This window comes from Platalea leucorodia (genome assembly GCF_965183815.1).
Source record: "Platalea leucorodia genome assembly, chromosome: 8".
Taxonomy (NCBI): Eukaryota; Metazoa; Chordata; class Aves; order Pelecaniformes; family Threskiornithidae; genus Platalea; species Platalea leucorodia.
The window spans coordinates 6,435,299-6,507,387 of NC_138830.1; the positions used below are offsets into that span (position 1 = coordinate 6,435,299).

The 72,089-nt window shown below is 40.6% G+C and overlaps 1 protein-coding gene across 1 annotated transcript; it reads left to right on the forward strand.

Moving 5' to 3' along the window:
• Positions 1–4,298: 4,298 nt before the first annotated feature.
• SI (sucrase-isomaltase) lies at positions 4,299–58,603 on the forward strand (the record flags this gene model as incomplete). Its single annotated transcript, XM_082319010.1, is given in 43 exon segments — positions 4,299–4,422; positions 4,711–4,763; positions 6,584–6,735; positions 10,687–10,858; positions 13,516–13,632; positions 14,765–14,919; positions 15,514–15,598; positions 16,664–16,720; positions 17,373–17,497; positions 17,903–17,991; positions 20,743–20,792; positions 22,103–22,273; positions 23,215–23,274; positions 23,278–23,297; positions 29,163–29,229; positions 30,831–30,839; positions 30,843–30,863; positions 30,867–31,040; positions 31,919–32,038; positions 32,040–32,062; positions 33,879–33,990; positions 33,994–34,051; positions 36,329–36,456; positions 36,574–36,681; positions 36,965–37,027; positions 37,294–37,428; positions 39,107–39,191; positions 40,137–40,275; positions 44,892–45,025; positions 45,366–45,400; positions 45,485–45,601; positions 46,868–46,891; positions 46,895–47,016; positions 48,005–48,089; positions 48,185–48,241; positions 49,290–49,414; positions 49,700–49,781; positions 51,237–51,323; positions 53,862–54,032; positions 56,425–56,549; positions 57,021–57,173; positions 57,838–57,899; positions 58,455–58,603. Coding segments are annotated over 43 exon segments (4,200 nt in total).
• Positions 58,604–72,089: the final 13,486 nt, after the last annotated feature.

Here is a 72,089-nt window from a genome sequence, read left to right on the forward strand (position 1 = left end):
CTGTTCACCCAAGGATGTTGCAGACACTCCTTTCTTCTGCTGGCAGAGTAGCAACCTTATGGGAGCTCCTTATGGGAGTCGCCCAAGCACCTATCATAAAAGTTATCCTGCTCTCAGGAAAAAACGTTACCAGTGTGCTCCATGGCCACTTTTGCATCCTGTAGAGACACTGATTTTGGACTACAAAAATGACGTGGTTGAGTTTTTTCCCTCGGTTTGGCTAGTTCCCTGCTCCTGTCTTTCCATTCTTTCCCCGTGTCTCCCCTGCCTTTTTCTCTTTCAAGAGCCGTTGTCTACTGCTGGTCTTGTGGGACACGTAGGTGTCCGATTCTCTGCAGATCATGACTCTGTTCAGACCCTGCTGCGTGCCGTGGGGTCACTCAAGTTGCCAAATCATTTAGCTGCAGGCCGCACTGGGAGCTTTGCTCCCCAGCAGCCAGCAAAAAGGAGAGGATTGCCTGGTCCTAGTAGCTTGCTACCCGCGACTGAGTCACTAAGGTGTTTTCCTCCCTATTTGGTTATATTAAGTCACGGCAAGAGCTTGAGTCAAGGAATTCAGTGTTAAAACAATTTGTTGTGCAAAGAATGTAGTTTGGACTCATGATTTTGCGGTGGTGTTTAGAGGAGAGGAGTTTGTATAAGAGAGCATCTTAGAATGGAAATAAAGTGGCCACAAGGTAATATACTGGTGCTGGGAGATTTGTCATGTGGAGAGTGTAAACAAACCGTAATGACAAGGTAAAAAAAAAACCACCAATGTATATTAATGGGATAGAGCAATGCAAAAATTTATGGTGCTGAGCCTTGCAGTGACAATGATATTAAAGAACCTCAAATGAGCTGCAAGATCCATGAGTCTTCTGGTTAATGAATGATGGTGTTAATACCTCGAGGTGTAGAGGGAAGGGGGGTTTGTGTCTTCCTTGAACAAGTGAAAACTCCCCCCCCCCCCCCCAATAGTTTTCAGCTACTGTACCTTGACTGCGTTTTTGTGGTGTTTGCTGTACCCATGATGTGACCAGAGTGTCAAGAAATAAACATTATTGACAGAGAACGGCAGCCCAGCCAATGCTCCATGCCGTGTACCTTTGTATTGTCTGCTGCTTCTGTCTCTGAACTCGCTTAGGACCCAAGGAAGGATAAGCGTACCTATGGAGCTTGCAGAGGAAGATCAATGGAATTGGAAGAAAAGGGTCATGTTTTCTAACCCAGATATCTGGAAGAGGGAAAACGAGTTGTAACCTTCTACTGAACACACCAGATCTTCAGCAAGGAGAAAGCAATTCAGTTAAACAAAATCAGTGAGTGCATATAGATTTGCACAAAAGGAAGGCAGAGATTTCTCTGCAGTGGGTGTAAATACAACTCCCCCTATAAGTGATAGTAAAAATTTCAGTTTGTTTGTTTGTTTTTTAAAAGAAAGCTTCCAGCTGTTGTGTTTAGAGAGAAAACCTTGAAACCAGTATGATCAGAGTCTTTAAGGACTTGTGAGGAATGTGTGTGTAAAACAGAAGCGTCTAAGGGGATTATTTAACATTTTAGGATTTTAATCCTTCATGATAGCAACACAAACATTACCACTAGGTGCAATGCTACAGTTTAGAGGTCACTGTTTACGTTAAATGACATGGAGGGGATTATGCTAATGGAGATGGCATAGGTAGTTATTCCATACCTATGCTTTGGAAAATAAATATTTAATTTTAAGGTTAGAACTGTTATGAGGAAAAGACAAAACCCAGTTACGTATTAAGGTTTTGTATTTCAGTTATTACTGAAACTTCTTTCCTGTAAACTCTTTTCCACGGTAATTTTTCCTCTTACGCTTTTGACATTTATTTTTAGAAGATCATTAAATTTGTTTATATAAATATTAAAATTAATAAGTTATCATTCATTCCTTTGTCATAAATTTGATTGTCTTACAACTATTTTAATAGGCCTTTTCCTCATTTGGGAACGTTTAGTGCCTTCTTGCAGCTGCCCCCGGATGAGGGAGGGTCAGGCAGCCTTTAGCCGGGCCAGGGAGAGGCCTGTACGGGAGCCATCCCTGAGCGCAGCGGTTTGTGTGGAAAGGGGCCTCAGCTGGATTCGTACCACCATTAACTGTCTCGGGTTTGGTGGTGACGTGCCACAGAGCAGTTTGCCAAGCGGACAGCTTTAAACTAAGAGTGATGGGGAGGGAGGGAGTAGCCAGCAGCCTTGTGAGGGGTGACAGACAGGGTGGGTCCACAGGCCACGGCCTGGGGTGATGTGACAGGAAGGGATCACAAAATCAACAAAATGGGCTCTCGCTTTGGAGATGTGCCCGAAAACTGGAGAAAAGCAAATGTCACTCCTGTCTTCAGAAAGGGCAAGAAGGAAGAAGGAGGGAACTACAGGCTGGTCAGCCTCACCTCCATCTCTGGGAAGGCAGCTGGCCTGTAATCATGTATGTGCCAGCCATTGGTAATCGGTTAGCAAACAGTACGATGAACTGATAACAGCAAGGCATACAGCATCAGTTTTAATGTTAAGCTTTACCATCAAGAGCAGCAGATGAAGGAAGCAGAGGGGCTTTAAGGTGTGTCATTCCTTCTATTGCATCCAAGTTACGTTTTAAGGCTCCTAGCCGATGTATTCAGGCAATGTTAAAGGGAACTCAGGAGAGGAACTGCTGGAGTAGAATTTCCTCATCGTAAAGAACAGGCCTTAAGTTGTATGCCTTTTGATACACAATGTAGTTGCAGACTTTAAATACAATATTCCCTGGGGGAGTAACAATAAACATATATTAAAAATGGCTACAAATTTTTATATTAATGGAGAAAATATGGATATCACTATATTATTTATAAAAGCTTCTTTATTAATCACCGTACTGAAAAGCACTTTCATCTAAGTACTGGCTTGACTCTTCTGGGGTCTGTTGATGAGCCAGTATTGCTTTTATTCTTTGTTCATTCCTGTGGCTGTGGGATTTCCATGAGTAGCGGTGGAGGTGGCACGATAGGATATAGTTCACTGACCTTGGTGTCTGCAGGGTTGTTTCTCCCACATTTTTTCCTCACACCTCTCTCTCACAGCTGCTGTGCAGCATTTTTTTTTTTTTTCCTTCCTTCAGAGACTCCACCATCATTGCTGGTGGGCTCATCTTTGGCCTGACATGGGGCAACCCCTGGTCTATTCTCAGTGAAGGTGGCCCTGCAGCGTCCTGCTGCAAACATCTTGCTATGTAAGCCCAATACAAACATGTGAATGTGTTTTGATATGTCAGTGCAACGCACGTGTATTGCAACACTTTCTTGCTTTGACTAAAAAGAACCAATTTATCTGTATTTAAGGCTGTTTTATAAGGTTAACTGTTCCTAACCAAATGTAAAATGCAGTAGCTGCTGCCAATGTATATTGATCTGGATGCTGGAGATTAGTTTTAATTAGTTTTATTGCTGGTGCACAGTTCAACGTTAATGGTACGGTGGTGTTCTCCACGCAGGGCTGAGCAGCTGGCTCTGCAGCCAGCACAGCCCCCTCGGTGCAGCGCGCCGAGCTCCACTGTGCCTCACAAAAAAGCAATGTGGGGCAAACCCCAAGTTTTAGACAGCCTTTTAAGGCACTGGCTCCACCTACATCCCCTCCCTCCTTTCACTTGTGATTTCAGCAGCAACCAGTGTCCCTCTCATGGCAGTTTCTTCTGCTTCCGCTGGACTGCATCCCCTGTGAAATGCCATGGGATTGCACGCATGACATATTGGTCCACTTTACAAATAAGTAACTTGCCCTGTTACCTATGCCTTGCCTTTCCCATGTGTCACGAGCATGCAATCAGAGCTCCTTAGAGGTTTGGTCAAGTAGGTTTTTAACAAATCAACACCCTGCTTTCTAAAACAGGATACAGTTTGTGTTTGTCCTAAAGAAGGAAAGAAAATTTGCCAAAAAAAAAAAAAAAAAAAAAAAGGAAGGGGATTTTGTTTGTCTTCCATTTCAGGAATTGCAGTAACATGTAAGAAACTCCATAGTTAATCTCAGGAGAAAATTGTTCTTTGCGTGTAAAGTGGTTTACAGGGAACAAATACATTTCTCAGTGATTGCCCACTAGTGTAATAAAGCAGTAATCTGCGCTGTGTGAATTATCCTGAATAGGAGATTTATTGCACGTAGTCCTTAAGGAGTGTGTTATTTAAACCCTGGGATTAGGGGACATGGTTTAAAACCTGAATCACTTCTACATTTTGCTAATTTATTAAATTAGTAATGTAACGTACAGAGTTTTCAAAGCTGTTACTTCTGTTTTACCAATGGTGTTTCTGTGGGTCTAGATGGGCAAGAGGAAGCTCAGTGGGCTGGAACTCACCCTGATCGTGCTCTTCTCCCTGGTGCTCATCATAACCTGTGTCCTCATTGGTCTTTTGGCATCAGGACAATCTGGAGTCAAAACCAGAGGTGAGTACTTCCCATTGCTGCTGTAGGACTGGAGCAAAAACCCTGAGTGGGAACTGCTCATCTCTGCTTGCTGAGACTATTGTAAATAGCATAGAGCTTCAGGAACTAACCGTTGGCATCATTTCTGTCACTGTTTGATTCAGACTTTTCAAAAACGTGGACATTCAAGTGTCAAAAGAGGAAAAAGAAAATGTAAAAAACACAAGCATTTATCTGCTGTCTTTTGCAAAATCAATGTTTGTACTGTGGCTTTCAGTGTTACTGTTATATTTTTCTTTGAAACTAAAGGTGAACCATGGTCATTCCTTGCTACAGATAATATGAATAATGTTATCTGTTATGTATGTAAGAGATAAACAGAATGTCTAGGAATTTATCACCTTAAAGAAACTTTTATCCCTTCCTCTAAAGGCTGATTTTTAGTCTGTTTATTTTATGATTTCAATACTTTTTAGATAAAAAAAAGACAACACTGGAAAAAAAGAAAGGGAAAATCAGGGAGACTATGTGGGAGCAGACATACTGGGTGGAAAAAAAGCCTCTAACCATAAAAACCTGTATTAGTACATTAGAAACCACTTGTCTTACTGGGGTGTGATATAGAGCACCCTGCTTTACATACAGTTCCATTTTGTGTGAGTAATCCCATTTACACATGATGATTGAAGCAAAAAGCTTTGAGATGAAAATGGCAGTAAAATAAAAATAATTGTTAATACACAACAAACATCTTAGTGTTTTAGTATAGGTGCCCATACAGACTATTAGCTGCATATTTCCTGCTTGTTTCAGTCTCAAGATGAGTACAAGTCTGCCTAAGCAAAGAGTGGAAGTGCAGATAATGCAAACAGGCGAGTCCATGTATTTGTGTGCATCTAAGCCTGAGACAGGATTTCTACGCCTTGTAGTTCTCATTCCAAACATATACAGTGTTGCAAAATATATGTAAAGTAACTTTCAGTGTTGAGAGAAACTGAAAATAACCATTGGGTACCCTTTTGTCAGCTAAAGTTTACAAGAGGTCACCTTAAATTTGGTCTGACAAACCTGAAATCTAATGGAGCATCTTAATGGAGCTTTAAGGTGCCTGATGCTCTAATTCAAGCTGCTGTGGAAGAACAGTATTTCAGGGGAAGGAGCATCCAAGAGAGCAGCAGCACAGTACCATTTTAGAAAAAGAAAAGCCCTTCCCATTTTAGTTTCTTGTGTATTTTATCATCAAGCGATGCATATTGAGCTACAGGGCTGGGAAAATCCTAGGGCAGAACTATATGTTAATGCTGGAAAATGTTTGAATTAGGCATTAGTTTTTAAAAGTCCAACATTTCTGGTGTTAAATACATGCAGAACACTGATCCTAAACCACACAGATGTGAAGTCCCTCATGAACACGTGGGATATTTCAGTGGATCCGCGGCCTCCAATTTAAACTACAAAGTGGATGTGAAGCAGAACCCCTTTGGCATTGTGGTGACCAGAGTCAAGGACCCCAAGTCCTTCTCCTCAGGGCTGCTCTCAATCCCTTCATCCCCCAGCCTGTATTGATACTGGGGGTTGCCTCAATGCAGGTGCAGGACCCTGCACTTCCCCTTGTTGAACCTCATGAGGTTCACAAGGGCCTACTTCTCAAGCTTGTCCAGGTCCCTCTGGATGGCATCCCATCCCTCAGGCATGTCAACCACACCACTCAGCTTGCTGTTGTCTGCAAACTTGCTGAGGGTGCACTCGATCCTACTGTCTATATCATTGATGAAGATATTAAACAGCACTGGTCCCAGTACAGACCCCTGAGGGACACCACTTGTCACCAGCCTCCATCTGGACATTGAGCCGTTGACCACTATTGAGCCATTGCATCCACCACTTGTGACACCAGTTGTCACCAACCTACATCAACCTGTTGCATCCACCCTCTGGATGCAACCATCCAACCAACTCCTCATCGACGAAACAGTCCACCCATCAAATCCATATCTCTCCAGTTTTCAGTGGCTGAAAATGAGTGATGAAAATTGGAATTGAATAACAACAAAGGCAGAAGAGGAGACTGGGATAGGGGAGGGACTATCCTAAGCCAGAACTGTGTGTTAATGGTGGAAAATGTTTGAATTAGGCATTAGTTTTTAAAGGCCCAATACTTCTGTTATTTAAATATGTGCAGATCACTGATCCTAAAACACAGAGATTTGAAGTCCCCCATGAGCATGTGCGACCTTTCACTGGATCCGCGGCCTCCAATTTAAACTACAAAGTGGATGTGAAGCAGAACCCCTTTGGTATCGTGGTGACCAGAGTGAGCAACGGTAGAGTGCTGTAAGTAACGTTGGTACTTTTGCTGAATAACACGGGTGTCATGGGTTTCCTCTGAAAGCACAAGTTACCACACAGGCAATGTATGTCCAGGATGCCACGTGTGAGGTGCCCTCTTGGACACGTAATCTACTTCTTCTCTTCTTTTGATTGATGCATGTTCTCCGAGGACTCTTGTGAGGCTTTGGAAATAAATTCTGTGATATAGAGAGCTCTGTCTAAAAGGTGTTTGGTCTGGCTCTCTGTTCACTTTCCCCTGATACTAGGGAAATCTTTACAGCTACTTTGTTCCATCAATTTGTGTAATTTTTATTATCTGAAGGACTCCTTGCCAGTGCTTCAAATCCCATGGGAGCGCTCTTCCTTGCATTGTTTATTTTATTTGTCACAATCATGTTGAAACCTTGAATCATCAAAACCAGGTTGTCCCTTAGACCTATGATATCCAAGACTAGCTGGTGCAAGCCACTGATAAGCTGGTCATGTAATGCTGTGTTGTGGTGTAATCCCAGCCGGCAACTAAGCACCACACAGCTGCTTGCTCACTCCCCCTTGGTCAGCTGTCCCAGCTGTGTCCCCTCCTGGCTTCTTGTGCCTCCCCCGCCCCTGCTCGCTGGTGGGGTGAGAAGCAGAAAAGGCCTTGGCTCTGTGTCAGCACTGCTCAGCAGTAACGAAAACATCCCTGTGTTATCAACACTGTTTTCAGCACAAAGCCAAAACATAGCCCCATACTGGCTACTGTGAAGAAAATTACCCCTACCCCAGCCAGAACCAGCACATGCTGTAAGTAAAATATTTGATGGACTTGTATATTGCGTGCTTTCATCCCATTTATGTTCTAGAAGTAAATAAGTAAAACAAACTTACAAACCTAACGGCATGGCTTTAAGACCCATTAGAAGGGGGAAGTGTCAGGATGAACACGCTTATTAAATCAGTCCAAGAATGATTACCTGTCAGAGTGCTCGGCCAGTTGGATTATCAGTGCTTCAAGTTTAATTAGTTAGCAATTACTTTTGTGCTCTTATTAGTATTGTTTTCTTGCTTAGAATCCTCCATAATGATTGATTTGCAATTATAGAGAGCCCAAAAGATGGACTTGGTATTCAGTAGTGCATGACTGATTAAACAGGTATCTGGAGGGGGAATAAGAAATGTAGTCCAACGGAAACACGTTGAAACAGTGCTCTGGAAGATTGTTTGTATTTTCCTCAGGCTGTTGTTTAATTTGATAAAAGTGGTTGCATTTTCTGTCTCTAAAGAAACAAATGACAATGATGCTTGACTCTGGGTTTGAGTATCTCAAAGAAAGCAGTTGTTAGCGTGGGATAAGGGCAGCCCCTCAGAGGTAAATCCCTGATAAATTTGTTTACACAAGATAAGTGGTTTCCCCCAACTCTTGAACAACCAAACTTAAGGGAGGCCTCTCTGAGAAAAGGAAGAGTAGGGATCAATGTTTTATTGCAGTTCATCACAAAAATCCTAATTATCCAGACAGTTATGAAGCCTATGACCTTCCATCATCATTTGTTACACTTGAGGCCCCCAAAAGAGTTAGAGTTCTGATTGACCTATTCTCATCATCATTTGTGAGACAACCTGAAATATTGCCATAGCTTTTTTGGAAAGACAAACTTTCCTCTCCAAAAAAAGCTACTTTCAGTACAGTTTGTGAGCAGATAGGCAAGACAGTCCTTGGAGTCATTAAAACTGGACAGGAATACATCAGATGAGGATTTGACTTAGGAAGCCTCTCTCAAGTGTTAGTACTTTTAACTTTAAAAAAAAAGGTAATATGAGCAGATTAAAATTGTAGCAAGCACCTGGTTTTCTCTCTTGTTTGTGTAGTGTTTGCACTTAGTGTTTGCTAATGCACTGTGTATTTATTTAATAGTTTAAGGACCTCTTTATGCATAAAAGAATTTACTGATAATGACATATTCATAGTGATAAATGCAGTTATAGTGTACTAATACATCTGAAGTGATAAAGTCCCTTAAGATTAATGTGACTGTTTTGTGTAAAGTCAAGAGAAAGTTGTGTTACTCTCCTCTACATGAGTATCATGACTGTTAAAATGTCACAAATATCACAGGAAAATACAATTGTAAAAAGAGTTTCTAATTACAACTACATCAAGTGAGTAGATAAAAAACATATTCCTTTGAAACTGTATATGATATTAATACACATCACAGTAGTTTGCCATCTTAAAGTAAGTCATTTTCTCTGCTTTTGGGGAAAGACTGCATTTCTGCAGATCCCTGTAAGCTCTTGGTTTAATGAAGCTGAAGATAACCTTCAAATCTGAGGATCAGCTTCATTCCAGTTGCTCTCTGCTTTGAATCTGGTTTAACTCACAGTTACCTTCTATTTATGACTGTTTCATTTAAAAAGTGATGACTGATGGAAACTGAAACTACTTCCAGGTAGGGGTCAATTTTGATATGTTTTCCATTTCAAAATGTTCAAAATCTTAGAAGAATGAAAGAGGAAAATGAACATGATTAAGTACAAAAGGAATGAAATGTTTTGATTGTTTCCATGAGGTGTGGGAGATCCTTATGCAGGAGGATACTTGGTGTTGCTTAGGAAATGCAAAGCGGTTCAACCATTCCTGTGCACTTGGCTTCTTAGGGAGATATTTAACTGTATTGCTAAGATAAACATGACCTAAATCCCAGCATTCTTGTCACGTGTTAGGAAATGACCACATTTTGGTGGTGGTGTGGGCACCCACCTGGTTGTAGAAAAACATCCCTATGGATGGTCCCCTCCATCCATCAGGAGTGAGGATGCCTAAGATGGCCAATGAAGCCTTTTGGCACCATCAGAGACTCCAGGCGGGGTCAGAACCTGAGGCTTTGCTGGTCGAGGGATTCTGGAGTCTGGTTCACTGTTACAGCAGAGCTAAAGGAAGAAGGGCAAATCAATGAGTCCCTTGGTTTAGTGAGCTGCTCCGTGGTGCACCTCATGGCAGGAATCGGGCTGCCTCCCGCTGCTTTCTGCCTACAGCACTGCTCAGGTTTCCCCACCGTTTTCCGAGTCCTTTCTGTAGGAACAAGGAGCAGGTTTTGCTTAAGTATTTAAAGCTCTTGTAATCCTTGTTTGGAAGAGGAATTGTTTGTCTGTAATGAAAGGGACTGGTGAAAGGTGCAAAATTAGATTAACAGAAGAAACTTTAGTAATGAAATTGACTTTTCCTGTGTGTTTTGCTAACAGATGTAAAGGAGGAATATTGACCTCTGGCTTATTCTGTTTGTACAGATATATACAATATTCTCCGTATCTATTTTCAACACCACAAACTTCACGTTCCTTAAAAATCTTAGCAGTTGCTTTATGCAGAATTTGCCCCAGGAGATGTGATGGCCATCAGCTGGGGTTTGGACTATGCAAAGGATCACATTATCACTTTAATCTGTGCTCATCGATGCTTGGTTTATTTGAGAGCTAGCACGTAGCCATAGTCTGCCTTTCCTTGTAGTCACTGGCCTAGCAGGACTCAAGAGCAGGTCATGTTCATTTTGGCTGGGAAGCGAAAGCTGCAATTGATGTGCAGAATCTGATGGAGTGAATTATTTTTGTGTTTCTGTCCACCCACGGAAATGTTCCATCTGCCCCACTGCTGTGAGTGGCCACAGAGAGTGGATTCAGGATTCAGTGCAACAGATGCAGGGTGGGAAACTTTGGTGGAAGAGGGGAGTGCAAGTGTACCCCTGAAAATGAGTATGGCCACTCGTATGAGAGGTTTCTATAGGATCAATAGGCACCGCTCATCTCCTCTTCTGTGCAAGGGTCGCTCTGCTCCAGCCTCACACCGTCCCGCCTCCCTCTGCTTCAGCTCCCTGATGGAGACCTGAACCTGTTATCCAGCTCTAACTAAAAGGAGTTGAAACAATTACTGCAACAATTCTTGGTAAAATACTTCTTTTTATAAACTTGTTTCATCAGGTTTGATACTACCATAGGACCACTGCAGTATGCTGACCAGTTTTTACAGCTATCAATCAAACTACCTAGCAGCAACATTTATGGTGTGGGAGAGCACGTGCATAAGCAGTACCGGCACGATGTTAACTGGAAAACCTGGCCCATGTTCAGCAGGGATATCAGCCCCTCTGGAGTAAGGACTGCTTTTATTATGCTTCGTTACTTGCAGATGACATCTGGAATCCAAGCCTATTATGCAGGGGACACAATAATAATATCCACTGAGTTTTTCCCCAAAGACTTTTCAGGCATTGCATGTTATTACTAAAAGCTAGATGCTACTGATGGAAGTTCCCTGATTTCTGATTCTTGTGTTGACGTGCGGTTGAAAACCAGTGGATAAACATTAATATATGAGACTCTTCAGTTTCTACTGATAAACAAAATAAATAACAATATGTGCTAATGCACTGCTGTGTGCAGCATTCAGTACAGATGACACATGCTTCTTCAGTTAACATCCTTGTAGCTCAGCAAATGATGGAAAAGTTCTCCTTAACAGCTGTCTCTTTACAAGATAAAATATGTCTGTCAGCAGTTATTTGTTTCTATAGTCTTTATGGCTGTCTCTTTCCAAAACGATTTCTGGGGCACCCATTTTTCGATAATTATGAGAGAAGACTCTTACATCTGCACGGAGACTTCCTTAGACTTTGATCCAAGTTTTCTTAACAGTTGCACGCTCAGGTATACGGTGTTGCTCTGTCAGTTCCTCACTGCAGTGATTTGCTAACAGAGATACACTGAGTATATGTGGGTTAAAATCAGGTGAGGTGCATTTTCTGCTTGTTGCTTTTTCCGACTTTGTACTCCCAGAGACAGTCTTTTCTGTACTTTGGGGATGTAAACAATCAAATCTTATTGCTATGTTCATGAATATCTTTTGCTCTGACTAGGGAAATATTTGCTAAATCTTGTAAGCACTTACTTGAGCTAATGCTGTGAAAAAAACATTGAAAACCCTACATATCTAGTACATAATCAACACATTATGGACCTTTTTGAGAAAGAAATCAATGTAGAGCATGAATGAAGGAATATTTGTTAACATTAATATTTTTGGGTTTTTTTGTTGGAGTTCCTAAAGTAATTTATTTATAACTAGCTAATGAACCTTGAATAAATACCATTTGTCACTATTATCTCAGCTTCATAAAGTAACAATCCATTTGTTTTACTTTGAGAGAGCACTTCAGTGTTTTGCTGAAATAGGAGCTATAATAACAAAAAACAGGGGGAGAGACCATTGTATGTAATTAATCAATAATTTGGAATTCGTACCCCTTACCTTGAGACACCTTCTCTCGGAGTTTTTTCTGAGAAGGGATGGCAACGTTGGGTTGATGTGTGGCAAGGTGAGCACTGTCTGAATGAGCTCACTGGGGACAACAATGTTAGTGTTGGACATTGTTATGAGCTAAGCTGTTAAAATTAATTAGGTGTCTAAAGATGCAGGTAGATACTTCTGCAAGTGAGCCATGGAGATTTGTATCTCTTTTGCTGTCCCTCCTGTATTTGCAGTATCTGTCTGTCCGCCCCCATTAGCTAGCAAGGAGAGGTCACAGAGAGGAAGGTAAAAATTGCTGCTCCTCAGCCTCCTCCTGTGGCAGCAAGGCTGTTCCCAGCTCTGCTGGTGGGACACTCAGGGGGTCAACAGGACCTGAGCCTCCTGCTTCTTGTCTAGATCCAGCTGGGGTTATGACAACTGTAATTGTGTATTAGCAGCCCACTGAAATAAATACAAGCATCCCCCACCCCCCGCTTCCTATTTCTTGTGTATTCTGAATCTTCTACCTTTTCCATGTTTTGAGTAAATTTCTTATTTTCTTTGCAAATTTGATAGCTGTGGGGGAATTTGACAGGAGAAAAATAACTATGCACTGTCAAGATAAAATTACTAGAGAAGGCAACACAGAGTATTATTTGGACCAGTGAAATGTCATGAAGCTTGTTTTTGTTTTCAGGACCAAGATCTGAATTAGCTTGCATTTGTCTCACTATAAAAGAGCTCTATTATATAAATAATCCCATTTATTTTCTATCTATCTTTACTAAATATTCATCTTATAAACTCCCTCTTCTTAATAATTAGTATGTTGAAGTTTGAAGATAGTGCTTACGTGAATGGCTCTATTGAGTGTTGACTCATTAAGTTAAACTAACAATGAACAGAATCAAGGTAGGCTAATTTCAAATTGCTCAAGTTCTGTTTCTCATTAATTTGTTCCGAGTTTTCTTTTGCAGGGGAAGAAGCACAACTATGAAAACAACTGTTATCATTTCTAGGTTTTTCGGTGCTAATAATAACGGAAAAAAAACATTAGAAAGGAAATAAAAAAGAAGCAAGGCACTCTCTTATTTCCATAGATTAGATGTAAAAATGATTGCCTTGCAGGATTAAAAGAAACATAGATTAGATATAAAATCTAATCTATGTTGAAAGGTGATGAAAACACACTTCACATTCTATTGTTCGCTTGATGTGCCTATGTTTTACCCAGAAATAGTACTGCAATATATACAGACTTGCCTGAAGATCCATCATATCTGCTTGCTTATGTTATCTACATGTTTGGGGAAACTTTTGTTTTAATGGAAATTGTTCTCGTAAAGGAGAAGAATGCCAGGAAAGAGAAAACAGAACTGTAGGAAGGTGTCAGGATTTTTATTTTTGTTGTTTGCTATATTTTGAGCAGTTTCAAGCTCTTCCTGGGATGTGTTTTGAAACATCCCAGAACCGATACTGCTATTAGATTTTAATCAGCTTACTTTTCCTTTTTGTCCTTTAAGGCAATGCATAACTTATATGGAGTTCAAACTTTCTTCCTGTGTTTGGAAGACAGCACTGGAGCCTCCTTTGGTGTTTTCCTAATGAATAGCAATGCCATGGGTAAGAAAGCTGTCTCTGTACCTCTGAGCATTGCAGTTAAATATCTTTTTAAATGATCTGTGGGACTGGGATCAAAACTGAGCTGATATAGATGTCCTTTTTTAAAAAATACTGTACTAAGTAACTTTTAAAGTTGTCTCCAGGTATCTGATGGTAGTCATTACTGTAAGCGTTTAGTAGTATTTCACGTACACAATATAAGCAGTGAGTAGCTCACAGTTAACTCAAAGATTGCAATGGAAACCTGAGGGCCAGAAAGCTATATGGAGCCTCTGCAGTAGCCTGAGTTAATCAGTGAGTTAATCATTTTATGCACTGAACAAATTGAAGTACATCATCCATTGGTGTACTCAATTCCACTCCCTTAGCAAAATTTCATTTATAGCGGTGTTAGCAGTAATGGATGAATTCTTTTGCTATTTGAGTGTTGTCATGAAGTATACAAAGCTCAAGAGCAGAAAACATCACAGAGCACAGATCAAACTGGCAGCCAAGAGTAGCATTTTGTTTTTCTAGTAGTAATACTGGCCTTAGTGCAAATATTAAAGAGAAAAAGGGCTTGAATGCCATGAATGTGCATTAAAGAGAAGACTGGAAGTATTCAGATCAAAATGTGCTTTAGAAGTGATATTTCTATTGAAGATATTGAAGGTAATCTTTATAAGCTCATGTTTTCCAAGACACTTTGTATGGATGCAGAGCAGAAGTGGAAGAAACACTTCTCTGTTTTCCTTACCGTTTCAAATTAGAGACATCCATTTATAAGGGAAATAGCCAAATTCCTTTCCATGATTTAAATTTGTATGACTTTTGAGCTTTTTTCCTAATGTATGCATATTAACACCAAACAGGAAGGTAAAGGTTTGGAAGAATAGAACAATGGGCGGTGTTAGCTCGTAGCCAGTTTAACACATAGTTGAATTTGAAAGAAGAAAGGTACAAATGTATTGAATGGCTCAGTCATTGAATGTGGGCAAGGAGGGATGTGCAGTGCAAAGCACGGGGAGCCTGGAGGAGCAGAACCTCAGGTCGCACCACCCAGAAGGCAAACACCGTGCAGATGTGCAGAAATAAGCAGCCACTTTTCATGTGTTTGGCAGAGTGTTTTCTGCATGATGAAAATAATCATCATCTGATATTTGTTTTCAGCCTCAGGATCCAGCTGTGTTTGGAGCTGATTCACTTTTGGTGAACACCTCCAAGTATTACTTGAACATTCGCTACACTTTGCTGCCCTACCTCTATACGCTCTTTTATAAAGCTCATACTCAAGGAGACACGGTTGTACGGCCAGTTTTGCATGAGTAAGTATACTGCTCAGCCCTTGTGATAGTTTTACGAGGAATAAAACAGTCAGACACATCAAATGTGGTTAGGGACTATCTAAACACTGATGTAGTCTGTGAAAAGGCACATTGGAATATATATAGACAGCTTCTCAATTCATGAAATACCTTTTTGGAGTAATCAGAAGAGTAATCAAAGAAACCATCTGTAATTTCTGCGTATACGCATACATTATTGTCAGTCACTCTTACGAGTTGCTATGAGATGTTATTGCCAGCTAATCAAATTATTCTCCACCATCATATATATGTATTAGAATATATGTTTCCTTGCCTGGAAACTCTTGAATAAGCTGTGTCAAGAACACACGCACACCTACACTTTCACACGTGGGTAGAGAATACTAAGTAAACTAGTACGACCTTACCTTCTCATCTTCAGATTGCCTCGGATTAAAAAAAAAAAAAAAAAAAAAAGATGGGGGGGGCAATTTTGGTCTGATGCTCTTCAGTCATGATTGTAGACAATGGGCACCCTGAAATATTGGGATTGCTGGTGATGGTATAGTTCATGAAAAAACGGTTACTGCTCTATCCTTCCCCCTTGCCCAGGTTCTACTCGGATGAAGTGACGTGGAGTGTCGACAGGCAGTTCCTGTGGGGTCCTGGGCTGCTTATTTCCCCTGTCCTTGACCCGGTAGGTTTGGCTGTTTTGGCAGCTCTCTCAAACCCCGTCCTGGGGCACAGGGACACACTGAGTCACCAGTGCCGGCTCTTTTCTCTGGCAGGGGACAGCAGCATAAAATCCCCAAGTTACGCTGTTCCTGTCACTCCTTTATTGCTCTGATTAGAAGCCACCTTCCAGCCTTGTGACCGTTCTGTTATTCAGCTTAAACGTTCTAGCTCCTCTACTATTATCTGTATTTCCTGCTGAAATCACACTCTGCCTCCTTGTTTATGCTGAACAAGCTGAACTGCAAAAATAGGCTCTGCTGTTTTCCTGAGGATCCCAGGAAATTTGCTCTGGTCCTATTTGAGTCTGAACTCTTCTCTCTTGACCAGACCTGTAAACTCTATTGGCAAAGGGATTGCAGAGGGCCTTGTTTGTTAGCATTAACACAGCTCTATCTCCAGTGCAAACAAGGTTTTTGTTAGATCCTTAGACTATATTTATTTTTTCCTGGGTACATCACATTACTTGTTGATGGATTCCAACAAGCCTAGGTTTTGCTTCTTCCCCCCCCGCCCCGTGCCTTCCCTTATTGCTCCCAGTGAGACAGCGCACAGCATATTTTGATCACTGCCGAAATGGAAAATCTTGTGCTTTGTGCTGTTAAATCCCACTCCTATTTTCCAGTCCTCTAGGGAGTCAAAGTCATCTGGTCTGATACTCTGATTCACCTCAACTTTGTCTCATCTCTGAAATTTCCTTCAGAATCAGCTTCTCTTGCTGCATTTCAGCTTGTCTGTGGTGCAACAAGAAAACAGATTGTGGCTTATTGTGGCAGAATCTTGTAAATAATGATTGTTAAAGCCAGTAACACATATGCCGTGGAGAAACACAAAACATTTGTTAAATACGTAAACTGAAAGCAAGAATCTGAAAGACGCCGGACCAGAAAAAAGTGGGGAAAAAAAGACGATATAGAGATACTTGTGGATGTGATCTGAGCAACTGGATTTGAAGCATTGTGACTTTGGGTTGCATGAAGTGAGCTGCCGCATTGTAGAGCTGAAAGTCTTGTCTTTGTTCGTGTTTCAGGGTGTGGATACAATTCAAGCGTACGTTCCTGATGCAGTCTGGTATGAGTATGATACAGTAGGTAAATGCAGAGGATACTCTGGGGAGATTTTCTAAATGGTTATGTGACAAAATAAGATTGTCAGTCCTGTTTTGGTGTCAGAGACCTAAAGTAAAGCCCACAGGAAGGAAAATGGTGAGACAAGGGGTGAAGGGTGGTGGGGTAAGCGCGTGAATCAACGCCTCAAGAAAAGGACACAGAGGCGTGGAATACAGCACAGGAGGTGGGAAGGCAGATTGAGTGGAAACTTTAGCAAAGACCGTGTTTGAAATAAAATCGAATACTTCTAAACATAATACAGGAGAGCTTGCAATTATTGTTAACTAATCTTGTTTCTGCAAATAAGTTTCCCGCTGCTGTGATGATCCTTTTGATGGGTGAAAAAGGACATTGTTCACGTCCGATTCCCATATTCACGTCCGAGTCCCCCCAGGACTTGCTCTCTGCACCGACTGAGCCAAAAGCAAATAGCGAGAGGTGTCGATTTATGACATTAGATCATATGGACACGCAGTTGTTTTATGCTGTGTGCCCACTGGCTCATAGATATTTACGTGACTTAAGCTTTTTCTAAAAGGAAGCATTTAGATGAAACCCAGGACTTAAGAAAACCTTCACGGCTGCGAGTAATGCAACGTACCTGTTCTCTTTTACATCCCTGTCAACAAGGGGGCAAAAATCCCAGTGAGAAAACAATGGACCAGTATGAACCTGCCGGCAGACAAACTGGGACTTCATCTGAGAGGAGGCTATATTTACCCTACTCAACAACCAGCTAACACAACAGTTGCAAGGTACCCTTCAAAACCAGATGCTTTTATGTTTGTGGGTTTTTTCTTCTTTTTTTTTTTTTCCTCCAAGACTGGGCTGAGGACCTTCAAATCAGTAGCAGCCCGTTATATTTAGCACTTTCCCCTTGAAATATGGGAATAACCGTGAGCCATGCATCACTTCCACAACTGTTTACATTACAAGTTCAATGATTAATTACAGGTTTATTTGCATAGCATTTTGCAAAGTTGCCATGTATTTTAATCCATTTCCATGAAAATGAAAGACAACCAAGGAGTACTATCTAAGGCAATTCTCAGTGTCGCAACCCTGTTGAGTGCCACGTTCTTAACAGGAACGTGAAGGATGTATTAAGGCTGTTTAGGTATTTGTTATACACGTAAGACAGAGAGTCTCTCTTTCCACAGCCGCAAGAATCCGATGGGACTTATAATTGCCCTGGACGACAGCAATGCAGCTTCTGGGGACTTGTTCTGGGATGATGGAGAATCTACAGGTGAGCAGCTATCAAGAGTGAAATAAGTATGATTAACAAGGCATTAACACTTAAAAGTTTCAATCTTCCCGCTCATTTCATGGAGCAAGAGTACGACATTGTTTTAACACGCTGGTAATACTTGCTGCTATGTCAAGAGTTTTTCACCACTTTTAAGTGGAAAACTGTAACTATTCTTAATTATTTTTTTTCTTGTTCTGGTTTCACTATAGCCTTAAATATGTAAAGGTTTGGTACATTAGCATGCTGACTGTTAAACCACACTGTCAAGATTGATATACATTCTGGTATATATCCAAATTAGTTTCAACGGGTGCAAGAACGCACGTAATTAGTGTTCGACGCTGAGAATGAGTAGAAAATGAGAAACTAGCACTGTTGCTAACTCTGTGGAATTATTTAAATTGCTTGTGAAAACAGTAGAAATTTTGTTAACTCAGAAGTATGCTATTGGAGCCAACGGTTTTCGTGCCATCTGGTTTCCACAGCATAGTGGTGCATAAGCACGCGAGTAAGCGTGTACGGGCTGCATTTGTCACGTTGCCAACCTCGCCTTTAGTAAAGCTGCCGGAGAACTTGTTTCGCCCTGGGGTAGTCACTATGATTATGCCAAGGCCTGTCAACCTCATCTCTTGTGATGCACTGGCAGCGATACTACTTACCTCACCAGTTTTTTTCTGTCAAACAATTTACAACACACACACCTTTTTTGCTTAGGGTAAGATTAAGGTCACAACTTAATTCAAAACAAGTTTAAAAAAAAAAAAGACACAAACCTCTAACTTACAGCTAAACCTTCTTTGGAATACATGCATGTCTAAGGAAAGCAGAGTTCATTCTAGAGTAATGGACAGAACTTCATAAAAATTAGATATTTTCTTCATTTTAGTCTTGAGATGAAGGAAAATTTGAAAAATGAAGTATCTTGAACTGTGGGATTTTCTGTGGGATTTCTGATGATTTAGGCATCCTGTTTCCATTAAACTAAAACGATTTGGGGTACTTAGGCTGCCAAAGCATCCTAAAGGACTTTTCTCCTTTATTACATACTTTTTAGAAAAGTCAGCAAGCAGTTCAACGGGTTATCCTGAAATGATTTTTTGAAGAAGTTTTGCAAAATACTCAAGGCTTGTATTAAAACGACTTAAGGACTTGTATTTGACAGATTTTATTGTTTTATTTGCAATGAACCATAACATTCAGAGCTAAGGACTTTGGTTCATGGCGTATGCCAGTTAATACTGTCGCATTTCAAGTAGACCTGATCTTCTCTAATTCATGTCCTACTGTATCCATAGACTGCTGTCAATGGTAAAAGTGTTGGAGCTTTCTTTAGCTACAGTGGAATAAAATGTAGGTTAGAAAATGGGAAAATCTGCAACAGTAAGGATGTACAGATAAGAATGAAGTTGGAGTAATATTACCCTTGAGGTAAAAATAAATAATGTTACAATGTTATGTGCATGTTTAATTTATAATCCTGAAAATTAGGTCCGCATCCCACAGACCGTGATTCATGGAGGTATTTTATGCACAAGGTGACTAACTATGCATGCATGTTTTCAGAAGAGATCTTTAGATAGTCAGGAGATGACAGATTTTCTCATGTAAATTGACATCACCACTGTCCGTCCACAGGTGGTATCTGAATTGGTGCATTCTTACCTCTGTCTTCTGATACACCCAGCCACCTCCTCTAGGTACTGAAGTGGTCAAGTTTCTCTAGCTTATCCTCCAGTTGCTAAAAGCTACTTTTATCTTTAGTCATAATCTATTTGTTTCACTTGTGCAGGGCCCTCTGAGTAAACTTTCATGACAGCAAGCAACTCTTGGGGTTCAAAATTGCATCCCCCCCTTTCCTAATTGCATAGCTACCTTTTCCTCTACATTATGCATTCAACTTGTATAACTCCCTTTTTTATTTTAACTATACCTATCATATCTCCCATAAAAACTTTCAAGCCTCTACTTTTTTTTTTTTTTTTAAATTTTGTGGAAGTTAGGGATGCTTTTAAGAAATAGAGCTGTGATTTGGCTGATTATTGCTGCCATAAATATTGAAGGCCTTGGGTGGTTGCTGATATGACAGCTATATGTACTCCTTTGTCAAGGCCTAAAATAATGAAGCTATTATTGTACTCACTTCTGTTGAGAAACAAAACAATAAAACATCTTATGATGTTATATCCTGCCCAAAACTTACAGGTTGCAGTCTTTTCAGGGAAACTGTTTACAATTTGCTTGCAATGACAGTATTTTTCTTTTTGTACATGGAAAAAAAAATCCCCGATTAACTCAACTTTTGTATTTCATTTTCCCAGTGTTGTGTTATTTCCTCTCTTATAGTTCCATAGCATAGTTTATTAATATTATTGACATTTTTGCATGAGAAGTGCTTATTTAGGGTATTTTAAAGGACTAACTTTGAGCCATGCACCTACATTTAAGAGAAGATAAGAAGGAATAACAGTAAAATAAAAAATTAGTACATTTTAGAATAGCTAATTTCAATTAATTTTTGGAAAACTTTGGAAAATTAGATCTCCAGGGAGACTGGCCTAAGGAAAAAAGAAAAAGAGAAATTTCTGTTCCTCAAAGAAACATTAGTAAATATTTGAGTTGCTCAGTGCAGCCTCTGAACACAGTAATGATAATAATTAGCAATTTATGGGTCTCTAGCAGTGGCACAGACTTGTTTTTAATGCCGTTCCTTTCTGCACAGCAAGTGTAACTACTTTCTTTACCTTTTAGGTACAGTTGAGAATAAAGCCTACACTTACTATGAGTTTACAGTTTCCAACGTAAGTATTTTATTTTAAATGATCGTATTTTCATTTTCAGTGTTTATCAATAGTATCTTCAAAGGGCATTCTTTTCTCCCTCCTTACTCTCCTGTAATATTTACTGAGAAGTCAAAGAGGAGTCGTGTTCAAATTACTGTAATTTAACTGGGATGAAAATCTGCTATTTGTCTTTTCTTCTCCCAGTTAGTGTAAGTATCTAAAGAACTCCTGTTTCCTTTCACATAACAAACTGAGCAGCAATATTTCTTGAGCAAGAGAACTGTAAAGCATCAGTGGCAGTTAAAACAGAGTCAAAAAGGAGGTGAATGTAGTGTTTGGGATTCTTGAAATACTGGAAATTTGAAAAAAGTCTCTGTACAACTGTAAAAATATAGCTGAATGTTTCCAAAGAGTGAGAGGAAGACCTAGGCCTTGTCTGAACCTGCAGAATCTACTTCATGACTAAGTTTTAGGTTTTTTTTAAACTGAAACTGCCTTGGCAGGGCTGATTTATGGCAGAGTGAAGTCCAGACAGTGTTTCTATTTGATATTGATTCGAGCTATCATATGACAAGGATTCCAAGTAACATGATAACATATTTTTTGTATAATAGTAATATCTGCCAAAGGTATTCTTGCCCTTGCCGTGGTGAAAGAGCACGGCAACAACTGAGAGAGAATGCATAGAAACATGGGATTGAAAGCAAAGGAATAGAAGGTGGAAGCACATGTATTATTTAATTTTTTTAATCATATGTAATCATATAATCATTTGTAGAGAAGAAACCTCAGTTACTGTTGAAGTTTGAAACTCTTTTAGCCAAATCATCAGTTGACTGTAATGATGTTGAATTAAAAATTAACATAGACTTTCATGTGGAGAGTAATAAGAAAGTTATACATTGGCGTATGTGGCAGCCATGGTACAGTTCTGCTCTTTGGACTCCTAATCTAATAATAACTAACGCAATTGAATAGGAACTGGTATTCTTATATCAGGAAAAATTAATATGAACCTTCACTTGTTAAATCCCAGCGAGATCACAGTAGAGTAGAGGTTATCTGCTCTGCCACAGACATGTGTCAGCCTTTTCTTATTTCCAAAACAAGTGAATAAAGGAAGCTGAAACACAACTCTGAAGCATATTATATATATCTTAGAAAAACCTTATTGTGAGAACAACACACAGGGCAGTAATTAATATGTTAGGGAAAAGGTATTGGCTTACTTTATGCCACAGTATGAAGATCTAATTAGAAAAAATTGTTAAATCAAGAGGATTTTTGGTAGGTTTTTTTTATAAGAATGCGATCACTCTATTTTTCAGAACGTTCTACAAATGAATGCTGTAAACAGCAATTATGCTGATCCTAACAACTTGAAATTTGAAGAAATCAAGATATTGGGAGCGCTCCAGGAAATAACAGCAGTTACTGTATCTCCGAACAATGCCGTGGAAAATTCTTCACTTAATATCACCTATTATCCTCTAGAAAAGGTAAAACAATAATAAGAAAATGGAAAGTAAACATCTTTGAAATTGCATCACCTTTATTTTGTATATTGCTAAGGACAGTACTCAGTACTAACGTCATTTCAACAGAATATGTTGTGTATTTTATTATAGAATAAAAGTACAATCGCATTCAACTCAGCTGCATATGAAGTGCATCTAAGTTTTGCTCTCAGACCTTCAGCGTAACAGAAAGTTTAGTTATGCAGTTATTCATGTAGCAAAATTTAATTTCTAAGAGGAGGAATAGCTTTGTGATTTTGTTTGATACTGGAGGAGGATACAAAATATTTATGATTTAGATGAGTATTAGTGCATTGATTTTTTTAAAACAAAATCAAGCGCACTGTTTAAACCTCTTTTATCACTTTATACAGAGTTTTTCACAGAATGAATACAGGAAAGCAACAACACAGTGCATTTATGTGCAAAGCAAGTGAACATGCTGCTGCTAGTGGGAAACTCATGAAAGTGCTTTCCCACACTAGGGATAGTGTTGGCATTGCTTTGAACTTGCATTGTACACCCGTTTTACTTATTACAAGCACCTGAGTTACCTGCTATTTTATTTCAGTTACTGAATCAAAGTAAAAATATTTTAATTTTTTCTTACCTCTTGCATTCATATTTCAAAACGTGAAGGAGCTGCGCCCCTATCTTTATTCCTCTTTGCTTCCAAGGAAGCTGTGGGATTGACTCCATTTTTTTAGATTCTTAATTTTTGAGATTTTATCTGCAAGAATATCAGTTGCATGTTATTTGTTAATTGTAAAAGTGAGACTATATCAAATGTTATAGGACCGGGTTTTTTTGTGAGTTATCACATAGCAAAATGTATTGTTCCTGAGGACAGGCGTCTCTGCTGACTGAAGGAAAGATGGATGTGATGTATGATTTGATAACTGTTTATTGTTTCATATTTATAGGTTGCTCATATAACAGGACTTCAGCTTGGACTGGGAAAATCTTACACAGTAACATGGACTTAACAACTGACTGTCAATGAAAGGCGTCATGGTTTAAACCCAGCCAGCAAATAAGCACTACACAGCTGTTTGTTCATGCCCCACCCCGCAGTGGGATGGGGGACAGAATCGGAAAAGTAAAAGTGAGAAAACTCATGGATTGAGATAAGAACAGTTTGATAATTGAAATAAAGTAAAATAGTAGTAGTAGTAGTAGTAAAAATAATAATATACAAAGAAAGTGATGCATGATGCAATTGTTCACCGCCTGCCCGCTGATGCCCAGCTTGTCCCTGAGCAGCAGTCCCCCCTTCCCAGCCAGCTCCACCCAGTTTATTTACTGGGCATGACGCCATACGGTATGGCATAGCCCTTTGGCCAGCCTGGGTCAGCTGTCCTGGCTGTGCCCCCCCCAGCTGCTTGTGCACCGGGCAGGGCACGGGAAGCTGAAAAGTCCTTGACTGGTGTAGGCACTACTTAGCAACAAATAAAACATCAGGGTGTTATCAACATTATTCTCATCCTAAATCCAAAACACAGCACTGTACCAGCTACTGGGAAGAAAATTAACTCTATCCCAGCTGAAACCAGGACAGTATCCACCCCTTATGCTATACCATCTACGTCATGTGCAGGTCTTACACTTTCCAATACATTCCAATTAATCACCACCACTTTTCCAGTCTTTTGATACATACACACATAGACTAAGGGAATGATATCTACGGGCCATCCCTCTAAAATATTTGTTGAGTTAATTTAGTCCATGACTTTGGGCTCCATCTGTCATAACAGTCTTTCAGGGCAGGAGAGACGGTGTGCAGTGTTGGACTGTTACATGCTGAAGCCAGTTCTGGTTCCATCACTGCTGCATTTTGCTTGGTTCCATCAAAGTTCATTCTTCATTAATCTGGGTGATTCTTGGTTGTTGCCATACTGTTGATATGGCATATAGCCACCATAGAAGTGATGACGTACAGTATTATATAGCAATTAACAGTACACAATTCAGTTCATTGGCTATTTTCACACAAAATCAAATCCCCTTGAGGTACACAGGCTACAGGTACATCAGGATTCCCCATCCTTTCACATCACCCACCAAGTGCACCCAGGTCCTTGAGCAAAAGCAATTCACGAATAGGTTTGCCTTTGCCTGAGGCAGGAGTAACCTAGACTGTCTTCCCCAGCATATTTTTTATGTGCACTACAGGGACTTCGGCAGGGGTGAGGCTGCACCTTGAGTACTGTGTTCAGTTTTGAGCCCCTCACTACAAGAAGAACATCGAGGTGCTGGAGCGTGTCCAAAGAAGGGCAACGAAGTTGGTGAAGGGTCTAGAGCACAAGTATTACGAGGAGCGGCTGAGGGAGCTGGGGTTGTTTAGTCTGGAGAAGGGGAGGCTGAGGGGAGACCTTATTGCTCTCTACAACTACCTGAAAGGAGGTTGTAGCCAGGTGGGGGTCGGTCTCTTCTCCCAAGTAACAAGTGATAGGATGAGAGGAAACGGCCTCAAGCTGCGCCAGGGGAAGTTTAGGTTGGATATTAAGAAAAATTTCTTCACCGAAAGGGTGGTCAGGCACTGGCACAGGCTGCCCAGGGAAGTGGTTGAGTCCCCATCCCTGGAGGTATTTAAAAGACGGGTAGACATGGTGCTCGAGGACATGGTTTAGTGGTGGACTTGGCAGTGATAGGTTAATGGTTGGACCCGCTGATCTTAAGGGTCTTTTCCAACCTTAATGATTCTATGATTCTATGACTTTATCCCCCTCCACAGTACATAAAAATCTTGATTGGGCAGGGCCAACTCGATTGGCAGATCTGCTAGTGTTGACTAACCAGGTGGCCTTTGCTAAATGTGTATCCCAGTGTTTGAATGTCCCACCACCCATTGCTCTCAGTGTAGTCTTTAACAGTCCATTGTATTGTTCGATTTTCCTGAAGGTTCATGAATGGTAGAGGATGTGATATACCCACTCAATGCCATGCTTTTTAGCCCAGGTGTCTATCAGGTTGTTTTGGAAATGAGTCCTGTTGTCTGACTCAATTCTTTCTGGGGTGCCATGTCACCATAGGACTTGCTTTTCAAAGCCCAGGATAGCATTCCGAGCAGTGGCATGGGGCATGGGATATGTTTCCAGCCATCCGGTGGTTGCTTCCACTATTGTAAGCACATGGCAGTTGCCTTGGTGGTTTGTGGGAGTGTGATATAATCAATCTGGCACGCCTCCCCATATTTATATTTCAGCCATCATCCTCTATACTAAAGAGGCTTTAACAGCTTGGCTTGCTTGATTGCAGCGCATGTTTCACACTCATGGATAACCTGTTCAATAATGTCCATGGTCAAGACCACCCCTCAGTCATGAGCCCATCTATATGTTGCGTCTCTTCCTTGATGGCCTGAGGTGTCATGGGCCCACCGAGCTAGGAATAATTCACCCTTATGTTGCCAGTCCAGATCCACCTGAGCCACTTCAATCTTAGCAGCCTGATCCACCTGCTGGTTGGTTTGATATTCTTCAGTGGCCTGACTCTTGGGTACGTGAGCATCTACGTGATGTACTTTTACAACCAGGTTCTCTACCTGGGCAGCAACATCTTGCCACGATGCGGCAGCCCAGATGGGTTTGCCTCTGCGCTGGCAGTTACTCTGCTTCCGTTGCTGTAACCACCCCGACAGGGCATTTGCCACCATCCATGAGTCAGTATAGAGGTAAAGTACTGGCCACTTTTCTTATTCAGCAATATCTAAAGCCAGCTGGATGGCTTTCACCTTTGCAAACTGACTCAATTCACCTTCCCCTTCAGCATTTTCTGCGACTTGTTGTATAGGACTCCATACAGCAGCCTTCCACCTCCGATGCTTTCCCACAAGATGGCAGGACCCATCAGTGTCAATATTGTTTCTCATTTTCTGGTAGTTTATTATACAGTTTATTATACTATTCAGCATGTGTCACCACCTCTTCCTCTGGCGTTATTCTGAAATCTTTGCCTTCTGGCCAGACCGTGATCACTTCCACGATTCCTGGGCGACTGGGGTTTCCTGTTCGAGCCTGTTGTGTGATCGGTGACCCACTTACTCCATGTAGTATCAGTTGCATGATGTGTAGAGGGGATCCTCCCTTTGAACATCCAGCCCAGCACCAGCCGTCGGGGTGCCAGGAGGAGCTGTGCTTCAGTACCAACCACTTCCAAAGCAGCTCGAATCCCTTCATATGCTGCCAATATCTCTTTTTCAGTTGGAATATGGCAGGCCTTGGACCCTCTGTATCCCTGACTCCAAAACCCTAGGGACCGACCTCGAGTGTCCCCCGATGCCTTCTGCCAGAGGCTCCAGGTAGGGCCGTTCTCCCTGGCTGTGGTGTAGAGCACATTTTTTACATCTTGCCCTGTCCAGACTGGCCCAAGGGCTGCTGCATGAACTATCTCCTGTTTAATTTGTTCAAAGGCTTGTCCTTGCTCAGGGCCCCATTTGAAATTGTTGTTCTTCCAGGTCACTTCATAGAGAGGGCTTGTGACCAGACTGTAATTTGGAATATGCGTTCTCCAAAAACCCACAATGTCCAAAAAAAGCTTGCATTTCCTTTTTGCTAGTTGGTGGAGACATAGCTGTTATTTTGTTGATCATATCCATTGGGATCTGATGACATCCATCTTGCCATTTTATTCCTATAAACTGGATCTCCTGTACAGGTCCCTTGACCTTACTTTGTTTTATGGCAAAACCAGCCTCCAGAAGGATTTGAACTATTTTCTTCCCTTTTGCAAAAACTTCTTCTGCTGTATTGCCCCACACAATGATGTCGTCAATATATTACAGGTGTTCCGTCCATGGCAAAATGGTAGGGGCTGTGTTTCCACCCCTGGGGCAGTCGATTCCAGGTGTACTCAATGCCCCTCCAAGTGAAAGCAAACTGTGGCCTGCACTCTGCTGCCAAAGGGATTGAGAAAAACGCATTAGCGATGTCAGTTGTGGCATACCGCTTGGCTGCCTTTGACTCCAATTCGTGTTGAAGTTCTAGCAAGTCTGGCACAGTAGCACTCAGCGGCGGCATGACTTCGTTCAGGCCCCGATGATAGTCTGCTGTTAGTCTCCACTCTCCATTAGACTTTTGCACTGGCTGTATGGGACTGCTAAAGGGTGAGCGAGTCTGATCACGCCTTGGGTCTCCAATACAGTCAGCTGTTGGGATCCCCTTGTCACTCCAGAAATACAGATGGGTTCTGCCCCTTTATAGCCTGATGGCATTAGGGTACACTGTGCACCAGTGTCCACTAGAGCCTTATACTCCTGTGGGTCTGATGTGCCAGGCCACTGAATCCACACAGTCCAGTAAACCCAGTTGTCCCTTTGCTCCATCTGGCTGGAGGCAGGGTCCCCCTAGTCCTGGCCACAGTATTCATTACTCACTTCTTGTAAATGCTTATCAAAAGTCCCTTTATTAAGATCAGAAGCAAAATCAGCCCTACTACTCTGTCTGGGAAACCGCCCACTGGAAACTGGAGTTGCCATAGTGTCTGTTGTGGGGGTTGGAGTAGCTGCAGTGTGTGTCACCAGGGGTTGGAGTAGCCACAGTGCCTGTCGTTTTGTTGTCAGATCCAGAGACCTTCTCTTCCCCTTGAGGGTTCTGAATAGTGTTGAACAGGGCTTGGTAGGCATGGGCCAGGCCCCAGCATGTTGCCATGATTTGTGTCTCCCTGGAGTTGCCAGGGTGACAACATACTCCTTCCAAATACTTTACTAGTTTTTCAGGATTCTGCACTTGTTCAGGGGTGAAGTTCCAAAACACTGGAGGTGTCCTAGGTACTTGCCCATGCTATCCCATGTACCCTGCCACTCATAACTATCCAGACGTGGGGCAGATCTCTGGATGATATTCTTAAACTGCTTATTAACCTTAGACAAAACCGAAACAATATTCCCAAGAAATACCAATAGATATATCTTAACTACCCAAGGATGTTCAAGATATACTGAAAAGTTGTTGTAACAAAGAAGGAAACATCACAGAAGAAGGTAGTGAAGGTGCCACTCTGTATTTCCTCCATAAAATATCTTTCAGAGGAAGAGGTATAATTGTTAATTGTCTCCATGAAGTGGTACCTGAAGTACAGTAATGGCTTCAGTACAAAACCCAAATACCACATAAAGCTCAAGGCCAGTGTTTTAATAACAAATCTCCCAGGCAAAACATCACTAATCACTGCAGAGCACAGCAAACTGCAAAAACCAACACCAATCTTTAATATGTACAGCAAAAACAAGAGCATGGTGCAGATCAGATAAACTAAAATCGAGAACAGATGAATCAATATTGTGACCAGTAATTATTAACAGATATAAATTCCTTAATACACTCTAGTTAATCTGTTATTATCTCAAACCCTTCACGCCCCATGTTGGGCATCAAAAAGGACTGCTGTGATTTAATCCCAGCCAGCAACTAAGCACCACGCAGCTGCTCGCTCACTCTCCCCCCCACAGTGGGATGGGGGAGAGAATTGGAAGAGTAAAAGTGAGAAAAATCATACGTTGAGATAAGAACAGTTTAATAATTAAAATAAAATAAAGCAATATAATAGTGGTAGTAATACTACTATTACTAATAGTAGTAGTAGTAATAATAATAATAATAATATAATATAATATAATATAATATAATATAATGCAATAGCCCTTTGGCCAGCCTGGGTCAGCTGTCCTGGCTGTGCCCCTCCCCAGCTTCTTGTGCACCGGGCAGGGCACGGGAAGCTGAAAAGTCCTTGACTGGTGTAAGCACTACTTAGCAACAACTAAAACATCAGTGTGTTATCAACATTATTCTCATCCTAAATCCAAAATGCAGCACTATGCCAGCTACTAGGAAGAAAATTAACTCTATCCCAGCTGAAACCAGGACAAAAGTTTTAATTGTTATCCCAGTCCCAATCCAACAAAAGAAAAATATGAACAACTTGGCTATGTCTGGGAAGTAAGCAAAAATGATTTCTCTAAACTAATGAGACAGAAAGGTTTCCAGAACCATAGCTTTCTCTTTATAGTTGTTACAGTGGAAAACGTAGTCTGGCAGATTTGTCAGATTTCAATAAAATGGGGGCACAGACATCAGCTGGCCTGTACTAGCGGATTTTATTTACCTCACTAAAACTAAGGTACCTGGCAACCGTGTAAGCTCTTCCAAAGTATATCAGAAGTTCAGGAAAAACACGGTATTTTCTGAAAGATGGAAAGAAATAATATTAGAGTTATGAAAAAATAGAACAGACTTGAGATCAGCATCTTCAGCTGCTGCCTTCTGCTTCACTGGCACCGTGGCCTGCAAGGCTTATGCCCTTTGTCTCACCTTCATAGTCACTGAAGCACATTTGAAGTCAAACCAGTTCCTCTGGATCTCAGTTTGAGAAGAAATCCTTGAATCCCCTGGAAGTTTTGATTCATATGTGAACTTAATTGTTTATATCCATGTCGAGGAGGTATTTTTCAAATCATAATCCCTGACATGCAGTTCTTTATCTCATAGTTTTATTTATTAATATGGCTATAAACACATGGGAGCAGCGTGCCCTGGCAGGGTTGAACTTCAGAGGGTCCCTCCAACTAAATTTTACAGCTTGGACACATCTCCTAGGCATGAAGGCCAAAATTCTCTGTTAGCTACTCTTGAACCAGCAACAGCTGACGTGTCTGATGGACTGTCCTGATTTTGTTGCCCTATTAGGCATATTTTTTGCAAGTTTGGAGATTTGGAAACGGCTTTTCATGTGAAATCGAACTCTGGTCCTCTGCTATGGACCAGGTGTGTTTTGAACACTTGCTCAGGTTGAAAGGCGCTTTGAATTGGGTGGCGACAGATGAATAAATATTCATTAGCAATTAAGATGTGCGGAGCCGGCATAGTTTCATTTGAACAGCTAGGCAGGATTGATGGTAAGTATCCAGAGGTGGAAGGCTAATGCATTAACCTACATCAGCTCGTCTAACCTCAGAATACCTAGCTTGAGTGTTTATGTTCAACTGTAACAGGAAACTGAAAGTAATTTTGATCTTGCTGTCAGAGATCTTAGATAAATAGGATGTAATTCTCAGTGGATAATTTAAGGATAATTCTTGTGAATAAAGCCAAAGGAAAGGTCTCATCTGATGTTGCCTGAATATCAAATGAGTTCTGTGCACATCCCCTTGTGTGAGCCAGAGACCAGAGAGCAATGGGATTAAAAGGGAGGAAGCTTTAGGAATTTCAACAGGCCAAGACTAAGCTGTGTTGTGGGATTGAGCTGAAGATCACAGATACAGGGAAATTAAATTCACCTTCATGGTGTGAGGATTCAGTTTCCTGACTGAACTATTTGTACAGCGTTCACTGGATTTTTTTATTATATCTGATTTAGTGTAGAGATCAATGGGTTCTGAATTATTTCTTTATTGTTTACTAGTTGCATTAAGTTTTTCCCAAAATTCTACATTTGACAGCTATCAGCTAAACATGGGGGTTTCAGATTCCATGCTAATAACTAACAAAAAATACAGCAGGCCGGTGTAGCTCACTAACCTATAACTTATTTCCGTTTGCAGCAGGTAACATGAAACTCGGATATTCCACCCTGCTAATACAGCTCTGACAATGTTTACTCTGTAGACAAAGTAGAATGTACCTCATCAGGTTTGGCAGCCAACCTCACCTTAAACAGTGCCAAGACCAGAGCTAAGGAGAATTTCACTACACCAATTAATACGCTATGCTTGGAGGTGAAATATCATCTCAACCACATGCTGCAGTTTAAGGTAATGTCATTCCAGAATTTCTATGAGTATGTAATGTCCCATTGTTAAAAATAGTCTTATTTATGGAAATTATAAGTGCTTTTTATAGTCAATTTTATATTACACAGACAGCAGCACCCTTGCCTAAACATGTTTCTCCTTCTAACTGAGTAGTTGTTATTGTTCTTAGCTCACATCTTTTTCTGTCCTGTAATTCTGTACTCGGTTTTACAGCAAAAATATATGAATCAAAGGTGTAATGTCAATGTACATGTGTAATGTCAATGTACGTATATAATGTCAATCAGAAACTCTGGAACTAAAGACATTTTATTAGTGTACAGGTAAATTTATCTATAAGTGTTATCATGACTGTACAGTTAATTTTTACATTAATCATTCTACTTCTAAAATTTTTAATACATTATTGTTTAGACTATAATTTATTACTCTTTGTTTAATAATACTGAAATAAGTCTGTTGCCTTAAAATGGTCAAGCATCAAAAACTAACTTCTGTCAGCTCTCAGAATACAGAAAACTTTAAATGAATCTCTTAAAGTTGGCTAAAAGATTAATCAGAACGGTATTTACCATACTTTTATATATATATATATATATACACACCTATATTTTAAATATAGGTACACACTTTAAATTCATATATAAAAATGCTTAGACAAGTCATTCCCAATCCAAAATAATTCCTTAAGTTTCTTTTTTCCCAAACCAAAGATTGTGAAAGAATTGGTTAAAGAATACATCTTGAAAGAAAATACTCATCTCAGCAAGTGTTTTCAACAATTTTCTGTATTCATTTTAACCAATTCAGATTTCTATCACTATAGGTAAGTTTTCAAACAACTCATTCATTGAAATTAATTGGGTTTTACTTCATAGATTTATGACTATCAAAACGCACGATACGAGGTTCTGGTACCACTAAATCTCCTGAGCTCCCCAATGAGCATGGACAAGGAAAGACTCTGTGAAGTAACAGCTCAGAAAAAAACATTTCGTGTACAAAAGCACAGGAACAGTCATGTAAGCCATAATAATTTTACTTTATTTCACTTGATTTTGTTAGCTCTTTTCAAGCCAAATCATTGTTTTGTGTACTACTTTTTAAACACCTCAAGACTTTGTATCCTTCCCACGAAATGGCTCTGCCCAATGCCAGATGCTGCTCCAGCGGAGATGGCTTCACCATTGCACTGTATGAGAGCACTGACCAGGGGGAGGGCGGAGAAGGTGCCCTGAGCAATATCCTATTTTTTCTCATAATTATCTAAGGTTTTTCACTTGTCACTTCATAGTCTGACACTTGCTAAAAGTCCTCTACACCATGTTGAAGTGTGGAACATAGACAACGCCAAAGGCTTTTGCTTGTGTAGTTCCCAAGTCTCTGGGATGCACAAAGATTTTCTACACTTCCTGAAATTTTCCTTAGGCAACCACAGCACTGATCATTAAGAACTGATCATTTGGTTCAGTTTTGGGGAATGGTTAGGAAAAAAAAATAGAATAAATTAGTGTCTCAACTAACTTGCAGATGGATTTTGGTAACATGACAGCTAATAAGTCTGACAGGAGCTTCATTTTTTTTCCTTGATTAAGCTTAAGTCAGAGCTAGAAAACAGAGAACAATGACATTAGCGGTTGCAAGTGCTATGTTTTTTATTCAAAAAAGCATTCTTATGCCATTTTTTAAAGTGATCAAAACTTAATTGCAAGCTGAGTTCCTTTTTGCCAACCAGAGTAATTATTCAAACTGCAATTCAGCCTCCTGGAATGACATAATTCTTTGGCAGAGCACGATCAGGTTGCAGTTTGGTTTCTGATGTTAAAGATGCTGATTTACAACAAATGAGACCTATGAATACAGTTTCAGTGTAATCTGCACAAAAAGTCCAGTGAACTGTATAAAGCACCTTATTTACTATATTCCATGTGGCACCAAGGATCAATCTGGGAGGAAAATATGATCATACTCTCCTGAAACACATTTTCTCACTAAATTGCCAAAATATGATGCAACTTGCTGTGCATGATGCCTGTGCATAATATAGCTCTCTGAGACACACAGAGGACTTTGTGTTTCTAAACTGTGTATCAAATTCTTAGACATGCCCATTTCATGTGCTTTAAGTTTTCTCGATAAGCATAACAGTTTTATTCCATCTTTACTGAAGAGTGATTTTAAGAGAAAAAGAGTAGCCTAAAAAAAGTGTCTGCTAGCTGTTGTGGTTTAATCCCAACCAGCAACTAAGCACCACGCAGCCGCTCGCTCACTCCCCGCCGGTGGGACGGGGTAGAGAATTGGAAGGGTAAAAGTGAAAAAACTTGCAGCTTGAGATAAGAACAGTTTAATAATGGAAATAACATATAATAATAATAGTGAAAAGGAAAAAAGCAACAACAAGAAAAAGAAAAACCCAGGAAAAAAGAAAAGTGATGCAACCACTCACAACCCGCTGAGCAACACCAAGCCAGTCCCTGAGCAGCAGTCACTGTCCTCCAGCCAGCTCCCCCCAGTTTCTATACTGGGCATGACGCCATACGGTATGGCATAGCCCTTGGGCCAGCCTGGGTCAGCTGTCCTGGCTGTGCCCCCTCCCAGCTTCTTCTGCACCTGGCAGAGCACGGGAAGCTGAAAAGTCCTTGAGTGGTGTAAGCACTGCTCAGCAACAACTAAAACACCGGTGCGTTATCAACACTATTCTCACCCTAAATCCAAAACACAGCACTATGCCAGCTACTAGGGAGAAAATTAACTCTATCCCAGCTGAAACCAGGACATAGCTAAACACAGCACTGAAGACATTATATTCCTGTTTTTATTTTCCTCTTTCCATTTCAGGTGGGATTCACAGCTGCCCACCTTCACATTCAGCAACATGCTCAGTCAGATTTCTACCCACTTAGCATCCCAGTATATATATGGATTTGGAGAAACTGAGCACACCATGTTTTGATGTAACATGAGCTGGCACACTTGGGGAATGTTCACAAGGGATCAGCCGCCTATTGTAAGTAGAAGCAAATGTAGCTTTTGGACCAATGAGCCTAAAGTGCAGAGGTGTTTGTCAGGACTTTAAAGTCCAGTGGATGTCCACTAGTACTGGACACACTTATTGACTTTGATCGTATTTGTCCTGGCTTATAATTGGATGGTGTCTCAATGGCAATGGTCTTCTCTAAATCTATTCTTTGTTTGTGACCAGCGAGACCAATATGTGGAGCTTAGACGCCGAGCCAGATGTTGGAAGACAACAAATGACTTAAAAATAACAGCACTTTCCTCCTTTTTTTTATTCTTCTCAGCTAATTATTCTAAAAGCTAGACATCAGTCAGGAAAACTCCCACTACTGGGAGTTGGGATTAAAATAGTACTTACAGAGGTAAATCAGAAATCTTATTTCTATGTGTATACTTGTGTTATTTCCTACAAGATAGCACAACATTTGCAATTTGCAGGGAATGGCCAATTAAATAGTGGTGGTTAATTATAGCTGTAATTTCCAGTTCAGGTTTCAATATATTTTTGAGTAAATGAAAGATAATAGAAAGTCACTAGCATCTCCTGATCATATAAACACCTGCTACTGTTTGAAAAGAAGGGAAAGTTTTGTCCTGAGGAAGCACTTTCTCATCAGCAAGTTTTAAAGGCAGTAATACCTTTGCTTTCCTTCCTGCCTGGTCAGGCTGAACAGGACTGACTTGGTTGATGGAGATGGGAAGCAGAATGAAGCACCAGTGATAGAAGAGGTAACAGTTAGCGACCTGCTCCTCTACCTGGATGCCCACAAGTCCATGGGGCCATGTGGGATCCACCCGAGCATACTGAGGGAGCTGGCGGAGGAGGTCACCAATCCACTTTCCATCATTTACCAGCAGTCCTGGTTAACTGGGGAGGTCCCAGCTGACTGGAAGTTAGCTAATGTGACACCCATCTACAAGAAGGGTCGGAAGGAGGATCTGGGGAACTACAGGCCTGTCAGCCTGACCTCGTTGCTGGGGACAGTCATGGGGCAGATCATCTTGAGTGTGATCACGCAGCACATGCGGGACAACCAGGGGATCAGGCCCAGCCAGCATGGGTTCATGAAGGGAAGATCCTGCTTGACCAACCTGATCTCCTTCTATGAGAGGATAACCCACTTAGTGGATGAGGGGAAGGCTGTGGATGTTGTCTACGCAGACTTTAGTAAGGCCTTTGACACTGTCTCCCACAGCATTCTCCTGGAGAAACTGACTGCTCATGGCTTGGATAAGTGCACTCTCCATTGGGTAAAAAACTGGCTGGATGGTCGAGCCCAGAGAGTGGTGATGAATGGAGTCAAATGGTGAGGCTACACCTTGAATCCTGTGTTCAGTGTTGGGCCCCTCACTACAAGAAGGACATCGAGGTGCTGGAGTGTGTCCAAAGAAGAGCAACAAAGCTGGTAAAAGGTCTAGAGCACAAGTCTTATGAGTCGCGGCTGAGGGAGCTGGAGTTGTTTAGTCTGGAGAAGAGGAGGCTGAGGGGAGACCTTATTGCTCTCTACAACTGCCTGAAAGGAGGCTGTAGTGAGGTGGGGGTCGATCTCTTCTCCCAAGTAACAAGCGATAGGACGAGAGGAAACGGCCTCAAGCTGTGCCAGGGGAGGTTTAGATTAGATATTAGGAAAAATTTCTTCACAGAGAGAGTGGTTAGGTAGTGGAACAGACTGCCCAGGGAAGTGGTGCAATCACAGTCCCTGGAAGTATTCAAAAAATGTGTGGATGTGGTGCTTAGGGACATGGTTTAGAGGTGGACCTGGCAATTAGGTTAACAGGTCGGGCTCGATGATCTCAGAGGTCCTTTCCAACCTTAATGATTCTATGATTCTATGATTGTTGGGAAAGTTGGAATAGCACGTAGATCTAACAAAATTATACTGTAAATTGAATGTGACTCAATTTTAAATGTAATTAACGTCACTATTTCAATACAGAACAACAGTTTCCAATGTTTCTTTCTAGCTATGGTAACATATGTGGAGTTTCTGTGTACGTACACATATGTGCAGATCCAGGACAATTTTCCCTATCGTGTATTAATTTCTACCCTCAGACTAGATGCAGTAGTGGAAGGTTTATTTTGTATTGGACTTGCTGATAGGTTGTGTAATATTCATTTAATAGCTTTAGATTAAAGTTACAGCTGCTTCCAATTTTACAGTTCGAAAGTTCAGTAGTTTACTTATTTTGGAAGATTTTCAATAAGTATATATTTGGCAAAAAAAGAAAAAAATAATTTACATTAATTGGGTTTTGTGAACTGCAAGATGTCCAATATGTATATATTGACCATATGGAAAGGCAACTGTACTTCACCATTAGCACACTCTTTGCTGGGTTACCAGCTCTGATTAACAGAATAAAAGAAGAAGGAATGAGATTTATCATTATCCTGGTCAGTTTTGAATACTGCTTTTAAATTTCAATATACCATTGCAGAATGCAAAATATATTCAACAGCATTTCTAAACTTGTTTTTTGAGCATAAGCATAAAAGTGTTTTTAACTGTAGAATCCAACATTCTCTAGAAATGAAACCAATTCTCCTGCCTTCTCAAGAGGTGTGCAGGATGATGTCCTCATAAAATGGCCCAATATCAATGACATTATATATTCCAAAGTACTGTTCTTAAGAAGCTGATGACAGTAGAGGCATGCTGTATTCAAGTAAGCAACATGTCAGCCTAGACTTCAGTGCTAGCCACAGGGGGAAACTCTGCTAATGGTATATTCATGCCTGGCTGTAAATGACACATTGAATAAATACTACAAACTGACTTGTCTTCAGTTTGTGTTGTCATTCACGTAGGTATCAGGGAAGAACAGTTATATCTGTCTGTTGCTGATGCTCAGTTTGTATTCAGTGTGGTTTGATTATTTTAAAATGTCCTTTGTTCTGTTAAGTCCGGCCATTTCTGCCCAATGTACAAGTCAATGAGCCACTGCCTGAGCAAACCCAAATACACGTAAATGTTGATATGGTTTGGTTATGGACTCAAATATAGCCAGAGCAGCACATTAATTAAGGAAAATAGCAGCAAACTAGTTGATAAATCTCGTGGGAGAAATAAGGTGCAAAAACTGGCTAGCCTTCCTGACAGAGCCAAAAAAGTTAGTGAGCAAGTAATTTTTCTTTTCAATTTTTTAGATTTTTAAACAAATACCAACATTTTAACAGTGGGATGCTTTCAATCCTGTATCTATCTGTTTTGTTTTCCTGCTATTTTTACAGATCAACAGAGCACATGCTGCTTTGCCAGACTTCTTCTGCAATTCCATGGTGGGGCGGTGGAAGAGAGAAATCCTGGAGTTCTACAACAATTCCACCAACTGCTTGAGAGGCATCAAGTCTGATGGCCTGTGGATTGTAAGTGTCGAAATGCATTTGATTTCTGGAAATTTTTTCTCTGCCAGACACTAGCAGAGAGGGCCGCATTTCACAGCATAAATTCTGCTGTTGAAGCTCAGAGGGCTAATCTGGCATTAAATTGTCATTAAGTAAAATAAAAAAGTAGGCTGGAGGGAAAGCAAGTAGAGCACTAGGCAGAACCTGAGCCCCCAGCTGTGGTGGTGCATTCCCCCCTTTTCTTCTTGTGCACCTGGCAGAGCATGGGAAGCGAAGCTGCTTTACCGTCTCAGTAACTCCCATCAAAACTTGGCCTTTGTGTAACGAGTTTGGCAGTTAAGCATCCCTTGACCGTATCAGAAACTCTTACATAGCTGAGGTGGGGGCAGCACTGTCTGTACTAGGGAGGCAGCCCTGACAGCCTTGGAACTATATTTTTCGTCTGTACTGGTCGCCGTCTGGCAGCCTTGGGGCCTATCTTATCTCGGCTGTAACTCAGGAGGACCTGGAGCAGCATCACTGGAATTTTTGAGAACTTCAGTAATCTTCAAAACAGGCTGTGAAAGTAGAAGGGAAATTTACTGATGCCTAGAGTCCATCATCTCATGACCCTATAAACAGCGGTACCAAGTTGAGATCCTTTGAGCTCTCCCAGACTGCAGCGGGCTGCACCAGAATCTTCCTCTGTGTGGGACGCCTCTCGGAGCTGCGAACTCAAGCTGATCTCTGGTGCTTCTTATTCCTCGAGATTTGACCCTCACCTGATCTTTGGCGATCCTTGCTCCTTGAGGTTCAACCTTCGCCCATTGATATAGTCATTTAAAGTGAGTATTTCGCTAAACCCAGGGGAATTTTTATTGGTACCTTTAACTGCATATAATGAGTACTCAGGCCTATTGTGTGTGTCTAATATAACTATTGTAGCAAACCTCATTTAATCACTTTGTAGATACTAGATTAATTAATGATTAGTTATTGCTAAATTTTTGTGATTCCCTCCTTGCTGCAAACAAACCTTAAACTGCTGCTAAACATATAATCCTTAGACATAAACCATTGACCAAGTCTGAGACTAGGATTGGATCCAGCCGCACCTAGGCTCCTCTCTGAGAAGGAGTTTAGAAAGCAAGGGGGTCCATTCTGAACCTCGTGACTCAATGGGAGGGCTCCCCTTTTCCTCCATGTATTTTCTTCAGGCTCAATTTCCTCTTTCTTTCTCTTTATATATCTATATACATTCCATTCATTTAATAAGCAGTAGAGTGAACCTTGCCATCAAACTCTGTTAAATCACACTTTTATAGATTCCTATTAAAATCACTATTTGCAAATATCTTTGACGGTAATTTTTTTAAGCAGCTTAACCACTCATCCTTGACACCAGCCAAAGACACCACTTTGGCTCTAGGTTGTACACTTGCACTGCCTTGGCATACTGTGACTTTCTTCCTCCACTGTGACACTGTTTGCACCGGAGAAAGAGCCCAGCCTCACTCTTCTTCCCTTGAAACTCTTTGTGGCTCCCTGTCCCTGCACCATGCCACATCTGACTATCTCAAGAAAACATGGAAGAGCAGACTGAGAATGCAGCTGCAAGGGCTCCTGAGGACTTCTACAATCCTGCTTGTTTGTAATTTAGAATGCAGTGTGTTTTGTAGGTTTGAAGCAAATACAATCAGGTTTTGCTCTATGTTTTTAGGACATGAATGAACCAGTAACTTTTCCGAATGGCGCCACTGATGGTTGTAGAAATGACCTGCTAAACGTACCACCATACATACCTCGTAAGTCTGATCGCTCCTTAAAACAGTTTTAGGTCATTCTGGTTACTATGTAATTTCTTATATGGTATATGTGGTGTAAATGCCTAAAGTTAGGTATCTAAAACCACAACTCCTAACTGAAAGTGGACCTTTTTTTTCTGAGACGGTGGGCACACTGCAACCCCATCTGTTTCAGTGGGAGCGGTAACTGCAGGACACTTGTTAAAAATAAAGTTATTTTCAGCTACTTGCCTGCATATGGATTTTGATACCTATTTTATATCTAGGTGCTTTGCTTTAGGCATGGTAGAGAATATAGTTCTCCGTTTTGCAGTTTTCTCAGATGAATAACGCAATTAATTAAAAATTTAGAAAATATCCTTGTCTCCTCTCATTACGATTTATCTATACAGTCAAATACTTGAAATACTGAGCTTTCTTATCTTGGCTTTGCTTAAGTACTAGTATAAAGTAGTACTAGTTAGTAATTATTTATTAATGGTTCATTAGCATATTTCTGTTGCTTACAGTTGTCTTCAGTTATTATTAATAGTTTCTCAGGAATTGTCAGGAAGTTAATATTCAGGCACAGACCATAGCCCCCGCATACCAGAAAAATGGTGGCATTTTTCTGTTTCTGTGGATGATGTGACAGTGTTTACAAAGATTTGCAATATCTTCTGAATTTGGATATACTCTGTTTACTCTTTGAGCCTCTTCAGTAAGAACATCTGTAACAGAGCTATTAACACACTTACAGATGCAGATGCCTACATAGGAATATCAGAAATATTCCATTTCAGAAAATTGGAAATGCTATTGTTATAATTATAAATAAATAAATGACAGTATAAATACTTAAAAGAGAGTGAACAGCAAAGAATTTATGAAAATTAAGGAAAAGTAACTCAAATCATTATTGAGAGTTCATTATTAAAAATAAATATTTTTGTTCCCTTCCATTAGAATTGGGATATCTGTCAGAAGGATTAACTGCCAAAACTCCATGCATGGAATTTCAACAATATCTTCTAGATGGTAGCCCTGTTAGACACTACGATGTGCACAGTCTTTATGGATGGTCACAAACAAAACCTACCCTAGAGTAAGTGAAGTCTGCATGCTTCTTGTTGTCTCCAAAATATGTTAGAAATGAATGTTCTGTATCTATATGTTCTGTATCTATATTCTTACGGCCAAAACTTTCATCAGTTTATTTAAAATTCCTGAGATATATCTTTCTTTTCATCCTCATATCTTCCATTCTTCAATTCAGCTAGAAGTGAAGCTCTGGTGGTCAGAAGTTTGAGCAGCAGTGCTGCAGCTCTTGCAGTTGGTCTTATTTCAGCCACGTTCTGCTCAGCGCAGTGATCTCGCCCGTGGTGCAAGCAGGGTGGTATGAGCCTGAGCTGCTGGAAAGGATTTGCCGGAGAAGGTGAGGTGGGTCTGCGCAGGTCGGAGCTGAAGCTGTGCTTCCATGGTGTCACTGCAATAAACACCTTCTGCAACTGGAGCTAGCTAGGAAAAAACCAAAAGAGCTCAAGCATGGCTACACCTGCAGTGGCACCACGGACTGTCTCAGGACAAGCAGGCAAAGGCTTCCTTTTGAGTTTAGCAGCTCCAAAATCACTGACCCTGAGCAGACACCATTTTCAAGGTACGTTTTAAAGAGAGTTTACCCAAGTCTGATCCTAAAGAAACTTATTGCTCACCTAGCTGGGGAGCAATTCTTGGTATACCAGTTCTGAGGACTTCATCCATAGAAGTGTTATGTTGTGCAAGCTTAATTGCTGAGCTGTGTTACTGAATAAGATGGCCACGGTGCTATTTCTCATACAGTTTAATTTGGATGTAATTACTCGCCATCGAGCGTTTCTTTGTCCCAACACATTCAAACACAACACGTTGCCTTTTCAGCAGAGACTTCTATTATGAGACAGCCACCAAGGCCGTGCTGGGGCGATGCTCCGCATTGTAAGCGAGAGCAGTCAATCCAAAGACACCGCGCGGGTATTCGTTCACAAGGCAGAATGGAGAACAGGTCTCAACATTTTGATCAGCTGTTGGGAACAGTAATTACTCAATGATAGTCTCAGTAATTACTGTAATTAAAATCTAAAATACTTTTTGTTTCTAGGTTTTGCTGGGATAGCCTGGCTTACTCCTAAAGCTGCTGTTGGTTTTGCCTTACGCTATACATCTAGGGAGGGAAAATGAATACAGCTTTTTAACACTGTTAATAGAAGAAGGGCTCAATTATGTCCTCTATTTAAAACAACTTCAGTGGTAGTGAAAAGGGGAAACAGTGACTTTTCAAATGCAAGCTGTGTGCATTTACGTTTAAGAATTTATTTCTCAGCTCCCAGGCAAACGTCGTTATCTGTTCCTTACTGAGGAGTACCCCAGCCTGCTTTAGATAACGCCTGATCTAACGATAATATATCTATCTATCTGTGGTGTTTCATTTCCAATTCAAGGAGTGAGCAAGGAAGCAGTGTTTCTTTATAGGTCTTAATGACCTTAAAGCCCTTGGTAACTTTGCTATTAGCATAAAGAAAGAAAATACCAAGGCTGCTTGAATTTTTGACTGAGTGGATGTTCTATTTGGCAGCGTGCCATTGCAGGGCTGCCAGTCAAGGTAGGAGCGAAATTGCTGACAGGGAAGGAAGGAATGTCTGATACCTCTGCTGTCAGCCAAATCACACGCGATTTGGGCCTTGTAAGTAGACAATAATTTAATACTAAGAGGAATATTGCCATTGTTTCTGTGTATTAAGTATGAACTGAAATGTAGTGAAATATTTTCTTCTCTTTTGAGAGGTACTGTAACAGAAATGATTGTGACAAATTACACAGCTCATACAGGTATTCTCACACTTGAAAATTGTAGGAAAATGTGAGTTTAAAATATATATATATATATATACACACACACACACACACACACACACACACACGTATACATCAGCTCCCAATTTATTCTTCGGTACTAACTGAAGGAGTAATTATGCAGCTGAAGACATGTCGTAATGATAATTTATTCTAATACTAAACCATCCAAACAGGAAGATCGTTGTCGTGGTTTAACCCCAGCCAGCAACTAACCACCACACAGCCGCTCGCTCACTCCCCCCCGGTGGGATGGGGGAGAGAATCGGAAGAGTAAAAGTGAGAAAACTCATGGGTTGAGATAAAGACAGTTTAATAGGTAAAGCAAAAGCCACACGCACAAGCAAAGCAAAGCAAGGAATTCATTCACTACTTCCCAGCGGCAGGCAGGTGTTCAGCCATCTCCAGGAAAGCAGGGCTCCATCACGCGTAACGGTTACTTGGGAAGACAAACGCCATCACTCCGAATGTCCCCCCCTTCCTTCTTCTTCCCCCAGCTTATATACTGAGCATGATGTCATATGGTATGGAATAGCCCTTTGGCCAGTCTGGGTCAGCTGTCCTAGCTATGCTCCCTCCCAGCTTCTTATGCACCTGGCAGAGCACAAGAAGCTAAAAAGTCCTTGACTAGTGTAAACTCTACTCAGCAAGAACCAAAACATCAGTGTCTTATCAACATTATTCTCATCCTAAATCCAAAACACAGCACTCTACCAGCTACTAAGAAGAAAATTAACTCTATCCCAGCTGAAACCAGGACAATCGTTTGCACACAAAACTCACAAAAGCCTAGAACTTAAAAGTGCACAGCAATTTTTCATGTAACAATGGAATTTTGGTTCTCCACCCATTAGAGAGAGGGAGCTTCTGGATGTTGGCTTAATGCTGTTCTTTCAAGATGAGACTTTTGCATCGACTTGAAAGCCAGAACCCTTCCTAGTGAATCCAGTGACCATTTGGAGGTAAATTCCAGCTTTGTGACATGAGTGATTGCTTTTCACGGACACAGCTGTGACTCAGTCATGGAGCAGAGTGCTGGCACCTTGAGTCAGCAAACCACTCGGGCCGTGCTCATCCTTGAGCAGTTCTGCGCACGCCCTAGACTTTCTTTCCATTTGAAATTTTAGCTGCAATTTCCCAAGCATTGTTGAAGGAGGGTGAACCAAGCAGAGGCTGAAAATGTTTGATAGTGTGTTAGCAAGAAAGAAAAGATACTAGAAAACTTACTGTTTGTCTTGGAAGAAATAATTACAGCACATTAGTCTAGTTTAATTACTACGGTAATTTAAGTGACTTGTGTATTTTTGCTGTAATTATAGTGTCACTAAAGCTGCAAATCCTGTAGAAAAATAAATAAATAGTGCCTTATGGAAGCAGCTGTTTAGGCAATTATTGTGGAGCTAGCATTGGAGAGCAGTGCGATTTAATCAGTGTAGCTTTCTAACTAGTATTGTGCCTTAGTATTTTGCTGTCATGATTCACAGTGCGTGTGCATGGCTGCAAAGGAATTGTTCTAAGAAAGCGGAGCAGTAATGCATCGATGCGAGTCACATAGCATAGAGCAACAACACATGCTGCAGAGAGAGGTGCTCGTATCCTTGGCGGAGCAACTAGAAAGCATCAATTCCCCTCAACTCAGCTAATTTTATTTTTTTCCTTCCCTAAAGCTTACTTGGTTACCTTTGCAGGCACTTTTGGCAATGGCCAAGGCTTGATTCAAGAAAATTTTTAATTTTTTTATTTTTTCATTTTTTGAGGTCATGGGATTAATTGGTGAATCGATTCTCCACCCATCTCATTCACACCCACACCTCCAGGCTCTCAGGAGCTCTTCTCCCGAGTCATCGACAAGCCGCAGTCTCCCCTCCCGATGGCGCTGATCCTGAGCAAGGCCATAGGGTTTTCGTGCCAGAGCATCTTGAAAAGTCCACGACAGTCCTTGCCTGGTGCTCGCTGTTCCCTTCTATCCCCCAAACCCAAGCGCCTGTATGATTCCTGCCCTGGAGGTTTTTGCCTCTAATTTGGGAAAGAGAAATAAGTCCCGCCATCCTCAAAAGGTTACCAGCCTCTGGTTGAAATCTCTTCTGCTTACGAGGAAGGCAAATGTCATCAGACCAAGAGGCCAGCTAGTGCCAAGGTAGTCACACACATTGGTAGTCACTCCTTAGCTCTAAGGCCTGTTACCTGCCCCGAGCAGAAAACAGCTGGTTTCCTATGTTTGCTTCTAGACAAGTCCCTGTTGGTCATTTCAGATTGATATCTTGTCACCTTGGTGTTTCTGAAGGGACTACAGACCCATGACTTATTTTGTTGTTCCAATACCTTTTTGGCAAGTAGAGTTATACTGAGAGGTCCAATATTCCTGGCGCCTCTCTTTTCCCCCTTATGATCTTTTTGGTAGGAGTTTTGTTACATTATTTTCAAGTGTTGCTGCAAGTTTTCAGGTACTTGAAGGAAGGAGTGGTGTGCCCTGGAACACACCGTGGAGCCCTTAGAAAACGTGCAAGTTGGGCTGCATTCCTATTTTCCCAGACAGTAATTATCCTGAGCTGGCAATCTGTGTTTCAGCACCTCCTTCTTTTGCCAGCTCTCCTTCCAGCTGCAGGTTGGCTGACACTGCTGAGTTTCTGTGTATGTGTGAATCGTAGTGAATTGCCGTAAAAAGCACATCTGGATTGGATGTATGCATATTGATGCCTACAACAATGCTGCCTTTCGCTATGAAAGTAGAAGCCCTTCTGTTTATTTTCAACCAGGATCTTAGGTAATAAATTCTCACGTAATATTTCTCATGTAACTAGATTTTTTTTTTTTTTCTGTTTTCAGTGTCAGCGGTTTGCAGAGTGCCACCAAGGAGCGTGGGATTGTTATCACCCATTCCACATATCCCAGTAGCAGAAGATGGGCAGGACACTGGCTGGGTGATAACACTGCAGCTGGGGATCAGCTGGCTAAAACTGTTATTGGTAGGTAGAAGGAAAAGCACCTGTATTCAATTTACTGTGTGCAGTTATTTCTTTTCCTTCATCTACTTGCTTTTGGTTTCATGTGGTTTTAGCTGAAATAAGCCCTTTAGTTCAGCAACCAGAATTCGTGGTCAATTCCTTTTTTACTTCTTCTTCGCTTCTGCACCGGGTGCTGGGAACTCTTTCATTCCCTTGGGACCGGCCACCTTCCCGCCCTGTGTCCTTGTGTTTTCTTTCTTCTCATTCAGCGTTACAGTCTGTATTATCTAGGTAGCCAATAGCACACCAAAGAGGGGGAAAAAAAACCCAGCTAGTAATGTTGAATTATTTTTCCTTTCAGGTGTGAGGGAGTTCAGTCTCTTTGGAATAGCTTATGTAAGCTAGTGAGTTATTACCTCACATTAAATTATCTTCATGCTGTACATGGATTTATAGTATTGATTATTTTTAAACTTTCAGACAGGAGCTGATATGTGTGGCTTCTTCAAAGACTCGGAGTATGAGCTCTGTCTTCGCTGGATGCAGCTGGGCGCGTTTTACCCGTACTCAAGGAATCACAGTGAGAAAGGAGCAAGGGTGAGTTGCAATTCTTTAGCGGTTCGTAACAGCTGGCCCTTTGCAATGCACGTTCAGAGACCAGCCGGAACATCGCACAAGCTGGCCTGCCTCAAAAAAAGTACATTGCAGGCAAAATGGACAAGAAAAGAAGACGTTTGGCTCTTTATCAGAGAAATAATTGTCTGTCTTTATATGCTGGCTGTGCTGTACGCCTCCCCCTCACCTGGGAGGTTTTATGCCCACAGAGGGACTGCTCTGGGATTTGGACCACTTGAAGGAAGCATTTTCTAAGTTTGCTTTGACTGAGTCAAACTCCCACATATTATTTTCCCTGTATGCCATTTTCATTTCATCGCACTACACTGGCAAGACCAAAATAGAGCGCTTTTATGGCAAACGCACTTAAAGGAGCAAAACGGGCCTTGGTGCTCTCAGCCCTAATTATCCGTAATTATACAACAGATGAGAAAATGGAACAGTGTAATAAGATTCTGGAGCAAGACCCGGCAATTTCTGTACTTTGCACGTTTGCCACCATCAGATATTGTATTTCTTTTAAGAGTAAAGGAAAATAATTGCCTAAATGTAGGTCTGTGCTGGCTAAGGACTATGTTGTAGAAAGCTGTAAAACAAGATAACTGGAAAAATAAAAAAAAATGGAAACAGCACTTCTCTTCCAGTTCAAGCTTCAGGTCTAGCTGAGGAGAGCTATTTATATGGCATATATCTAATGGATTAAAGTCTCCTTTTCAAAAACTGTGTGCTTTATCTTGCAGCGGCACACCTTTCGATAGGACTTTTAAAGCCTTGAAAAATGCAGATTCAGGGTTATCATGTTGCTTCCAGTCTTACCCAATTTGCCAAGGTATTGTTCAGCCCATTTAATAAAGATGGGAAGTGCTCCTTGACATCAGTCATTAGTGCTGCGGTCTCTTCTTGCAAGTCCGGAGTGCTGCCCTGCAGAGAAGAGGGATAATAAATGACGTACGCTGGGATGTGTCATGCCTTCGGGACACTTTGCGTTCAACATTTTTTACACTACTCCCCCCAGGTTTTTCTCACCTTCCCTCTTTCTACTTCCCCTCCGAGGGATGACAGTGATACCTCCTGCTTTTAGTGTCACTTACTCCTTAATCGAAGAATAAAGAAATGAAGGTGCTCTATATTGGAGGGGAAATTTCCTTGGCTTTGTCTTACTATGTTGATCTGTTTTGTTTGTTTTTTTGGTTTTGTTTTCTGAATGAAACACTCCAGCTTGAATAACAACGATCTCTTCTCTTTCAGAGGCAAGATGCTGTTTCCTGGAACTGAACACTTGAGGAGATTTCCAGGAATGTGCTGAATATGAGATACACCCTGTTACCCTATTTCTACACGTTACTGTATGATGCCCATGCCCATGGCAGCACTGGGATCCACCCCGTACTCCATGCGTAAGTGCAGCTCCTTTGCTGTCCTTATCAGGAATTTCCACTCAAACTTCTGTAGTTACAACCCTCCTAACGATAAAGTTTTCTCTCATTTACAGCAATTTTCCTTTCAACAAAAAAGCATGAGATTAAGAGTATGAGCTTTCAATATCAAGTCTCACTTGAACAGCAGTAGTTCTCCATTTTTCACTATGCAAAACTGAACATTTGCTTCTCTAGGAATAATATTTAAATTTTAAAGTTCATCTCTTTAGGGGCCAGCAACAAAATGCTGCGCATATGTAGAATCAAAAAAACAAATGTTGCAAAAAGAGCTGGACAAAAACTTTAAGCCAAAAAGTGGGACTTCTGCCACAAATCATGAGAGTTTTGCAGGGAAAAATGGCTTTTTTAGTGTGTTTCCAAGCTGATATAGCAGATTTTTTTTTTTTTTTTTAATGTTCTTAGACACACAAAACCTTCTTTGTTCCTTGTCGGGGGGGAAGTACCTGCAAAATCTTTAATTCCTTCTGTTGTCCAGTTAGTTAGATGTAGTCTAGTATATCCATGTATGTCTTGGGTGAGCAATACCGAGTTCTTTGCATGTATTGATTTGCTTTTTTCAAAGCAAGCGTCTCAGAAAAAGTGGTGTAAATTAGAAAGTTGTTCCCAGTCTGTCCACTACCTAATCTTATTATTGCTAATACCAGCCAAGCACAACAGACCTTCTGAGTTTTGTGATCTAAATATACTGGAAAGTAAATGCAAAGAAATGGCAAAAAAAGAAAGCTAAGTAATGGCTTGCATTTCTCTAATGAGTTTCACATTAGGATCTTTATGCATTCTTGGCAAGCATTAATTGATGTATGAATTATTAATACTGGAATAAAAGATGAGGAAATAGTAGATACTTGGAATAGTAGATTCAATTACTGACAAAAATGTCTTAAAGAAGGAACATTTTGGAAAAGTTTAGCATCCAAAGTTTTATCATTATTCTGTTAACTTACAGGTTTGTAGAAGACAGAACAACCTGGGAAATATATGAGCAGTTCCTCTGGGGACCCGCGCTGCTCATCAGCCCTGTGATGCAACAGGTACATTTTTAAGTACTTATGAAAATATTAAAGTCACTTTAGCTAAACTTCATTTTTTGATTTAAGGTACCTAAACCATGTATATTTAATTGCAGAATCCTGTAACAGTGAACACTTACTTACCCAGTGCCCGCTGGTGTGATTACTACACAGTAAGTCCTTTTAAAAGTTATATTTTATGTGTCTCCTTCACAGGGCGGTTCAGACAGCTGCAGGGTGTGCTGAGAGAGGCGGTGAGGTGTGAACCCTCTCTCTCCCAAGCTTGCATTCAATATCAGTTCTTAGCAATATAACATCTACTTAGCTGATAAAAAAAATCCTTGATTCCTGTATAATAATGTATAATAGTATGACCACAGTTAGTTTAAATTAAAAGGTGAAATAATACCTTTAATTTGAAGTCCTTCCATTGACTTTTTTTAACCCTCAAATGACATACGTAATGTCTTTTTAAGGAATGCTGGAACGGAGAAAGACAAAATAGGTTTAGACCCATCATCTTTCACAGAAAATAAGAAAAGATTTGGTAACAGGAGGAACAGGAATCAAAAATCGCTTCATTAATCACAAGTTCACATTTCACCAGGCTGGCCCCTTTGGTTCAGCTGCTGTCACCTGTGGTCAAGCCAGTCTCCTACAGATAGAGAATTTCAGAGTTTCTCTTAAGAGCGTTAGGTAGTTACTCCTGCAATAAGAAGAGGATTTGCAGTAACAACTCCTAATTAATCTGTCTAGCAAACCATTTCATTTACAAAAAAAAAAAAAGTAAAGTGTGAGCAATTCAGTAGAAGACTCTTTTATTGTAAATAGGATGAAGATATTGGCTTTAGGGGACAATTCAAACTTTTACCAGCTCATTTGGAACGTATCAACCCGCATATCCAAGGTGGATACATCCTTGCTTGGCAAAGACCTGTTAATACAACTTTTTACAACCCTCCTAATGATAAAGTTTTCTCTCATTTACAGCAATTTTCCTTTCAACAAAAAAGCATGAGATTGAGAGTATGAGCTTTCAATATCAAGTCTCACTTGAACAGCACTCTTAAAAACATTAGGTAGTTACTCCTGCAGTAACAAGAGGATTTGCAGTAACAACTCCTAATTAATCTGTCTAGCAAAAACCAATCATTTCATTCTAAAAAAACCTGTAAAGCGAGGGTAATTCAGTAGAAGACTTTTTTATTTTTTCGTAAATAGGATGAAGATATTGGCTTTAGGGGACAATTCAGACTTTTACCAGCTCATTTTGAACGTATCAACCGGCATATCCAAGGTGGATACATCCTTGCTTGGCAAAGACCTGCTAATACAACTTTTTACAGGCAAGATGATTAACTGAAAATTTAAAGTTTAGTTTTACGCAATGACATATAAATGCTACTAGTCCTCAGAGAAGCTACATGTATGATAGCACTGGAACTTTATGGCTGGTTTTTCTTTTTGGTTTCCTCCTAATGGTCTCCTCTAATTTAATGGTATGGGCTTAGAAAGATGACCATGGGAGATCAATTGAGTGGTATACAATATTTCTAAAACAACTTCAAGCATTTGATAAACATGAAATGTGGTTAGCTGGGGAAATTCAGGAAACATTTTGTTTTCCATAGCCAAAAAATACCAATGGGACTCCCTGTTGCTTTGAAGGATGCTCTGTTTGCAGAGGGACAGCCTTATTGGGATGCTTGGGATGTGTGATGCTTCTTGCCCTCATAAAACCGTTTTTTGCTGCGAGGATGGTCGAACGCTGCAACAGGTTGTGCAGAGAGGCTGTGGAGCCTCCACCCTTGGATATATTCAAAGCCCAAATGAAAAGCGACAAAGCAAACCCCAAGGATATGAACCGGGGAGAGATGAAACGAATTACAGCAGTCCTTGAAAACCAAGTGCTGCTCCGCAGCTGACTTAGGAGCTTTTCTGTCTGCAGTTTTTAACAATACCGCAGTTGTGGAAGTGGAACCTCCAAGCTGTAAGAAACTGCGCCGCTTAGCTGTGGCTTTGGAAAAGAAGTGCTGGTGGTTGCTTCTGCCTTAGAAGTCCTCAGTGCAGCGTGGGGCGTTCGAGGAGGAGCAATAGGAGCAGACAGAAATGATGGACCCTGGCCAAAGCAATCACATTGCTGGAGGACATACCTGAACAGGCCTTCAGAGACAAAACTGAAAGGAAACCTCCAGATTAGCATTCTAGTAAAATGATTTTTCCTGATTTAAACCGCATAATGCTATGATTCATAGAATTAATATGTTGCATAAACAAAATTGGGCCCTGGACCTAAGGCAACACAGCTAACAAGGATTTGTGTTCAAACCTATGGGAACCATAGCCATAGATTATGTGGGAAGCTTTAACGAGTTTCCTCACCATTAATACATTTAAATCATCATCAGATAAGAGATACTTAAATGTCATTTATCCTTTCCATCCCGAGTGTATTACCTTTGTAATAACAATAAGCTGTCACCCGAGATTACTGCAAGTAATGCAGAAAATGGTGTTATTTTGCATAACGATGTGTAGGGAAGTTTGCAGGATGGTGTTAGTGGATTTTGAGGTGCTTCACATACACCGCAGCCTGTTAGCACTGGAATTCAGAAATGATGGCCACGTTTATGGGCGTCTGATGATAAAGGAAATTAGCACAGGTTACAAGGTGCAGCCCAGCAGGATGCCCGTGACCTGTTTTTTTTAGTGCAGAAAGGCAAGAACCTACGATGCCCATGGTTATGGGCACTACTTTGAGCGCATTTAGCGCTGAATAATAGGACCGATAAAATACACAACAGCAATTTCAAAGAAGCATCAACATCGGTCATGTGTAATTGAACAGTGAAGAGAGGTGGATGTGGGAAACGTCTCCCATGCCTTCTTCAGTGAGAAACATTTTTCCCCTCCTGGTCTTAACACCTTTGATCTTCCTAATGCTGTTTGTTTGCCGCCTTCTGTATCTTACCTCTAAAATGTTCTTATTTTTTGTCCTCATTTAAATAGCACGCAGTCCTGTAAGAAAGTATTTTATGTCTGAAAGCATACGTCTTCTGGAAATAAAGAAAGAACTTTATGTACAGATAGACATAAGAGATACTTGTGTATAGTACATGGACACGATTCTTGAACTGAAATTTTCATAATGTGTTAACTAAGGTGAAGAGCGAATACATTTTATTTTATTCTTTCTTTCTAACAGATGCATATGAAGACGGTGTGTATCTGCTAACATCATTTACTGCTAATTGGGTATGTACTGTTATCTCACAATTTCTGAATAATCACTTTAGGTGATTATTATTATATTTTTAACTATAGGTATTTTAATTTGGGGCTTCATAATGTCTACATATCCCACCCTAACATTAATTTGTGCTCATGATGATTGAATAGACTGCAAGTAATGTGATTAAACTGTGTTAAGAACAAATTTAAGAATGATTCTGAAGTTACCAATTTCAGCATATTGTTAAATAAGGTGCACATTTATGACATTGTAATTTCTGATATAATTCTGAAAGTATGAGTTTATTTCATAAATTATTCCTATAAAGTGAAAGCACATATCAATGCAGAACATCTGGAGCATGTAGATGGGTCAGAAGAGCTGTGCCAGGAAAGCCAGCCCTTGTTGGTGAGAAAGAAGCTGGAGGCTGCACACAGGAAGCTTTAAGGTCAAAAGGCTTTGACCCTGGCTTGCAGACACAAAGAAATACCCCCACTCAACAAAGATTTTGGGTTTCTTCTCAAGGAAGGGCACCTAAAATTGTTCCTAATCCATTTTGCAAGTTCAGGGTCCTCCTTGCTGTTCTCTGCCCTGTTGTTCAAGCTAGATCGCTGCTCCAAGAAAAAAGAAAGAGAAGTTCACAGGGCCAGAAGGAGAGCATCTGTGTCAGCAGTGCATTTGCCAGTATTCACCGTAGAATATATTTATTGTATTCAATCTTAGTTCTGGGAGGAAGTAGCAGGATACACAGGCATTGGCAACCACAAAAGAAATCACTTTCTAAAACGACAAAGAGGGGGGAACAGGACCTGCCCCATTCATGAGTCCTACTCATGCCCTCCCATCGTTGACAAACCAAAGATGTATTTGCCGCTATGAGTCATAAACTTGCGTCCCAGTCCTAGGATGTGTGCATTGGGGGTCGGTCTCTTCTCCCGAGTAACAAGTGATAGGATGAGAGGAAACGGCCTCAAGCTGTGCCAGGGGAGGTTTAGATGGGATATTAGGAAGAATTTCTTCACCGAAAGGGTGGTCAGGCACTGGCACAGGCTGCCCAGGGAAGTGGTTTGAGTCTCCATCCCTGGAGGCATTTAAAGAACGGATAGATGTGGTGCTCGAGGACACGGTTTAGTGATGGACTTGGCAGCAATAGGTTAACGGTTGGACTCGATGATCTTAAGGGTCTTTTCCAACCTTGACGATTCTATGATTCTATAATTCATTGACCCCAGTCAACGTATTCTATAGAAACATCTCAGCATCCCGTAGGAGATGGTGGGTTTTAGTGCTGGGGCCATGCCGCTTTGCAAGGCCTGTGAGAAGCAGCCTGGTGGGAGAGCAGAGACAGCAGCTTAGTCCCAGCCACAGCTTTGCCCAGCGGCTAGTGCGGCGCCCCTGCCTCAGTTCAGGGTTGCTTTTTGTCTTTATTCTTCAACACAGAAAATCTGGCATGCATTCCTGAGTAACAAATTCAATGGGCAGGAGTGTTTATGTTAAGTACTGGCATTTCTAGGATGTTGGGTTTCAATTTTTATCATAACAAGTTGAATATGTGGAGTTAAATTAGACTGTAATTATATGGACTTTTGGTTTAAAAGAAATGCTTTTTCTATTGTAATAGAAAATATACTTTGTTATTTCATTAGTTTTCCAGGGTGCCAGAATGTCTTCTAATTTTATCCACGCTGTTCTTTCTTCTCATTTAATTCTGTCTTTGTCAAAGAATTGAATGTTAATTGCTAAGAGAGAGAAGTTTGTTTTGCTAATAAATATTCCATATTTGCAGTTGCAAAGAGATTATAAAATAAATGCACCTTTTCCTGCTCTTGCAAAAAGTTGGTAAGGAAAAACCTAATCAAAGAGGTCTTGAATCAACCAACAATGAAAAAATGCTCACACTAAAAGTAATACCCTCTAAGCACTAAATATGCAGAATTATATCATAGCACATTGGCGTGGGGTCACACTTGGGCTGTGAACTAGCAGACACCATCTCTGGGCTGCTTAACGTGGCATTCGCTCTCTGGAGACCCACCAGACCTGGGTACAGCCTAAAGGAACCCTGTGCCCATAATCTACTTAAAATCACAGCAACTGGAAATGAGAGGGGACTTGTGAGTGCTAAGGGAGATGACGGGCCTGGAGGAGCTGCTCTGGGAGGACGTAAAGCAGGGAAAGCAGAGCCTGGATCAGGCCTCATAGAAGCCAGGAGACGAGGCATAACCGCTGTCCCTGTGACAGTGGAGGAGGGCTTTGTCCATGCAGCACATGCTGCCCATGTCAGGGGTTAAGAGCATCTGGTTGCTTTGCTCCTCGCATCTATAATCCGAGTGGCAATTAAAGACACAGCAGAGCCCAGGATCTAACCAGATTAACAATGTGAAGAAAAGTGAAGCCTTCAGCATTTAGAAAATAAATAACAACGTACAGGTATTTAAAAAAAAAAAAAAAATTAAAAAAAATAGGAAGAGATGAAAGCAAGTGAAAAGCTCAAGTGGACTTGTACCTGTCTAATGACAATCTCGATTTTTTTTTTTTTTTTCCTTCCCTTTTCCTTTCAGAATGTTTTCGATATCACAGTTTTGCATCATGGCTACACTGATCCAAACAACTTAATGTTTACTGAAATGAAAGCCCTGGGGGTGCCCACCAGCGTTAAGCAGGCGACTGTATCGCAGAACGGCGAGACAATCGCATCGTCTCACACCGTCGACTACAATGATGCCAAGAAGGTGAGATGCCATTTGCAGGGTAATGCCACCTTCACAACTGCATATGTGCTCTTAAACCTTTGGAGACTCAGCTCTCAGCTGTAATGCCATATTTAAAATATATTTCAGCAAGATACATAAGCTGCCATCAGGTAATGATGATATAATACACTGTTGAATATACAGTAAATATTGTGCAGTAAGTGTGGTAGAGGTTTTAAGCATAGGAATTACTGTTGAGGAACCCAAACCACTTCTGACAGTGGAAAAGCAGTGGATTTTGGTTTGTGCTTGGTTTCCACTCCTCTTCCTAATAGCTTACTTGCAACCTGTGAGGTTTGAAGGAAGGAAAAGCAACTACAAGTATTTTCATAGTCTCTACATGACCCTGTTGTTGTCGGTCTTGTCTGACAACATTTTCATTTCCCAGCCCTGTTTGCCTACCACCATTTCTTATTCTGTCATGTCATATTTCGGCTGTAGGCATTGCAGCACAGGGTTCCTACAGGAACAAGTCAAATCCCACTTCTAAAGTTATTGGCATACCTTCCACCAACTTCAGAGCACCGGGGTTTCCATCTGCCTGGGTCGTGCATGTCCAGGGCATTTCCCCTCTCCCACCTCCCCAGACAATAAAGCCAAGCACTCCTAAAGGCAGCTGAAATAAATGTGTGTAACTGTGTTGCCATTTGAGACGCACTCCTCTGGAGCACCTTTCCAATAGGAACAGAGCTGCTGAGGCGTTCAGTCTTGCCGGTTTTCTGGTAGAGGGAGACTGCCTAACCTCTTCTCTTACTGGGATCTTGCTACCCTTCCTCTGAAATTCACTCTTCTGCTAAGTCTTAGCTCTTCCTCTCTTTCAGCAGAAAGCCAGAACTGTATAAGTTTCATACATAACCAAAAAGATGAGTTAAAAATGTAAAAGAAAATGGAAGCATTTCATTCTGCTGATGACTTTTTGATGGAGAAAAAAAAGGAATTCATATGCACAGTTGAATTACAATGGGTTCCAAGTTCTGCTGCCTTTTTGAATTTCCTTTCCTTTTTAAATAAAAGGAACCGCAGTTCTAAAAGAGCCTCTGAACGAAGGGAAGGAATCAGAGCCTCGTGATCAGAAATCCCAAATCTGTGCTGGTTAAACTATGTTTATAGCGATACAAACACAAAAGCAAAGGAAGAGGAATAAATTCTTGTAACCTAAAATGAGAAGCCACTGTATTCTCTACCGAACACCGACAAAGCAGGGGAGCTTCAGGGCAGAGTTACTAATTGTTCATTTGGTTTAGGTTTTTTCACAGCTCCTGACAATCTCCAAGCTTCAACTTGAATGAGGCAAAGACTACACTGTGCAAGGGAGCCTGCAAAATACCCTTGGCCATTCCGCTGAATTTTCTCATTATTTTAAAACAATTTTTCAATTTTTCAAAGTGCCTCTTTGTCATCTTAGAGTACTTTTTAACTATAAAAACATAGGAGTACAGTCAGTTCATATTAAGGTGTTATGTGTATAAAGCAGTCACGCTTCAGTATTGTTGGAGGTTACAAGGTCTCCACGTGGTGCGGGATGTGTGTTTTAAGCAGTATGGCACTTCAGTGTAACTGTCTTTCAGAACTGACAGCTGAATGTAAAACTCTGTGTTTTCTCAGAGTGGAATTTCTGGCTGACTTCACGCGTGCCAAATTTTGTAAAAAGGTATGGTTGGTGTTACCTGCATGGATTTGGGGCCATAATTCTGCCTATATTTAACTTTCATCTTGATTTTAATTATGCCTATGTAAGTCACTCCTATAGAGAAGTATTTAAGGCTAGACAATTACAGTAAAAGTAAATGTTTTCAGATTATTGACTAAGCATGAAATGATGTTTCAAGTTGTCGATCTATAAAATACTCAGGTACTTGCCAAAGTAATTTGATTTTTTTTTTTAATGACTTTTTAGCCAGACATTTGTGTTTCCCAGTGTTTTGATCTGAAGTTGTAAAATTACACCTGAAGTCACAAGGTTAACTAATGAATGTTGGTCTCTGAGTGTTTATTTCACTGAAGGAAATGTTGTTATATGTTTACTATAATAGTAATTCATGTTAAAGACTCTTTGTATCCTGGGAGTGCAGCATATGATCTAAACAGATTGGTAAAGCATGTTTACAATTCAATTTGATGGGAATAAACTGCTGCCAGAGGTAGTAGTAATCTCTAGTGACTGTGCTTAAGATTCATTTAAAGGATTCCTCCCTGCTTTAAAATTTTGTAGTAAAACAGCTAAGTAGCCAACATCTCATAGATGGATCGGTGTAATTATAGGGCTTAATTTATTGAAACTTCCCCGTAAAGTAATAATGAAATTGGCAATCCAGAGAAAATGATCATTTAGGACTAAAGTTACCATTTTGACAAATATTTTTGTCTGAAGGCAAACTACACTCTTTTTCTAGAGCTAGCGACGACCAGCTGCGTAAGCACGCAGCTGCAAGGACGTGTCCCGTCGCTACAGAGGGGAGGTGCAGGTTACCGAGCCTTTGACCCATTCCCTGTCACGTTATGTCCTTCCGCTTTGCGCCCACCCGACTGATGTGTGAAGCCCTAGGTACAGCCAAAGGCTTCCAAGAGCTTATTTTCATCGTTTTTCTTATTATTAGTTTTATTTGGGGAACCTCATTGTCCTGTTTTCTCGGCTTTGAGAGGCTCAGCATGTCAGTTGAGAGCTACCTGTGTTTCAGCTACAGGAGAAGACTTTTACTGAGTCCCCAAGATAATAATTCATGAGGAACTCATACAGACTGAGAAATCACAGCTTCAAACACGCGCCAGCCACCTTGGGGAGGAGCTCCCTGCTGTGTCTCTTCCAAAGCGCCCAGGAACGGAGCATCCCCTCCAGCAGTTTGTGCAAGCCCACGCAGCCCAGCAGAGCCTGGCCCACAGCTCACTTCTGAAATATCTGTGCAGTGTCACCGTCCTTAGCTGGAGACCTAAGAAGCTATACGCTGAACCGGGTGGCATCTTTTTCAGGTCGGTAGTAGCTCTTCATGCAAGGCTTCTCTTTGGGTCAGATACGTACAGGCGTTGTGAAACATCTGCTGCTGCAGGAAGTCCCAGTAAAGTCCAGGAGCCGTGCTGGGTAGTGGGGCAGTCTTCAACAGAATTAAGTGAGCAGCAACAAACGTACTACTTGTGTTAAGGACAGGATGTTTTGACTATCGCTCTCTGCGTAGTTTGACTTTCTAGCACTTTTAAAAAAATTACTTGTAAAATAGCGTAACAGCACCCAGAGGTTTGATGCAATCCTGCTGCCCATTGCGCCAGAAAATTCTCATTGAAGGCACAATATCTTCCCCGAAAGCCATAAAGTTCTGCTTTCAATATCCATTTTCTGAACTTTATTGGCTGCTGTCCTGGGCATTCTTAAAAAATAAATCCAAAGAAAAGAGTACTTGCGAAAAGTCATAAATTTGTTTGGTATATTAAAATTTTTGGCTACCTTTTTCCTAGTATTAAAATACCAGAGTTACATTATGTGTTATTGTTGTGGGTTAGCCCCGGTAGGCAGCTAAACAGTGTCAAAGACCCAACAGACTGCTGGAAATGAGGAGGGTGCGTTCAAAACACCGCCCCGCGCGTGTACTGGTCTTAAACTGGTACCGAGCGTGGCCAGAGGCTGGATACTGGGTGATGAAGCTCCTTGCACCGAGCCAGTATCCATTTTGCACCTGCATCATTGTTGGGATGGATGAACAAAAGGAAAGCTCACTTCCTAATGAGACGTCTTGCATGTTTAATTTCTTAACAAACTGGAAGTTTAACCTCAACCTTTTTACCTTTTTTGCAGGGTTCTTCATGTCATACGTACAGCTGAAATCTGCCTGAGAGACACAATATATTTATACACAGGTATGTATATATATGAGCATTTTATATACATATATATACACACACACCATTATATATCTGCACACACACATGTGTATACAGAAATATGTATATACACATCTATTTATCCATGATATATACATACATAAACATAATATATGCATAGATATACACACATACATATGTGCATATATATGCATATGTAAATACACGTGGTTTATTTCATCATTAATAAGTGGGGTTCCTCTTTAATGAGACTTTTTTCAAATTTTAGTAATGTTCAGCTGTCAGGGGAACTACACCAGAGGACAGCCGGATGCAAACAGGACCTGATCCAAACCTCCTGGGAATGGATGAGTTTCTTTCTGTGGGCTTTTGATCAACTCCTGAAAGATTAGGTCTGGTTTTTACAACCTGTGTCTCCTGCCTCTGGCACGGGTCCCAGCACAGGTCCAGCCTCATTTACCAGAGCAAAAATGGCCTTTGAATCCATAGTTGCAGATCAAGACCACAGCTTGGAGATTAAATCAAGGTCAAGTAACAGGTTAACGAACTTTATGAAACTGTCTCTCCTAGCCGTGCAATTAGGAGCTGTGATCAAACAAAGCTTTGGCATTCCAGTTGCTCTAGCCTCGGCATGGAAAGGACCTGGGAAACCTCGCAACGTACAGATATTGCACTTTAAAGCTAAAGGTGGTTGTGCAAATCCCTCCAGCTTTGGCTAACATGCTTCTGCAAGATGAACAAATGTGAGCTTTATTGCTATGAGAGCAGCAGATACAGAGAAAATGCCCAATGAATCCCCTTCCAGATGAAAGCTTTTCAGGTACTAGCGGATAATCCCAACTGTTTTAAAGAAAATCAAATATTTCTTTATCCACATAGCGAATGGTTAATGTTGCAGTTATTTACGGCTACACCAGCTAAGGTGCCGTACAAGCCTGAGCTGTGCTCCAGCTCCCCAAATTAGCCTGAGTGCAAGGCCACCGGCCAGCCAGCGAGGGGACTGATGGAGGCCAGGTCCATAACTCCACCACAAATCAAGAGGAAATTACATTTTCAATGACGGGTAGCACGACCTTCAATACCTCGCAGTACAGAAGCATTTTATATCCAATTATCAGTAATTCATCAGCCGGCCAGGCAACCACTGTGTTTGCCCTTGTGCACTGAGCCCACACAGCTGACCTGAAGGAGAACGTGCTCTGACGAAACGTGGCATGTTTGGGTTGCAAAGGCCAGCGTGGTTTTTTTGGGTGGATTCCCACCTGGCCTCTGTGTGCCCTGCTAAGAAAGCTCTGCTTTTGGTCTTAAAGAGAAAGAAAGCAAAGAAACTGCAAAATTTTCATTTCACTCCTTTTCCTTCCTGTTTCTCAATCAAGTATAGCAGACCTCTCTGCAGTCTTCTGCACCATTTAGTAGTTTATCTTTCTGTTTTAAATACAGTTACATGGCTGTAGCAATGTGTAGTGTTCAGTTCTAATTACCTTTCTCATGCTTGGAAAGTGGAAGAATCCAAGAATTCTTCAATAATACAACACATACATAAAGCACAAGCCTGGAAATAGCTGGGAGCTTGCTTTCTAGCAACCACAAAGTGATGAGCACGATCAAGGCGACAGCTCTGTAAATTACATCCTTGCCAGATGAGTAGCTGGAGGACATTTTCAGAGGAGTGCCCTGTAATAACCAGAGGGTGACTTACCTTAAGCAGATTCAAAAACCTATGGAAACAATAATGAAATATCGGTGTTTCCAGAATGCTTTTGGGTCAGAACCCAGGTCTCCAAGCCGCAGGGTTAATTCCTGCAGTATCACACCTGATATTACTGCTGTCTGGGAAGATGACAGGAGGTACAGACTTCAGCAATACCTTTGTTATAGCATATGCTATATAAATAGGGGATTTTGTAAATATTTCTGGTCCTCATGGACTAAAATGTAGTCAGGATGCTCACATTTTTTGCCTTTTGGAAGACGCTACCATGTGATTGTCCTTCCTCCTGTCTCATGTTGCGGCTGTAGGATAGGTGAGGTGTTCAATACGAGATCTCCTCCCTTAGCTTAGATCTTCCTCCATGAAACTATTGCATTTTGAAAGCAGCTCTTTCACTGCTAAAAAGAAGTGCCCACTTATGCCAACTTACAGGAAAATCTCCACTAATTGGTGTGGGAAGGAATTTATGAAGAATCAGCTCACATTTGCCTTCAGTGTGACCCCAAAGGGTTTCCAAATGATGCACTCGCTTACTCTGAAGGACTTTTCTTGGGTACAATGTGTAGGAGTGAGTGGATGGGCTGTCTGGGGGTGGAGTATCCCTGTTGAACAGGAGCAGATATTGTTGTGCTAAAGAGACATTGATAGCTCTGAAATTACTATTCCACTAATGTAAAAGACAAAACCATGTCACACTTGGCTGTGCTTGTTCTAACGAAGCTGCCACAGACGCACAGTTAATTGGATTTTTCCTTGGAGCCTAGAAGTAACAGCTGGACGGCAACATCTGGCAACACGGCAGGAACGTGGTCTGGCTTGTGAAAAGTGAGCGGTATTTCACCGCTCCGGATTGCACGGGGAGGGCGTGAAGTTTTCAAATGTCATCACTGCTGCGGCACAAGGAGCTCACCTCTCCCTCCCCTTTGGGACAAGCAGGTCTTCCTTCCTTCCTTCCTTATATTTTATTTACCTCAAGGTGGTGAGCAAACCAGCATGGTCATATGTTCTAAAGCTTCTCCCAACTCCAGTGATTGATAGGCACTAAAAGAAATATTTTCATTCTATTTTATAAAAATGCAAGGGTTTTTTGTACTATTCGGTTAATGAACTTTTTGGGTTTTCTTTAGCTAAAGCTGGAAATACTGGTAAGAAGCTACAGCAGTAATGAAGAGTTTGCACATTCCTCTCTACATTTGCTGAAAATACTAATCTCATATCGTTCTGAGGATTAAGTCAAGCTTGATGGTGTTTTCACGGCTGTTAGTAATACAAATATATTGCAATATGAATTGTTATGAATTTTTGAATGATGATGAACTGAAATTGAAACTTCAAAAATTAATCCAAGGGGACATAATACTTCAAATTATCCTATGTCAAAAGGTTAAGTGTTTAAATACACATTTGGTATATGCTACACATATATAATTGATAAGTGCATGTATAAGTGTATACATTTACACACAAACACTATATATATTCTTTAAATTATTAAAATTTTACATTCTGTTATGTAGAATAACATTTTTTTAAAACTTATTATATGGTCTCAAATTCCGAGTCATTTCAGTCGAATTTTTAATGCATATGAGGCATTATGCACATTATAATAATTATGTAATAAGCAATTTAGAAATGCTCTCTGACCGGTGCTTCCCTTTCAATAATCTCACGAGACCTTTCAGGCGGATATAGTGCGCCATTTACTCCCACTGATATAAACCCTATATTCAGGGTCAGGCCATAAAGCAGCTGATACTAATATATTCCAGCTATTTTTAAAAATTGAAGCAATTTGCATTGAGCACTGGGTACAGGAATGGCAAATAAAAGTGACGCTCATCCAGAAGGGCCAAAAAGTATTTGTTAAAAACATTATTTGCCATAAATTGCCTCTTAAAAATACCATGAGGATGGAGGAGAGCAAAGAATCTGGTCTAGATGAGTCCCTCCAGGTCCGTGGCTTTCTTTGCTGGCATGGGCAGAGCTGAGCTGGAGGATTTACTGTGTAACACAGAAAATGTTCTGTTTCTATGTAGATCTGAATATCCAAACCTCAGGCTCGTCAGGACACAGCCACGGGAGTGGGAATTAAATCAGCTGTGTACAGGAGTTGATGCAACAGTCTTCCAGTTCCCTGTATTTGGGGGTTGTTCCTGTAGAAGGTGTCACGAGGACAGTTCAATTTGCTTTGAAACAGCTGCTTAAAAAAATAACCTCGTATCTGGTTTTGATATTTGGATAAAAGTCTAGGACTGAGGAGTACAACCTGATGTTTTGAATCCAGAAAAGCTGCTGCCTAAAAATTACAGAAATTTGATGGTTTGTGTTATTTTCTCATGAATATGAATGTAATGGAGAGTTACACACTGTGACTTGCCATTGTAATGTTTGACACGAAGCCAGCAAATGGAAATTTGAGAGTTTTGCTCTCTCCATTTTGCTTCGTTCATTTTGTTATTGCTTTCACTAATATATTTAATTCTAGTAGTTATTATTTTTAACAGACTCATGTGAAAATAAATAGCATTTCTTCACAATATTTACAGTCAGATATACATTTAATAAATGTTATCTGTAATGACACTTTCTGCTTCCTCTGAAAAGACTGCACAACTCAGTACATTCATTTAAAATAACAGCTGCAACATCTCTTTTCCCCTCTCTGTTGTCTCCTATTTGATCTACACAATTTCTCGCAACATCCTGACACCTATATCTTATCATTGGTGCTGGGACGTTTGGATTAGAACAGACAGAAAAAACAGCTCCAGGAGGATCTGTCCTGTTAGGAAACACAGTGGGGTTTGCTGTTTAATCCTGACACTGTTGCCCGCTGCGCTGGGCTTAATGCACTCCACCCTCTCCCCATTGCTGGGGACGAGCGATGCTGACCAGGGTCTTGGCCAGCATTCCTGGAGGGTACAGCTAATCAGAGCTGGGTACAGCTAATCAGAGCCGGGTAAAGCTAATCAGAGCCAGGTAAAGGGAAAAGTTTTCCTCCTGTACTAATACCACTAAATAATATCTCCTTGGGTAATAACATTATGACAATATTTGCAAATCCTAGGAGAAATCGAAACACTCATTATAATGATTCTCTAGCAACTTGCAGTGAATTCAGAAACTGCTTCTGATCTGCCCATTTTTTTGCCATTTCTTGTGCCTTATCTCTGTGCTATCAGAAAGGGTACGTGCCTGTGGCACCCTTGGTTTTTTCTGCCTCTTGGCTTGAGACAGTTTCTAGTTGTTGGCTTCGAACGGCAGCGAACTCTGAATTTCTCAAAGCCACAACTTAGGGCTGCAGAGCTGGATGTTTTCTCTGTCGCCTGCTGGTGAGTCATCCTTTTAAAAAAGGAAAGCAACCTGTGGGCCCCTCTAACTGCAGACCCTTTGCTGGCAAGCAGTGGGAGAGCTTTCCCTTCTCCTCCTCCTCCTGTGTCATCTCAGCTTCACCCCAATAACTCTTCTTTCCGATTCCCGGTGGTCCCTCGCAGCCCCGCTCCCCACCCCTCGTCCCCATGGCTGCGTGGTCCCCCGGCTCCCCCACCTCTGCAGCAACCAAGAGAGTGAAACACCAGTTCGTGTGTGGGTACCCCGGTCAGCCCTGTCCTCGGGCTGGCAGAAACACTGACGTCCAAAGGCTAAACCACAGCTAAGCCCTTTCTTACAGCAGGGTGTCAGTCAAAGGTTTTTCTGATGGTTCAATATTATACATTTCCCTCGTATTAAATAATGAATGAAAAGAAAATAGAATTTCCTGCACTGCATATACAAGCTCTCAAATTAATTTGTTGCTATCCAATATTCCAGGATTCATTTTCCGTTGCAGCAGGCAGTGATCCTCGGGAAGCATGTTTTGTTATTTTTCATACCAGGCAGCTCTTGCTTCCTCTACAAGTTTCCATCTGATTCCTTTAATGAAATACCTCTCACAATTGCGCTAATCTCTCCCTCAGTTCCTCCTTTTCTCATTTTCCCTGCCAGCCTTTGCCTTCTCTTCAGCACTCTGTGCTGCTATCAGGCTTGAGAAAATGCTTTTACAGGTTCTACCTATTCCATCTCTGACTTCAGAAAACGAAATATTTTCATGCCACCTCTACACACTGTAATTTTAAATGGATCTAATCGGTTCTGCCCTCTACATTTTATAACTAGAAACATTTTCAAATGAAAATTGAGATATCCCATCCTTCAGTGATAGCCTAATCTCTCACTCTCTCCCCATATAAGGTTTCAAGCAATAAAAAAAAAGTTTGCCTGACTGAGAACTTACCCACAGCACAAAAGCCTTTTCCAAGAGTTTTAATTGAAGCTAAACATCTATTTAGGTTACAGTGTCCTATCTTTAACTTGAATAGAATAATTCCTTTTCTTGTATTTAACCTTTGATCAGCTACCTACCTTTGAACTCTTGGATAACTACCCCCTTCGTGTTACCCTTGTCCCATTTCTCCTGTCCCTCTTGCGTAACTGCACCCTATAAAACAAAATAGAATTCTCTTTCTTTGGTGAAATAACTTTTACTTTTTTTCACAGGGACGGTTTCAGTCACTTTTTTTGTCCTTTTCTTTTTGAATATAACCACTATAGAGACCTGGGATATAATACTGCAGGATGTTTGTACAGTTTTAAATTAAAGTCAGTATTGAAAAAAAACCAAACCAAACAAACAAACATCCCAGACTCTAATATTGATATTCCAGATTGTGTCTGAACAGGCAACTCGTCTATGATGGACTTTGCCCAGCCTGCTCCATGGTCACTTACTGGATTCACCTCCCTCCTCCACTCCCCCATCGCCCTCGGAGATGGACCACAACCGGAATGCCGACCCACGCCGGGCAGGGATCGCTCTCTCCAGGGAGAGCCGAGGCAGTCAGCATCCCGCTACCGCCTGTGCTTGCGGGTTACACCCTCCAGGTGACAGACGCCCTGAAGGATGCTCCGCTTTCCTGCCAGGATTCAGAAACCTCAAGATAAAATAAATCAGCAATAACAACTAAAAAGAAAATGATGACATACTGTTTAATTTGATTGGCACTTTTTTCAGAATTACACCTGCTTGTGTCTCCCTTTTCCGCCTCCCTCTGATCATGCAAACGATTTCTGGTGATGCAGGAGGGAAAGCAGTGACAAGCAGGTTGTTTTGGGTTGCAGCAGCCTTTCTCTACAAAGCTGAAGCAAGCTTCTCCTACACAAATGACTCGATGATTGCTGTGGCAGAGGGGGCCTGGGTGGAAAAACAGCTCTTAAATTGCTCAAACAGAACTCCTGGATTAAGGCAACATGCAACTCGTTTTGTCACTTAGTCACCTCACTTTTGATGTGGGTACCAACCCTAAGCTACGCGTCTAGAACTTATAGAGAGCTTGAGTTAACAAATTTTAAATATTCCATTTCAGAATATAAATACTCGCAAATCATAGAATTGAATCATGGAAGCATAGAATCATTGAGGTTGGAAAAGATCTTTCAGATCATCAAGTCCAACCATTAACTATCATAATGTATATATATATCATAATGTATATATATATATATATATATCAAATATATCATCAAATCCTCCCAAGTTAATAGTATCACTCAAAAGAACATGTGGTTACAGAAATAATAATAATTAAAAGAAATTAACATAAGTCAAAAATTAACATGTTAAAAATTGTGGCATGGTCTGAGTTTTCACATCAGCAGTGCATGACTTAGAATGTCCTAAACCATTAATTACCTTCTTTTAAGTACTTGCATTAAAAGGTTTCGTGCTTCAGGACAGACGCAGGCAACAATCTTCCTTATTAATACCGGTCTCCAAATGAATTCAGAGCAAAGAATTGAATTTCTGTATTCATAATGCATGGACTAGTAAACAGTTATCAATCCCCTTTTCCCCAAATAGTTTCAAACTATACAGATCTAAGTGATTTATAATTCATATGGCACTTGCAGACTTCACACACATATAAAGGTTTTTCTTTCTTTTTCTTTTTCTTTTGAAATATCCTTTTTCATCACATATCCCGCCCCACTTCTTTCACTATCGTATCCTAAATGAAGACTAAATATTTTGTTACCTAGTGTGCATGTAGAAATAAATAAAAAGCTGATTATAAAATTACTCATGAATCCTTCCACATTGGCAGTGGTCTCTCAGAAAAGCAGGAGCAGAGTTGCACATAAGGGCGAGATACCTGGAAGGATGAAATGATGTGAAATGAAACTACTGACTAGAGTCTCAGTTCACGGTGTATTTTGACACTGAATTTATTACAGGCAAGGCTACATATTTCATTTGGAAACATACCCTGAATATAGCTGGAGATGATACCACCATTCTCTCTGTATGTATCTTCCTTTTCCCCCACTTACGTGAATGCGTATCAGCCTGTGAAATGCTCCCAAGGACAATTTATTCCCTGTGCGTTTCTTCGTTGATGCAGCGTTAGCATACAGAGGCTTAGTGCAAAGTGTCCAAACTTTGAAATAGGAACATGGAGAAAAAAATCTGCTACTGAAATAGCACAACAGTTTGGTTCATTTTGAGAACTATTTCTCCATAGATTAACCTAATTTTCCCCTCTATTAAGTGGCAAGCTCACAAGGAAGCCATAACATTAATGAATGGTGGTGACAGAGCCGGCATTAGGTTGAGGTTATTTGCCATCAAGGAAAGCTGTGCTGGTTCCTTAACGGTCAGAGTTCCTGAGGATGCTCAGCTTCTCACAGGCTCTTTTCATCTCACCATGTTCTGCATGGCAGCACCTAGCGAATAAAGCAAAAAGGAATGATTTTAATAAAATAATCTGAAATTAAATTATTTCTGAAACTTAAGGATATTACAAAGCTGACCATAAAGAAGGATCACCTTATTGAAACTAAAAATACTTGTTAAATAATACTACTGAGAGGGTAAGTGAGGCGAGACTCAGGAGAGTCTGGGACTGCAAAGTTCAATTAAATCCTTTTTTTTTTTTTGAGCATCTTTATGCTGGTTCTGTTGTGCATGAAAAACTCTAGAGACTGCTAGTTCACGGGCCTTATTTCACTGGGGCAATAACTCTGTGCTCAGGCAATATTTTATAGTGTACTTTAAATATCAGTCAAGTATACTAACATTGCTCAAGTATGGTAGTGCTGGGTGACACTTCAGTCGGAAAAGCCTGCCTTTATAAGTGAAAGCTATAAAAAGTGCACGAGAGCGTGAGGAATGTTGATTTGCAGTTATAAAAATATCCATAGTTAAAATATTTTACCTGACCCAGTGATTTTTACACCTGCAGATACGCTTGTAAACATGATTTAGCCAGGCTCATTTTAAACAAAAGTTATGTGTTAAGGTGAACCAGGCTGTGAGCCCCTGTATATTGTTTTATAACAGCGAGCTTGAAGAATACCTCAGACTTTTTTCTTTATTCTCTAAGATGAAAACCAGGCTATTTAATGCTTTTTCTCCCAACTACACGCATGCCCCAGGAACAGGACAGGACGAGCATGTTGATAAGGGGGATTCATTAATATCTTATGACAGGAATTTTGGGTCAGGCTTTTTGCCTCTCATAATGCATTTTAATGCTTTTCTTATTGAGTCTTCTGTTACAGTTCTGAAGAGGTAATTCATACTTTCCTTCTAGTCTGTATTTCCTTGCAAGAGAAGAACAAAAGCTGGAATTCTCTTCCTACTGTTAGATAATTCCTATGAGATTTTTTTAGTTGTTACTAATAGATCTTAGATAGGGAATATACTTTCCACCATACCATAAAGCATATTTTTGAGAATATAAATACATATATGGGTCAAAAAGGATTTTTTTTCCTTAAATAAAGCGGCAGCAAAACCAAAAGAAGCTTTCTTTTAATGACTATGCATTGAAAAACATCAAACTTGGAGGTTATATATTTCCAACACGGATTGATTTAAGTTCCTTTACATACTGGGTAATGAATCATGATATTCTCGTTGTTGTTGTTGTGTAGAAACAACACTCTGGAGAGGAAATATTTTCAGCTGCTAGAAATGTGGCTTTCACATTCATGTAGAGCATATACATATATAAAATATATCTATTACGATAAATATTTACACACACAGACATGCATCTACATATTCTGCAGAACTGATTATGTCAGCAAGAAAATATTTAATTACTTGACAAAAGATACCAGTTTTATCTTTTTTTTTTTTCTTTTTTGTCATATAAAGCATATAATAAAAATGTAACATATTATCATGTTCTTTCCAGCATCTATGAAGAATCCTATTTTCATACTATGGTGACTGTGTAAGAAGTTCACATTGTGAGATCGTGCATATTTGTTTTTATGGATATTTATGATTAGAAATCCGGCAGCTATCTATATTCACATACATATCTTTCCAGCTACCTGTTCAAGTGTGTAGATGTACGGATATAAGCAGTGCGCTTCCTGTGGGTTTTGAGATAACTTTACATCATCATGAAATTTAGTAAATCAGTACCTCTCTAGTAGCAACGCTTAAAATACTATATTCTTAATATTTTCATAATTATCTTCAAGAATGATGACAAAATAAATACATTTCATATAGCCTGATATTTTATGATATTATTTTAAATATTTTTGATTTTTTAAAATAAAATATTTAAAAAAAAACCCTTCAGTTTGTTTCACTTATTGCAAAATGTGTATGAGAACATCATCTTCATGCTTAGATGCTCACTGGAGACAGTGTTGGGTATCTGCTGTAAATGAAAACATGGTTGTGCTGCAGCAAATCTGCAGCAGTTTTCAAACACGCTGCAGCCAAACAGCGAAGAGAACCGTGGTATACGGTGAGAAAACGCTGCTGAGAAACTTTAGTCCCGCGGTCCCTTTACTGCAAGTATCATGCTTTCATTCTTATTTACTTTATAGGTACCTTATAAATACTTAATTTTAACAGGACCCATGGAATAAAATGAGCTTTTAGTACAAGGTGACCGAGTGGTTATTTGGTTTAACTTTCACGTACATTTAAAGCTTTTATTGCCATCCTACTGGAAGAGCATAGACAAGGTAAAATGTTCGAGATGAGGAGGTTCAGCCCAGGTGGAGCCTCCCGAAATCCCGAGGGCACCCTACATCCCTACCTGCCCACGGCTGCCGGGGCAGCCAGGAGGGATGTGGCTGGAAAACCACGAAGGGGAGCAGCACAGCCCTGCGCCCCGGCAGCTGCAAACGGAAAAAAAGAAAAAGTTTACATGTAGCACTGTGGAACACAAGAAAAACCAGGAAAACTTTTTTTAAAAAAAATTCTAAGTCACATATTTTAACGATAGGAAAAAAACCATTGCTGTTGAAACCAAAGAATTTCAACTTCCCAGTCATCTTTTTTGTTGTCAACTTCAGAATTTTCCAAAGCCTAACAACATTACTTCAAAAGCGTTTGGTTTAAATGTACACTAGATAATGAAAGAACATCTTTTAAGAATATTTTCAGACACATAAAAACCCCCAGCAAGCTTACGTGGCTGACATTTTGACAAATGATGTACCAAAAAAGATCTGGTCACAGAAATAAAGATGGTGGGGAGAGTGACACTTTCTCTCCAGCTAATTGACAACTTGGAAACAAACACATCAAAAGAAATACATTATGATATTACTCTAATGAATACAGTCTGTCAGCAAATGCAGCCTGTTTATTAGTTTGACATAAGCATTCATTTTGATCTCAGGCAGGGTACAGAGATGAGTTCTGGAAGCAGAAGGCATCTATCTGCAAGGGCTTGCAGCACAATGTGCTTGGAGGAACAATGAAGGAGCGCTTGAAGGCCCATTAGACAGCTGCGAGAGACTCTGAAAAGGCAGCAATTTAAACATTTTTAGTGCTCTGCGGCTTCTTTCTTATTTAACAGCTTAGCTAGGCTGCATATATTATAGCCAAGTTGGAAATAACTTCAAGATGGGAAGTTGGGAGAATATGTTAAAGGCATCACTCAGCCATTTGAATGACTCTGGATTCAGGACAGTGCAATTCAGAACAGAAACCACCTCCAAGAGTTGTGTTTGGAGAAAAATCCAGAAATCTGGCATTTGATGTTGAGTATTTCAGACCCAACCAAGTTACATGGAACCGTTTCCTCATCTTACCAAATGGCAGTGGCATCCATTGCACTGAGTAGCTGGGATGTGCTGGACATTTTAGGAACAAACACAGAGAGAGGTTTTTGCTAACTGGAAAAAACAACATCCTCTGGGCAGTCCTTTTGAAATGAGGAGCTGGGAATCTCCCAAATCATCCCCCAAAATTGCCATCCAGCAGCAGGAGGAAACGGAGTGCTGTTCACTTGAATAGCCCATGTTAGATGCAAGCCTACCCCAAACCACTAAAACCTGTGTATTTTGAATGTTACTAGCCCCTACCAACACATTTATTGCTAGCAGTTTTACTGTAAGAATATCTACCAGCTCTGAAAGTCCTCACACTGCACCCATTTTTAAAGATAAAATTAAGGAGTTAGGGAAAATAGAAAAAAATATGGTAAATGTGATAGCCCAGAACTTATTAATGAAACAGATAAAGTATTATTACAAGATGGAAATGGGAAAGAAGGAAAAGAATATAAGAAGATCCCTCTAAATAGTTCAGAGAAGAAAATATGACAATTTAACTTCGAGCATGGCCTAACAACTTTATGACCACCCTCCCACTCCGAAGTCAAATATGCAGATTTTAGAGCATTCAGCATCAGATCAAATTCACTCCTGAATTCAATTAGGGGAGGGGATAAGACTTTCTGTGAAAACGGTTTCCTGTTCCATATTTCTCTCTTACAATTCTAGAAACCTCAATAAATGTGAAATAAAATGTTAAAATGCTAAAAAAGTTGCATGCATTACTATCTTGTTACATAGCTGATTGCATATTCGTAAAAATCTGCAGAAAGAACAAACAAAATTTCAATGCAATTGTCCTTTTCCATTTTTGCAAGTACCACCACAAATGGGGATGGCGAAACCTCGGCATTACTGATGTCAGATAACCTTTCTAGTGACTGGGTCCAGGATCTTTACTCAAGTTAAAAGTCTCTGTTTCCATAACACATTTTTACTTTCAGGAAGAGAAAAATACTGTGAGACAATAATAATTCTATTAGAATAAGGTGTTTGAAATGAAGAAACCAGATATGAATGTTTAGCCTTATTTAAAAAGGAACTGTACCACTGACATTAGTTTGAGAGTTGAGCTATACTTTCAAGGATTTTACCACTAATACTTAAAGAAGTAAATAGCAAAATGCCTTTTTATTTTTATTTGTCTACAATTTTGTTCAAACATACAAAAAAAAAGGTTTTCAAGCATTTGTCATATTGCCTATGATGCCCTCAGTGGATAGTGTTCTGCTGTTGAATTGCAAACATAGAGTATCTGTTATTTTTAGCTAGACATTTGTCTGATTTTGAGAAATAATGGGCAAAACCTCAATTGTCCATTGTTCATTTCTATACCATGATATTACAATTCTAATGTTAACAAATATATCTTAAACATTTTTTTCTTGTTTAGATAGTATTAAAATAGCACCGAATGCCAGGAGCACCTGGTTTATTGATGGGCTGGTGAACACCTTCCATTTCCTTCAGCAATCACCTTCACCATGATATTGCAGCATCTGATACATCTTAAACAGAAAAATATTCTCTTGACTTTCATGTGTGTTTACACAAGTCAATGGTGATGTGCTCACCAAACAAAGCATTAAAGTACAAATTGCTGCTTAAAACTGGACGTCTTTGATCAGAGAGAATCATAGAATCATAGAATCGTTAAGGTTGGAAAAGACCCTTAAGATCAGCGAGTCCAACCATTAACCTATCACTGCCAAGGCCACCACTAAACCATGTCCTCGAGCACCACGTCTACCCGTCTTTTAAATACCTCCAGGGAAGGGGACTCAACCACTTCCCCGGGCAGCCTGTGCCAGTGCCTGACCACCCTTTTGGTGAAGAAGTTTTTCCTAATATCCAACCTAAACCTCCCCTGGCGCAGCTTGAGGCTGTTTCCTCTCGTCCTATCACTTGTTACTGGGGAGAAGAGACCGACCCCCACCTCAATACAACCTCCTTTCAGGTAGTTGTACAGAGCAATAAGGTCTCCTTTCAGCCTCCTCTTCTCCAGACTAAACAACCCCAGCTCCCTCAGCCTCTCCTCATAAGACTTGTGCTCCAGACCCTTCACCAGCTTCGTTGCCCTTCTTTGGACACACTCCAGCACCAGGATGTCCTTGTAGTGAGGGGCCCAAAACTGAACACAGTACTCAAGGTGTGGCCTCACCAGTGCCAAGTACAGGGGCACTATCCCCTCCCTGGTTCTGCTGGCCACACTATTTCTGATACAAGCCAGGATGCCATTGGCCTTCTTGGCCACCTGAGCACACTGCTGGCTCATGTTCAGCCAGCTGTCAACCAACACCCTCAGGGTCCTTTACCACCAGGCAGCTCTCCAGCCACTCCTCCCCAAACCTGTAGCATTG